This window comes from Nicotiana attenuata, unplaced genomic scaffold (assembly GCF_001879085.1).
Source record: "Nicotiana attenuata strain UT unplaced genomic scaffold, NIATTr2, whole genome shotgun sequence".
NCBI classification, from domain to species: Eukaryota; Viridiplantae; Streptophyta; class Magnoliopsida; order Solanales; family Solanaceae; genus Nicotiana; species Nicotiana attenuata.
In genome coordinates, this window is record NW_017670867.1 from 335,869 (window position 1) to 406,913 (window position 71,045).

Sequence of the window (71,045 nt, forward strand, 5' to 3'; positions counted from 1 at the left end):
CTCCGCCTTTTTGTCCCCAGCATTGGCCATTACGAACTTGTCATCCATCTCTTCGAATGTTTCGATGGAACGCGCGGGCAGCTGTGAATACTAAGTCAATGCTCATCGGGTGAGGGTCTCGCCGAATTTCTTCAACAAGATGAAGGATACTTGTTCCTTGGCTAGGTCGTTGCCTTTTACAGTGGTGACGTAGTGTGTTACATGATCTTCGTGTTCGGTCGTACCATCATATATTTTCTGATAGGGCGGCATTTTGAAGGTCTTTGGTATGGTATGCGGGGCGGCTTCATCACTGTGTGGTTGTTCGACAAACCGACTGGCATCTCTCTCTGGCAAGAGTTTCGGGGCACCCGGTATTTTGTCGACCCTTTCTTGGTGCTCTCTCATTTGGTCCCGAAGCACTTTGTTCTCGTTTTCCATTTCCTCCATCTTTTTCAAAATGGTTGTGAGGGTGTCTTCACCTGCATTATTAACAGTGTGAGTAGTACCTGTTATTGGAGGAGGGCAAGGTCCATGCTGCTCGACGATAGTCGCTGTAACGCAAGTTCTTGCGTTTTCTATGACTGTATCCTGAGTCGGCTTATGGACAATGCTGGTTAGCGTGTCAGTTAGCCAAGCCTCAAGGAGCTTTTTCACCGATGGTGGCGTCTCTTCCGTCATGGACGTGGAGGCTCCTTTACCGCGGGATGTTGCGATACTGCCGTGAGGGAGAGGCGACCCGCCTCGCTTGGGAGAGGCATTAGGCGTTATGTCCTCGCCTTCTGTCTCAGAAACCTCATTGATAGTGTTCAAGATATTGGTGGTGAGGTCGGTCACTACCCTCATTCTTTCTTCTCTGTTACCTGTCATGTCAGATCTATGTGTACAAGAAAAAAGGAGTTTTGCTCTTTGTCTTTTTTGTTAGCAATCTGTGCTAGATGTAGATCTAGAAGAATCTAAAGATTTAACTAGGAAATCCTCACAGACGGCGCCAAATTGTTTGACAAAAAAGTATAAACTTTTGGTTAAACTATTAAATCTTATGTAATAAAGGGTTAAACCTAGTTAATGATAATATCTCTAGATTTAGAACTAGTTAGTATAAATAATGTGAGGTAATGCTGGTGGGGAACTGAAAACAGTGTGCATTTAATATTCCAAAGGATTTGGGCAATAATAGAGGAACATCAAGCAATAAATAGCAATAAATGATATTTATGTAAATAAGGAGAATGATTCCCTCAATATTGAATGAGGTGGGTGATTCTTCTTTCTAATAGTGATGAATGACAGACAAATCCTAGAATATTGGAACTATTCTCGGATCTGATGGAAAAATATGAAATAATAGATGATGGAATCTTAGTAAAAGGGTAAAGTTTGTATCTTTGCTAGAGAGAGAGAGTCTTCTTCTCAAAAAGTATTCTTATCAAATGAATATTACATGCCTTATCCCCTTATCTCCTTTTCTCTTTATATGAGTCACATCCCTAATCAACCCTAATAGTACAAATGCAGAGAATATTCAATAGAATATTATCTTTAGTATCTTATTACAAAAACTAGCCGTTAGTGCTCTATCCTTAGTACTCGACCTCGACCATTGTTGACTGCCCGGCCACGAATCCTACTGTTTCCTAGTCGACCTCGACCGCGTCTTTTTTCTTAATACCACTTTATGCTAAATTGCCTTAGAGCATATTTTGACCTATACAATCTTGTAATAGAATTTAATATGAAACTTATATTTTTGGAACGTTATAAGCTCCTATCATTAAGTTATCACTCAATTATGAAAAGGGAAAGGAAAGATATGAGAATCAACTCTTGCACTTTTTAACACTTGGACTCGTGGGTCTCACTTTCACATTTTGCAGATCTCTTCTCCTTTCATTTTATTTGTTTCTTCATGTCACGTCTTTCTAAAAGTTGTCTTATCCTATGCAAATTACATTACTTATCTTATCAAAAAAATTCACTATTATAAACACATTTTCTACAAAATGTTCAACAATCATCATAAATAAAATACCTAAAAGTATTGTTTACATTTTAGTGTCTGACAATTTCTGTTGGGAAAAATAAGCTAATTTTTGCTTATAATCACGTGAATATGCTTCATTAGGGACAAAACATTAATGAGCAGTAAAGTACCTTATTTTTATATTCTTAGAGTTTAAGTTTTATGTTGACAATATAAAAAATATTCAACTTATTAGGTCAGTTATTAGATAATACAAATAAATCCTTTAATAATCATTAATTTGTAGTCTGACAAAGATGATAACTAACTTGTTATTATAATTAAAGTTTACTAATAATGTAGAAAATCTTTATGTAAATGTATAACTTAAATCTATATTATTAATGAGAAGAATTAACCTAAATAGTCACCTACTTAACTGTTATATTTTTAGAGTTTAAGTTTTATGTTGACAATATAAAAAATATTCAACTTATTAGGTCAGTTATTAGATAATACAAATAAATCCCTTAATAATCATTGATTTGTAGTCTGACAAAGATGATAACTAACTTGTTATTATAATTAAAGTTCTCTAATAATGTAGAAAATCTTTATGTAAATGTAATAACTTAAATCCATATTATTAATAAGAAGAATTAACCTAAATAGTCAATTACTTAACTGCTTAAGCTAAAATAATCGACGGATATATAGTTGTATATAATTAATATATAACTTATGTGTATCGGCTAGGAAAAGTAAATAGTAATCAATTAGGCTCGCTATTTGCGTAAAATCTCTTATTTAGCTGGGCAATTAAGTAATACTTTCCAAATTCCAGCTTGGTGGGTACAGCTGCCAACAACTAGACACTTTTTCTAAATTCAGGTTGCCCATAAAAAACTTCAAATCCAACCATATATTGTTTTCTTGATCATGCAATAACTTTTAAATTTAAGTTTACAAACGAGGTAAAAATTAAAATTAAAATCTCCTCCAAGTCCCATTCATATGCATCTTGAGTATGGTGTAGTTGATTATTGAATTATTTCATGTGCTCTACCTGCAAAACCCATATGGATGCAAATGCAGAAAGTCCACGTAGTTATCTTTTAGGGAAAATTACCTGGCACATCAAATATTTATAATGTAATTATTATTCGTAGCTATACTTTTAGCAAATTTATTATTCATAGTTATATTTGAATCTTATAGCAAATCAATGAAATAAGAGATTAATTGTTTTGAACTGAAACAAGAAAGCAACAAGCTTAGTTGGTTAGAGTGCTTGTTTAGTTAGGGAAGGTTTTGAGTTCAACTCTTAACAAGAACATTTTTTTTTGTATTTCGCGTTATATTCATTGCGCGAACAAATATAGTCAATATAAGTTGTATCCATTGTATATACCCTTGTATTTCGCATTGGTTACAGTTGATACATATTGTATTCGTTGCGCGAATGAATACAGTTGATACACGTTATATTCGTTGCGTGAACGAGTACAGTTGACACAAGCTGTATTCGTTACAAGTTTGAATACAAGTGATACACGTTAGTAACAATTGAATAGTAGCTACGAATGGTAATTAGGTAAATTATAGTGGTTTATGAAAATTCCTCTATCTTTTATCAGTACGGATGGAAGAATCACATACTCCTTCCGTTGCAATTGGGGCATAGAGTTTAAGAAAGAAATGAAGATTTTTAAGACTTATGTCCTAAACAAGCCAAAACATTTGTGCGGCTATAATTCTTTTCAAACTTGTGGTCTTAAACATGTCATATTATTTGTGTGGCTGTAAAAACTTATCATTAAAGGTAAAGTTAAAACTGTAAGCTAAATTATTTCTACATGTAAAAAGTGGTCATTTTTATTGAGAATGAACTAACAAGAAAATAAGTTCTTATAAATTGAAACAGGGGAAAGTAATATTTTTGTCTCTGTTAGAATTTGAACTAGAGGAGATGAAGGGTGTTTTACTACAATTTGAGTTGGCCATTTTGAAATTGGGGGCTCATGCACCGGTACTGTAAAGCCATTATGCACGTTAGTGCATGGAAGTTAAACTCTATTCACGATGAGATGTATCAGCTATAACTTGGATATAAGAAAACCAACATTATGAGAGGCAGCAACAACAGTTTAGTAGTCAATCCCAGAATAATTAAACACAAGGGGTACTGTCATCTTCGTCAGAGACGGATTCATAATTTAAATTCTATGAATTCAAATTTTAAAATTTCTAGAATTGAGCTAATTATAGTTTTAAAATTATGGGTTCATGTCTATTATTTGTTGCAAGAAAAAAGAATGAAGTCGAGGATAAATGTCTGAATTTATTATTACTTTTTTTGCTGCTCCTCCGCATTGAAAGTTATGGATTTAATTGAAATCAGTTTTTACATAAGAGTTTGTTGTTGCACCGAAAGAGATAAATATTGACTAATCTGGCTAACATTGAAGATACTCAGCTCCGCACAACATATCGATTAGTACATTTTCAGGAAGAACAGAGAATAGTAGAAGATCATGTTATGTTGAGGAAGAGGCAAACCCGAAAATAAAGAAGATAAAGAACACCAAATTTTAACGTGAAAAACCCTTCAAATCGAAGTTAAAAACCACGGGATCACAAAGATCCAAAAAGCTCCACTATAACAAAGCGAGGTTCAAGACAGGTTTATCTTGGCGTGTTCTGTTCTATCTGCAACATATTTGACGATAATCGTGATTTTTGTCTGAGAAATTTGACCGGTGTGCTACGCACGTTGAGACAAACTTTATGGTGGATATTTGGAGATGCGACCCTATTGAAGTCTATACGAAGAAGGTGGATCAAGTTTATTTTGTCAGAAAATTCAGGCCAAGGGGGAGAATATTGTTAGGTGTTTGTCTAGATTTTTTTACCGTAATTGGTTTCCTATCTCATGAAGGAAAAGACAACATATTTACCATAATTGGGGTTTCCTTCTTGTAGAAAGAAATTACAAATCTTCTATATTTGGCTAGTCCTTTTTCTTGTAGGAAAAGGTTTGGAGTTCTGTAAATTGAGGATCCTTCCTTCTCATTCATTAGCATCCACAATATAGCCATCCACAATGTAGCCACATGGGGTTTGAGAGTCGTGTTTAGGGGGAGAACTTTACGGGACAAGTATTAGTGTGTCACTTGTGTTTGCCTCTTCGCGAGGTTGTTCTCTCGATATTTTGTACTCTCTTTTATTATAGTAGATTGCTCATCTCCGCGTGGACGTAGGTCAGTTGGCTGAACCACGTTAAATATTTGTGTCTCTTTTGGTATATTTCTCTTTTGTTATCTGATATATCGTCGTTCAAGTTTGCTTTGCTAGCTTCCGCATGACACCTGATTTTTTCTGTCCTAACAGATCAAGCATGCAGAACACGACGATCATTACAAATTCACGAATTAGAAATGTTGTAATATACTCTTTCCCGTTACTTTTCACACTAGACCAACCCACTAAAACGCAAATAAGGATCAGAAATGTGGTCAATGTCACGAAGAATAAAGAGATACCGTCAAGTTTCACTCAATTCAAAAATTTTACTTAAAAAAAAAAGGGATATCTCTTGATCTTTTATTCACTTTTCTGTTTTGTGTTGCTAAATCAGAGCTTTTCTTCATCCATTGTGCATCATCTTTGCTCTCCTAGTGAAACTTCTGCTTTAATTCCTTGAATCATTTGTACCTTCGAGGAAGTGACTTCTCTGGTTCCATTCCTGATTCCATTAGTAACCTTACACAACTGAGGCTGTTGGATTTTGGTGACAATTATTTCACCGGCCATATTCCTTCAACAATCTCTAAATTGAAGGGGAATCTTGGTATAACCGGTAAAGTTGTTGTCAAGTGACCAGGAGGTCTCGGGTTCGAGTCGTGAAATAGCCTCTTACAAAAATGCAAAGTAAGATTGCGTACAATGGACTAGCTGATGCGTACAATGGCTTGAATTTTTGGACTGCATGTTAAAAACCCAAGATGGTATTGTACCTTTCAGTGAGTTGGTATCAGAGCTCTAGGTTACATAGGTCTCGCTACTCATGGGCAAACTTAGTAGAGTCTGAGGGATCGGTACGGAGACGTCTGTATTTATCCCCCAGAGGCTACGGAGTTAGGAAAAGTTTCACTTTTATTCTTTCCTGTCGTGCGATTCTGTTTCTCAAATACTGATTGTCCTTCTACTCTGTTCTTTCGCAGATGGCGAGAACACGTGCTTCCTCTTCTACCGCGCAGCAGCCCGAGCCCCCAGCAGCAGCTCCTACGAGGGGCAGAGGCCGAGGCCGAGGCCGTGCCAGAGGCTGAGGCCGGGGCAGAGCTCAGCCCCGAGCAGCAGTCCCAGAGGTGGAGCCTCATGTTGATTATGACGAGGAGGTTCCAGCCCCAGCAGCTCCGGTGGGCCCAGCTCAGGTCCCAGAGAGGTTCATAGCCACCCAAGTTCTTCAGGACGCTCTGGTCAGATTGGTAGGCTTTATGGAGAGCGTCACTAGAGCGGGTTTGCTTCTAGTAGCACCAGCCACTTCTCAGGCTGGAGGAGGAGTTCAGACTCCTGCTACGCGTACTCCAGAGCAGGTAGCTCCCCAGGCACAGGTTCCAGTGGTTCAGCCAGCTATGGCGGTTCAGCCAGGTATTGTGACTCAGGCCGGCGATGGAGCGGCTATGTCCTCAGATGCTTTATGGAGGCTTGATAGGTTCTCCAAGCTCTTCACCACCACATTCAGCGGTGCTTCATCAGAGGATCCCCAGGATTTCTTATTCAGCTGCCATGAGATCCTTAGGACTATGGGTATTGTGGAGACCAATGGGGTCGACTTCATCACCTTTCGACTGGCAGGATCCGCCAAGACTTGGTGGAGGGACTATTGTTTATCCAGACCAGCAGGGTCTCCATAATTGACTTGGGACCAGTTTGCAGAGTTATTTTTGGAGAAGTTTCTCCCAGTTACTCAGCGAGAGGCTCTTTGCAGGCAGTTCGAGCGCCTCCAGCAGGGCTCTATGACAGTCACACAGTATGAGACTCGGTTCATTGATCTGGCATGCTATGCTGTTGTTATACTCCCCACCGAGAGAGAGAGGGTGCGGAGGTTTATTGATGGATTGATTCAGCCGATCCGTCTCCAGATGGCTATGGGAGCTGGTAGTGAGATTTCTTTTCAGGAGGCGGCCAATGCGGCCCGTAGAGTTGAGATGGCTCTTGCACGAGGAGGTGGTCATGGGTCAGACAAGAGACCCCGTCATGCAGGTAGATTCAGTGGTACCTCGTCTGGAGGTGGGGATTCTTATGGTAGAGGCCATCCTCCGAGGCCCTTTCAGTCAGCCCTACAGGTCTCACATGGTACTTCAGGTGGTCGTGGCTCTTAGCCGTAGTCTTCTGATCAGTAGCTTTTCAGTTCTTCATCAGCACCTATCAGCGCACCACCACTCCGTTATTCTCAGCAGCCGAGGGCTTGTTACACGTGTGGCGACACGAGACATATTGCCAGGTATTGCCCTCGAGCTTCTGACAGCTCTCAGCAGCAGGGTCCTCGTCCTATGATTCAGGCATCAGGTGATCCACAGGCCGCCCAGCCAGCTAGAGGCGGGGGTAGAGGCCATAGAGGTGGAGGTAGAGATCATAGAGGTGGAGCTCGGACCGCCAGAGGTAGAGGCCAGCCAGCAGCCGATCGTCCCAGAGATATGGTTCAGGGAGGTGGGGCCCAGCCCCGGTGTTATGCTCTTCCAGCCAGGCCAGAGGCTGAGTCTTCAGATGCAGTTATTACAGGTACTATTCTGGTCTGTGATAGGGATGCTTCAGTGCTATTTGACCCTGGGTCTACGTATTCATATGTGTCGTCCTATTTTGCACCCTACCTGACTATGCCTAGTGATGCTTTGGGTATTCCTGTTTATGTATCTACATCGGTGGGTGATTCTATAGTGGTCGACCGAGTTCATCGTTCTTGTGTGGTAGTGTTTGAGGGTCTTTAGACCTATGTTGATTTATTGCTCTTAGACATGGTGGATTTCGACGTTATATTAGGGATGGATTGGTTGTCCCTGTATCATGCTATCTTGGATTGTCACGCCAAGATCGTGACCTTGGCTTTGCCAGATTTACCCCGATTGGAGTGGAGAGGGACCCCAGGTCATGCCACCTGCAGTGTTATCTCATATGTGAAGGCTCGACGCATGGTCGAGAAGGGGTGTCTAGCTTATCTAGCGTATGTTCGCGATTCCAGCACAGAGGTTCCTTCTATTGATTCTGTCCCTATTGTTCGGGAGTTCCCCGAGGTTTTCCCTTCAGACCTGCCGGGTATGCCGCCCGACAGGAATATTGATTTCTGTATTGATCTGGCCCCAGGCACGCGGCACATTTCTATTCCGCCGTATCGCATGGCCCCGCCAGAGTTGAAGGAGTTAAAGGACCAGTTGCAAGATTTTCTAGAGAAGGGTTTTATCAGGCCTAGTGTTTCTCCTTGGGGTGCGCCAGTGTTATTTGTGAAGAAAAAGGATAGATCGATGAGGATGTGCATTGATTATCGGAAATTGAACAAGGTGACGGTAAAGAACAAGTATCCACTGCCGAGGATTGATGATTTGTTTGACCAGCTTCAGGGTGCAAAGGTGTTTTCAAAGATAGACTTGAGATCTGGCTACCGTCAGCTGAGGATTAGGGCACCCGATGTCCCTAAGATAGCATTCCGCACTCAGTACGGGCATTATGAGTTCCTGGTCATGTCGTTTGGGTGACCAATGCCCCAGCAACATTCATGGAGTTGATGAACTGAGTGTTCAGGCCATATTTGGACATGTTCATGATAGTCTTTATTGATGATATTCTGGTGTACTCCCGCAGCCAGGAGGAGCACGAGCAACACCTCAGAGTAGTTCTTCAGACTCTGAAGGATAGTCAATTGTATGCTAAGTTCTCGAAGTGCGAGTTCTGGTTGAGTTCGATTGCATTTCTAGGTCATGTTGTATCAGCAGAGGGTATTCAGGTGGACCCGAAGAAGATTGAGGCAGTCAAGAACTGGCCTCGACCAGCATCAGCTACAGAGATTCAGAGTTTCTTGGGGTTAACAGGTTATTACCGTCGATTCGTGGAGGGGTTTTCATCCATAGCAGGCCCGATGACCAAATTGACCCAGAAGGGTGCCCAGTTCAGATGGTCGGATGAGTGTGAGGCGAGCTTTCAGAAGCTCAAGACAGCTCTGACTACGGCACCGATATGGTTCTGCCTTCAGGCTCAGGGCCTTATACAGTCTATTGTGATGCTTCCCGTATTGGACTTGGTGCGGTATTGATGCAGGATGGCAGAGTCATTGCTTATGCTTCGAGGCAATTGAAGATCCACGAGAAGAATTATCCGGTTCATGATCTCGAGTTGGCAACCATTCTTCATGCTTTGAAGATTTGGAGGCATTACCTATATGGTGTGACGTGTGAGGTGTACACTGATCACAAGAGTCTGCAGTACTTGTTCAAGCAGAAGGAGTTGAACTTGAGGCAGAGGAGGTGGTTGGAGCTATTGAAGGATTATGATGTTACTATTTTGTACCACCCGGGGAGAGCCAATGTGGTGGCCGATGCATTGAGTAGGAAGTCCGCCAGCATGGGTAGTCTTGCTTATGTTCCGGTCAGCCAAAGACCGCTTGCTTTGGATATTCAGGCCCTGGCCAATCGATTTTTGAGGTTGGACATTTTTGATCCTAGCAGAGTGTTAGCTTGTACGGTCGCTCGTTCTTCATTATTGGAGCGTATCCGTGATCGGCAGTTTGACGATCCCCATTTGTGTGTCCTGAGAGACACGGTGCAGCGTGGAGGTGCCACGAAGGTGACCTTAGATGATGATGGTGTTTTGAGGTTGCAGGGGCGAGTTTGTGTGCCCAATGTCGATGGGATTCGAGAGTTGATCTTAGCGGAGGCCCATAGTTCTCGGTATTCTATTCACCCGGGCGCCGCGAAGATGTATCAGGACTTGCGGCAGCATTATTGGTGGCGTAGGATGAAGAAAGATATTGTTGCATATCTGGCTCGATGTTTGAACTGTCAGCAGGTTAAGTATGAGCATCAGAGGCCTGGTGGTTTGTTTCAGAGGATTGAGCTTCCCGAGTGGAAGTGGGAGAGGATTACCATGGATTTCGTTACTGGACTTCCGATGACTCGGAAGAAGCTTGATGCTATTTGGGTCATTGTTGATAGGCTGACCAAGTCAGCGCATTTTATTCCTGTTGAGCACAGCGTTCCATCCTCAGACGGACGGCCAGTCCGAGAGGAGTATTCAGATATTGGAGGATATGCTCCGAGCTTGTGTCATTGATTTTGGAGGCTCGTGGGACCAGTTTTTGCCTTTAGCAGAGTTCGCCTACAATAACAGCTACCAGTCCAGCATTCAGATGGCTCCATATGAGGCGTTGTATGGTAGGCGATGTCGGTCTCCAGTCGGATGGTTTGAGCCGGGGGAGGCTCGGTTATTGGGTACAGATTTAGTTCAGGAGGCCTTGGATAAGGTCAAGATCATTCAGGACAGGCTTCGTTCGGCTCAGTCGGGCAAAAGAGTTATGCGGATCGTAAGGTTCGAGATGTAGCTTTCATGGTTGGTGAGCGGGTCTTGCTCCGAGTGTCGCCTATGAAGGGCGTGATGAGATTTGGGAAGAAGGTCAAGCTTAGCCTTAGGTTCATTGGCCCATTTGAGATTCTCGATCGTGTGGGAGAGGTGGCTTACAGACATGCCTTGCCGCCCAGCTTGTCAGCCGTGCATCCAGTGTTTCATGTGTCCATGCTTCGGAGGTATCACGGCGATCCAACCCATGTGTTAGATTTCAGCACTATCCAGTTGGACAAGGATCTGTCCTACGAGGAGGAGCCGGTAGCTATTCTAGACCGGCAGGTTCGACAGTTGAGGTCGAAGAGTTTTCCTTCAGTGCGTGTCCAGTGGAGAGGTCAGCCTCCTCAGGCATCGACCTGGGAGTCCGAGTCTGATATGCGGAGCCGTTATCCTCATCTATTTCCCGACTCAGGTACTTTTTTCTTTTGTCCGTTCGAGGACGAACGGTTGTTTTAGAGGTGGAGAATGTGACGACCCAAAGGGTCATCACCAGATTTCTCTCTTTTTCCGTGCTTCCGAGGCCTTGAAAACCTCACCTTTAGTTGCCTCGATTTGCGTGCGCAGTCCGAGCGCGTAGCCAGAAAGATTATATGTTAAATTCTGTGAAAAATTTCAAAATGTGGATTTAAAATGATTAAAGTTGACTTTGGTCAATATTTTTGGTAAAAGGACCCGGACCCGTGATTTGACGGTCCCGGAGGGTCCGTAGAAAAATATGAGACTCGGGCATATGCCCGGAGTCGAATTTCGAGGTCGAGAGCCCGAGAAATGAATTTTTCTGTGAAATTGTTTTTCTGAAATTATTAAGGAAAATGGAAATGAAAATTGATTAAAAGACTATGGTATCAGGCTCGTATTTTGGTTCCGACGCCCGGTACAAGTCTTAAATATGAGTTAAGCGCTTTCTGTAAAGTTTGGTCTAAATCGGATGTCATTTGACGTGTTTTGGACCTAAATATCTAAAATTTGAAGTTATGAACTTGAAATGAAAAATGATGATTTTGAGGTTTGATTCATTGATTTTGATGTTATTTTAGCGATTTGATCGCTCGACTAAGTTCGTAGGATGCTATTGAGTTAGTGTGTGTGTTTGGTTGGGAGCCCCGAGGGCTCGGGAGTGATTCGGAGGTGGTTCGGGGTAGTTTTACACTTAGAAAACACATCAGATTTTTCATGTTGTTGCAGACCAGATTTTGTTCTTCGCGAATGCAGCCCCCCCCCCCCTTCACGTTCGTATAGCTCTGACATTTCTCCTTCCGCGTTCGCGTCCCTCCATCGCGTTCGCATAGCTTTATACCCCTCTTCAACGCGTTCGCATACCTCCCTTCGCGAACGCGTAGGTCAAACTTGGACCCCCCCCCGTTTCCTTATATGCGTTCGCATAGCACCATTGTGAACGCATAGAGCATCAAACCAGCCCTTCTTCGCGAACGCGAGTCTGAGTCGCGAACGCATAGAACAAAAAGGCTGCAGTGATTTTTTTAAAACAGAACATTTCATTTCGGGAATTCTTCACTTCTTCTCACGAGCTCTCTTCTCCATCAAGCCTTAGGACTCCATTGAAGCTCCCCTCTTCCAAGACTTTTTGGGTAAGTAATTCCCCACCTAATTCCTTCATTTTTCTTCACTAATTAGTGAATTCCTAGGCCTAAAAACATGAAATCAAAGTGGAAATTAGGGCTTTTGGGTAGAGTTATGCTTATGGAAATTTTGGGTGATTTAACCCCAATTTGGGGTCGAATCTTAAAACAAATTATATATTTGAACTCGTGGGGTTATGGGTGATTGGGTTTTGGTCCAAGCCTCGTGTTTGGACCATGTGGGCCGGTGTCGAATTTTGGTATTTTTGGAAGAATGCTAGAAAACTCATTTCTAGGCTATGTGATTATGTTGTTGAGCCCTAATTGATATTATTGAATTAATTATGCCTAGATACCATTTTTTCGGAGTCGGATTGCAGAGGAAAGGCGGTATTTGAGGATTGATTGCTATTATTTGGACCGAGGTAAGTGTTTGATCTAACTTTGGCTTGAGGGAATAGGATTAGAGTATTATTTGCTAATTGCTAAATGTTTAGTTTGCCCGTGAGTAGCGAGACCTATGTAACCTAGACTCTACTAAATTGAAGGGGAGCTTTGGTATAACCGGTAAATTTGTTGTCAAGTAATCAGAAAGTTTCGGGTTCGAGTCGTGAAATAGCCTCTTACAAAAATGCAAGGTAAGATTGCGTACAATGGACTAGCTGATGCGTACGATGGCTTGAATTTTTGGATTTATCCCACAACAACTTCAACGCCTCGATTTCACATTGTTTGTTATCTAATCTGATTCTGATCCAGTGTAAGGTGCAGAGTGATCCGCCTAAACCCATGGAGTTGAGAATTTTCTAACCCATAGGCCATAGACATGAAAGAAATTCGACTCAAAGTTAGGAGCTCTGACATTTATGCAACTAAGACAGACCTGAATCTTAGCTGTAGTAAGCTAAATGGAACTATACATCAGAACAGCAGCCTTTTTCAACTTCATCATCTTCAGACACTAAACCTTGCTTTCAATTTCTTCAATTGGTCTGTAATTCCAAGCCATTTCTTTAATAGTAAAATCCCAACAGAAATCTCATACCTATCCAATTTGGTTTCAATTGATCTTTCTTCTTTTTGGTGTGAAATTGATCAGAAAACATTTGAAACACTGCTCAAGAACTTGACAAATCTGGAGGTCGTTTCTCTCTCTAATGTCAACATCTCATCTCCGATACCTATGAACATGTCCTCCTCCTTAAGGTTCGTGAGATTAGATGTTTCGGAGCCCAGTTGTGTTCTAGCTTACACAGTCTCTCGGTCTTCCTTGTATGAACGCATTAGATAGCTTCAGTGTGATAACCCCATTTGCTTGTCCTTAAGGAATATGTCGTCCTACTTAAGGTACGTGGATCTTGAAGCAACCAATTTGCTAGGTGTTTTTACAGAAAGTTTTTTTCTTCTACCAAAAGCTAGCTTATATGGATTTGTCTCACAACTCACTGAATGGTACAATACCATCTTGGGTTTTTAACATGCAGTCCTATGAATATTTGAAGCTCGATCATAATCGATTCAGTAGACTAGATGTTGCTGATAAGCTGAAGACGAACCCAGCAGTAAGGCATTGGATTTAAGTCATAATCAACTCAGAGGTCCTGTTCTTCCATCACTTGAAAATCTCGTAAACCTATTCAAGCCTGACCTCTCATCAAATAACATCACTGACAATGTAGGAATAGAAATCTTTATGACCATGCAAAGACTTGATTATGTAGATCTTTATCATGGGAGAGTAACAAAATCGTTTTCCCAAGTCTAAGAGTTTTGCTCTTATCATCTTGTGAACTGAAGGATTTCCCATACTTGTTGAGAAATTTAAAGAAACTTCAGATCTTGGATCTTTCTAACAATAAGATTCATGGCCCAATTCCTAACTGGTTTAGCCGCATGAGATGGGACTCGTTACAATACCTCAACGTTTCACTTAATTCACTTACAGGCCACCTAGAACAACTTCATCAATATGATCTAAGGATTCTTGATTTTAAGTTCAACTTCCTGCAGGGTCCGAAACCTTCATCCATTTGTAACCTTAGTAGCCTTGAATTTTTGGATTTATCACGCAACAACTTCAGCGAATCAATTCCAAATTGCTTTGGCAGCATGGCTGAGCTATTGGTGTTGGATTTGCGAAAGAATAATTTCAGTGGGAGTCTTCCACCATTGTGTACTCGGAGCACTTCATTGACGACCATTATCTTGAACAGTAATCAATTTGAAGGACATGTCCCTGTATCGTTGCTCAATTGTCATCGTTTAGAGGTCCTTGATGTGGGGAATAACGCTATAAATGACACATTTCCAGCTTGGTTAGGAACTCTTCAAATGTTGCAAGTCCTTATATTTAAGTCGAACAGGTTCCATGGATCTTTAAGTCCTTGCCAAACTAAGTTTTGCTTTCCCATGTTGAGGATTTTCGATCTTTCTCTAAACGAATTCAGTGGCTCGCTGCATGCAAAAGTATTTGACAACTTCAAATCAATGACAAAATTAGATGGATCAGACAAAGGCGAGATCAACTATATATATGGAACTACATAATGTTGGCATATATGACATAATGTATAAGGATTCAGTGAGGTTGCTGATAAAAGGCCAGGATATTGAGCTAGAAAGAATCACCTCTATTATGACGGCCATTGATCTGTCAAGCAACCATTTTGAAGGTGTAATTCCGAAAACACTATAAAGGATCTTGGCTCACTTTGGCTACTCAATTTATCCCATAACAATCTCAGAGGTGATATTCCAAAGGAACTGGCGCAATTGAATATGCTTGAAGCGTTAGATCTCTCTTGGAATCGACTCACAGGAAATATCCCAAGGGAATTGACAAGACTCAACTTTCTGGCAGTCTTAAACCTCTCTCAGAATCGTCTTGTTGTACTCAAGGTCTACAATTCAACACATTTTCAAATGACTCGTACGTTGGCAACCTTGAGTTATGTGGTCCTCCTTTATCAAAGCAATGTGGAACGAGTGATCCATCGCGTGTTCCTCAACCATTTGAGTCCGAAGAAGAAGAAGAAGAGGAGGAGGAGGACGAGTCATATTTTGTTAGTGGATTTACATGGGAATCAGTAGTCATAGGCTACAGTTGTGGAGCTTCATGTTTAAAGGTGGTAAGCCAAAATGGTTTGTGGAATTTTTTGAAGGCATTATTCCCGACAAGAAGAGAAGGCCAAAGAAGAGAGCTCAGAGAAGAAGGCCTTAATGGGAAATTGAGAGAGCCAACTTGTTCTTGTATAATAAGTAATGTTGTTCTGTGTTTTAGTTTGTTGTGTCAGTGAAATTTTCTGTTTCAGTTTTTCTCTTTTAAATTTTCTGAACGTTACTGTGTTAAACCAAAAATCAGGAAAAAACTGTTAGAAAAATAAAAGAAACTGGAAAAACAGAAATGTTTAAGAAATATTCCGAGTCCACAATTTTTTTGTGTGTCCTTAAGGAATTTTAACCCCCTCACACGTTGCCAAGGTAATGGATTAAATCCTCCCAGGATAAAACGGAATAAACCTTTCTGCAACAGTGGCAATACAAACTGAAGGATACCAACGAACTCAAAGAACGAAGCAAAATCACGCTTACGAATTTGAGAGAGAGAGACTGCAAATTAGGATGCAGTATATTCAGAAAGAAAGAAGTTCTGGAGTGTTTTTCGTGTGTAGAAAATGGAGCCTTGCCTCAGAATTTATAGGCAATTATCAGAAGAGGTGTTTCAGAAGAATACGCTGCCTGCCGCGGTCGCGGCAGAACCGCGGTCAGAGGGGCTTTCTGAACCTTCAGCAGGGTTCTGGCGTATTTTCAGTAGTGATTTGGCATTTAGTTAATTATTAAATAATTAAATAAATTTTGTCCAAAAATAATCTTATCGATCGTTTGACAAATCCAAATCCAAAGCCGAAGCCGAGCGAGCGACGACGACGGCGCGAGGGTTCATTCTCTTCAACTCCTTTTAAGAGCTTTAAGAAGTGATTCTATATATAAGCACACAAATGTGGTTGTCCCTCACCAATGAGGGACAAAGTGCAAGCCAAAAGTTCACTTCTTCAAATTTTCAATTTCCCTCCATTTTATTTCCCTCCATTTCCAATTCACACTTCTTCTACTTTAAAGCCCAATGGCTTAAAGTCCAAACAATCCCCCACATGAATGGGAATGGCTGTATCAAGAAAGATCATAGATGAAAGCTATGTGATTTTGCAAGTAAGGATTAATTGCATCTGGATAACTAGGTTTTCCTTTGAACTTTCCGTAGTGAACATATGTCGGATATACTCGGTCAATCGGTAGATTTGATATCTTTGAACCGTCGAACTTTAGTGTATACCTAGACAACCATATGTCACACAATCAACCCTTAACCGTCTTTTAGTTCTCATTGTTGTGTTCGTTTCAGCCATGAACACCGTTTGGTCTCATAAGTGCGTAGAAAATTGGCCTTACAGAATTCTCATTGAAGCGGCTTCCACTTCACACTTACATAGGTGATTCCTAAACGTGTAATCCTTTAGATTGACACTATTTGATAAATACCTCATCAAACTTAAGTAATCATTAAAGAACGTGTAAAGTTCTATCCTTGTTACTGAACATTGTCTTCATCACGAGAATGGACCAAAGATTTTATTTTGACAATGTTGAACCGGTCAATCACAACTTTGTTTGAGCTCCTTGAACCTAGATCTCGGGACATCCAAAATTTTAGGTAGAGTTACCGCCATGTTGACTTGTCCTCGGCCATAGTCCCATTCCCTTAGATGATTTCTCAACTCCCTCTCTAGTTAAGCCTTTTGTAAGCGGATCCGCCACATTATCCTTTGATCTTACATATTCAATAGTGATAATTCCACTAGAAAGTAGTTGTCTAATGGTATTATGTCTTCGTCGTATATGACGAGACTTTCCGTTATACATAACGCTCCCTGCCCGTCCTATTGCAGCCTCACTATCGCAATGTATGCAAATAGGAGCCAAAGGTTATGGCCAGAACGGAATGTCTTCTAAAAAATTCCGAAGCCATTCAGCTTCTTCACCGGCTTTATCCTAAGCTATAAACTCTGATTCCATTGTAGAGCGAGCAATGCACGTTTGTTTGGAAGACTTCCAAGATACTGCTCCTCCACCAACAGTAAAAATATATCCACTTGTGGACTTTGTTTCTGTTGAGCCGGTTATCCAATTTGCATCACTATATCCTTCGATAACCGCAGGATATTTATTGTAGTGCAAAGCGTAGTCTTGGGTATATTCCAAATAACCCAGAACTCGTTTTATTGCTACCCAGTGATGTTTGTTGGGATTACTTGTAAATCGACTAAGTTTACTTATCGCACAAGCTATATCAGGTCGTGTACAGTTCATGATGTACATTAAGCTTCCCAACACACGAGCATACTCCAATTGAGACGTACTTTCACCTTTATTCTTTATGAGATGATGATTTAAGTCAATTGAAGTTCTTGCACTTCTAAATTCCAAGTGTTTGAGTTTTTCAAGTACCATTTTCACGTAATGTGATTGAGACAAAGCTAGACCTTGAGGAGTCCTCTGGATTTTAATTCCTAGAATTACATCGGCAACTCCTAAGTCTTTCATAGCAAACTGACTAGCAAGCATGCGTTTAGTGGCTTGAATGTCGGCAATGTCTTTGCTCATTATTAACATATCATCAACATATAAGCAAACAATGACTATATGATTTGGAACGTTCTTAATGTAAACACATTTATCACATTCATTAATCTTAAAACCATTTGACAACATTGTTTGGTCAAATTTCGCATGCCATTGTTTGGGTGCTTGTTTTAGTCCATAAAGAGACTTAACAAGTCTACACACCTTCTTTTCTTTTCCCGGAACCACAAACCTTCAGGTTGGTTCATGTAAATTTCTTCCTCAAGATCACCATTTAAGAAGGCTGTTTTTACATCCATTTGATGGATTTGAAGACCATACAAGGCGGCTAACTCTATTAGCATCCGAATGGATGTAATTCTTGTTACCGGCGAGTATGTGTCAAAATAGTCAAGACCTTCTCGTTGTCTAAATCCTTTGACAACAAGTCTTGCCTTGTATTTGTCAATAGTACTATCGTCTTTCATTTTCTTCTTGAAAATCCATTTAGAACCCAACGTTTTGTTACCTGGAGGAAGATCAACCAATTCCCAAGTATGGTTGCTCAATATGGATTCTAATTCACTATTGACAACTTCTTTCCAATATTGTGCCTCTGAGGAAGACATTGCTTCCTTGAAGGTACGAGGCTCATTTTCTAACAGAAAAGTCAGAAAATCTGGACCGAATGAAGTAGATGTCCTTTGACGTTTACTTCTTCTCGGATTTTCTTCATTAGGCATACCATCTATTATTTCCTCCCGAGGTCGTTTTGACTTTTGGTAGGTCACTTCACTTTCCTTTTTATATGGATAAATAGTTTCAAAGAATTCAACATTATCTGATTATATTATCGTATTAACGTGAATCTCTGGATTTTCTGATTTATGAACCAGAAACCGATATGCCTTTCTATTGGTTACATATCCAATAAACACACAATCAATCGTTTTTGGACCTATCTTAACCCTTTTAGGTTTAGGAACTTGTACCTTAGCTAAACACCCCCACACTTTGAAGTATTTCAAGCTAGGCTTCCTTCCTTTCCACTTCTCATAAGGAATGGATTGTGTTTTACTATGAGGTACACGGTTGATTATTCGGTTAGCTGTAAGTATAGCTTCTCCCCACAAGTTCTGTGGTAAGCCAGAACTTATTAGCAATGCATTCATCATCTCCTTCAACGTTCGATTCTTCCTCTCCGCAATTCCATTAGATTGTGGAGAGTAAGGGGCAGTTGTTTGGTGAATAATGCCATTTTCCAAACATATTTCTTCAAAAGGAGATTCATATTCGCCACCCCTATCACTTCTTATCATTTTGATCTTTTTGTTTAGTTGTGTTTCAACTTCACTCTTGTATTGCTTGAAAGCATCAATTGCCTCATCTTTACTATTAAGTAAATAAACATAGCAGTATCTCGTGCTATCGTCAATAAAAGTAATAAAATACTTTTTTCCACCGCGAGATGGTGTTGACTTCATGTCGCAAATATCTGTGTGAATTAAGTCTAAAGGACTTGAATTCCTTTCAACGGACTTATAAGGATGCTTAGCATACTTTGATTCCACACATATTTGACATTTGGAATTAATGCAATCAAATTTTGGCAATAATTCTAATTTATCATCTTTCGCAATGTTTTGAAGTTTACGTGACCTAAACGCGAATGCCATAAAGTGTTTGACTCAAGCAAGTAAGAAGAAGCATTCACTTTATTGATAGGAACTGCTATTACATTTAGCTTAAAAAGGCCCTCATTTAGGTAACCTTTTCCTACATACAAATCGTTCTTACTTAGTACAACACTATTAGAAACAAAAATACATTTGAATCCATTCTTGACAAGAAGTGAGATAGACACAAGATTCTTGCGAATTTCTGGAACATGGAGGACTTGGTTTAGAGTCACTATTTTTCCTGACGTCATCTTCAACGCAATCTTGCCAACTCCTTCAATTTTGGCCGTAGATGAATTTCCCATGAAGATTGTCTCGTCGGGACCTGCGGGGGCATAAGAAGAAAATAACTCCTTGTTAGCACAAACATGGCGGGTGGCTCCAGAATCTTATCACCATTCTTTCGGATTTCCTACCAAGTTGCATTTAGACAACATGTCACACAAGTCTTCCATTTCATCTTCAACCATGTTGGCTTGATTCTTTTTCTTCTTATCATTCCTTGGCGCACGACAATCCACTGCCTTATGCCCAGTTTTTCCACAGTTGTGGCAATTACCCTTGAACTTCTTCTTGCTTGGGTAATTCTTTGGTCCAGAAGCTTTCTTCCTCTTCTTATTTTGTGGTGCCTCCTCAACAATGTTTGCCCCTATTATTGTCGAGTGTCCACGTGACTTCTTTTCAGCATTTTTGTTGTCCTCTTCTATCCTCAAACGAACAATCAAGTCTTCTAGTGTCATTTCCTTCCGTTTGTGTTTAAGATAGTTCTTAAAATCCTTCCACAGCGGAGGTAACTTCTCAATGAAAGCAGCGACTTGAAAGGCCTCATTTATGACCATACCTTCAATAACAAATTCATTATTAATAATAAGATAAATCTTATTAATAAAATTATTGATTTGGGTCATACCTTCAGCAAGGAGGTCATGTACAATGACTTGTAGTTCTTGGACTTGAGTTATGACCGACCTAGTGTCAATCATCTTGAAATCCAAGAACCTTGCAGCCACGAACTTCTTAAGTCCGGCATCCTCAGTCTTGTACTTCTTCTCAAGCGCATTCCATAACGCTTTTGAAGTTTTCATGACACTATAGACATTGTACAAGCCATCTTCCAAACAACTCAAAATGTAATTTTTGCACAGGAAATCAGAATGTTTCCATGCTTCAGTTACAACAAGTCGTTCATCATCCGGAGTATTTTCAGCCATGACCGGAGGATCCTCCTTGATGAAACGTTGCAAACTCAACGTAGTAAGATAGAAGAGCATCTTCATTTGCCAGCGTTTGAAGTCAATACCGGAAAACTTTTCGGGTTTTTCTGCCGGTGCCATAGCATGAGCAGGAGTAGAACGGCTTGACGAGGCAGCAGCACTCGTAACAGTAGCACCCGTTCCCGCAACACTTCCATTAGTTTGGTTTTCATTCGTCATATTTCTGTAAAGTTGAAAACAATACAGAACTTTGTTAAATCAGTGAAGTTTTGATATCTTCAAACTGAATATCAAACCAAACATACAACACGTAATAATGGTGAAGTTTTTATATACTTCAAACCCGTACGTTTATTATTCCGGCAAAGTTTTTATGTACTTTAAACCGGACAGAAAGAATTATTGGAGTAGAAAGCAACAAGGCTTTAGTCTCCAAAACAGTATACAAAATATGAATAACAGTTTAATATATGTTTCAACACAGAAACGTTAGAATAAAATTCTTTAAGCTTGTGCGTTACTGTGTTAAACCAAAAATCAGGAAAAAACTGTTAGAAAAATAAAAGAAACTGGAAAAACAGAAGAGTTTAAGAAATATTCCGAGTCCACAATTTTCTTGTGTGTCCTTAAGGAATTTTAACCCCCTCACACGTTGCCAAGGTAATGGATAAATCCTCCCTGGATAAAACGGAATAAACTTTCCTGCAACAGTGGCAATACAAACTGCAGGATACCAACGAACTCAAAGAATGGAGCAAAATCACACTTACGAATTTGAGAGAGAGAGACTGCGAATTAGGATGCAGTATATTCAGAAAGAAAGAAGTTCTGGAGTGTTTTTCGTGTGTAGAAAATCGAGCCTTGCCTCAGAATTTATAGGCAATTATCAGAAGAGGTGTCTGGAAAAGGTGCCTTTTCAGAAGAATATGCTGCCTGCCGCGGTTCTACCGCGGTCGCGGCAGAACCGCGGTCAGAGGGGCTTTCTGAACCTGCCTGCCGCGGTTCTACCGCGGTCGCGGCAGAAGCGCGGCCAGAGAGGCCCTCTGAACCTTCAGCAGGGTTCTGGCGTATTTTCAGCAGTGAATCTTATCGATCGATCATTTGACAAATCCAAATCCAAAGCCAAAGCCAAAGCCAAAGCCAAAGGCGAAGCCGAGCCAAGCGAGCGACGACGACGGCGCGAGGGTTCATTCTCTTCAACTCCTTTTAAGAGCTTTAAGAAGTAATTCTATATATAAGCACACAAATGTGGTTGTCCCTCACCAATGAGGGACAAAGTGCAAGACAAAAGTTCACTTCTTCAAATTTTTCATTTCCCTCCATTTTATTTCCCTCCATTTCCAATTCACACTTCTTCTACGTTAAAGCCCAATGGCTTAAAGTCCAACAATTTGTTGTTTGTATATGTTTGCTAGCAACTTACTTGTATGTGTTAATTTAGCATTAATGGTTGTTCAACTCAAGTTTCTTTGTTTCTGTTTCTTTCCATCTGATCCTGAGTAAGTAGCCGCTTGTTTGATGAAAGGGAAAAAGGCCATTATTGCTCCTGTACTATTGAAATTAATGAACGTTTGTCCCCCGTTACACTTTACTTTCAATCCCCACCCTACCGTTAATAAAGTTTATGCAATTACCCCTAACCCTAACGCCCCGTCGATGTGCCAGCTGACCCATCTCTTTTTTCCAAGTCAGCTGCCAACTCAGCTGCCAATTGGGACTTCCACTAACTTATAAGCCCCAAACCCGACGGCTATTTAGTCCCCCAAACCCAACTTGAGTCCAAGTAATCTGACCCATACCCAACGTCTTCTTCTTCTCCCCCAAAATACACTCCATTGCTAAGAACTTAGGGCTCGACTGAAATCTTCCCAAAATTTTTATTTTCTTCATTCTCGTCGTAGCTTTGGCTGTTAAATGTCGCAAGGTAGCTGTTCATCACAGATTAGGTGTCGCTGTGGCATTATAGCCAAACACTTCACTTCGTCTACTCCATATAACCCTGGAAGAAATTTCTACAAATGTCCGAGGCCTAAGGTTACCATATTTTTCAGTTTTCTCTTCTTCTTCTTTTTTTTATTTATAATTTTACTATAATTTTGAAACCTAAATGTTCTTTTTGAATTATGTTTGACAGCCTAGTTCATGTGGGTTTTGGGAATGGGAAGATGAAATCTTCCCGCAAAGTGATTGGACTAATATTAAAGATGTAACATCGTCGATTATGGAGATTAAGATGCAAAGGGACAAATTGAATGAAGAAGTAATTGCCATGAAGGCTATACACCAATATGAAGTGGATAAAGTCGTCAAGCTGGGAGATAAACTTGCAAAGACAAGGATGTTGCTTATGATTTCTTGAGGATTGTTTATTGGTTATTTTGCGGCCTCGAAGATGAAGTGACTATTTTGCAAATTCAAAGTTGCTCATGTTGAATTTTATATATGTAGCCATGTTGTAGTAGTATTTGTATGTTCTTTGATGATGATGTTGTAGTAGTATTTGTTGGTTAGTTTTTTCCCTTGTATACCCTAAATAAGGAGCTTTTCTTCTCCAATTCCTAAGCATGTTTGTTTTCTTTATAAGATATGATAGTATATTAGTGTACAGAAACTTCAAGATTCTATTTTGGCATGTTCAATAACTACATTCCAAGTGCAAAATTGAAAAACAAAAGACACAAAATTCAGCAGCAATCCAAGCTGAAACACTTACATTCCAGACGTACAGAAATAATTATCTATGCAGAAACTGAAACACTTACATTCCAGAAGTAAAAATTGATAACTGGATAACTGGAAAACTGAAATTGAAAATGGAACAAAATGGACAATAATTATCTGAACACTAACTGTCAACATTCATAACATTCACCAACTATAAACATTCATAAAGTGAGTTTATAAGACAGCTGGATACCATATTATAGCCCCAAAAAGATGTCAACACCTAGTTATATCATGGCATCCAACTGTCACAACTAAAGAACCACAACCAAAATATAAAGTTTACTGATATGGCAGTAATTACAACACATCCAAAAATTTACAAATGTTCAATACTTGAAGCAAAGTGCCATCACTTTTGCTCCTTACCACTACCCTTTCTTGCTTTCAGCTTGTTCAAAATTTGTTTGTTCAACTGATTTCCAGTGATGGCAGATTTTCCCAGCCATGTTAGGCCTTTTGCTGAGAAAGTAAACTTTGAAGGCTGACTTGCACCGCTTGAATCACCAACAAATCTAATTTGCCTGGTTGCAATTGGTACACTTTGTTGCCTCAGCTGGAGTCTTGCCCTTGCTTCTGATATGCTCTTTGGTCTTATAGCTATGTCAGGCTCAGGTTCAAAGTTAGGCATCTCAAAATCTGGATCATTGCTAGTTGGAAGCTGCTTTTGAACAGTAGGGGTTGGCATAAACACAAAGTTGCTGGACTGACTGTTTTGACTTGGCTGGGGTGCTGATAAATGGAAGTCCTCTTCAGTTGGGATATCTGCAGCAGCTGGTGATGTAGGCTGATCACCATCAGGTTCATCAACCAAAGTTTTTTGCTTTTTGTTCTGCTTTCTCCTTGAATTGCCACCAATTGGTTGTTTTTCTTTAGAGTGCTATTATCAAATAGAACACAATTATTTGTTAAAACAAGGCAGAATAATCAGAAGTTCAAATTTATTACCTTGGCACAACCCCTAGCATTATGTCCAGCTTCTCCACAGTTATTACATGTCATGACTCTCCCTTTTCTGGATTGAGACCATTGCCTTGCCTATTGGTTGACTCATTTGCCTCTCTTGTTCTTTTTACTTTTGGTCTGCCAGCTTGCCTTACAATTTCAGGTGGTTCCATATTCTGGGAGGGCTCTATCTTCCAGAACTTTTCTCCTCTCATAGGTTGCAACTTATGAGAATAAATCTGGAGATATGCCTCTTTTGAAAGAAACCAGTGAATCTCACTCAAAGGATCAACCTTCTTGTACAGTAGGGCACAGATTGCATGAGGACATGGGATTCCACAAAGATCCCATGTCCTGCAAGTGCATCTTTTTGCCCCCAAATTGACAATATGCCTATCACTACCTTCTGTCACCTCATAGCCTTGGTCAGTACTGCCATTCACATGACACTTTTGTGCAATCCTCATGAATTGATTATACAGATTTAGAGTCTTAGGACTGTACTCACTTCCCCACCCCATCACTTCAGCTTCATTATCATTCAACATATTCATAACCTTGATTCTGATCTCCTCTAGCATCTTTATAATTGGCTTGTGTCTAGCTTGCAATATCCATGCATTGAAGGACTCAGTCAGGTTATTATTCACTGACTGATTCTTGCAGGTAGTATCAAAGAAGGTCATACTCCAGCAGGTAGGTGGATATTTTAGCAGATCTTCAACGGCAGCTTTACCATCATCATCCACTTGGCTCATACTCTTCAACTGATCTTGGAAGTCCTCTTCATAGGTACTCCAAGTTGCCCACCACAGATATTTCTTGTATTCCCCAGATCTCCATCTCTTGTACCAGTTTGCTTCTATGTGTCTAACACAAAATCTGTGGTGTGCCTCAGGAAGCACTCCTGAGATTTAATCAATCAGCCCCTACATATAAAGGAAAGAAGAAGTATGAGAATCTATATGTACAAAAGTATGAGAATCTATATATAAAATAATAAAATAATGAAGTAAAGTGTTCATACCTTTTGCAGATGAGTTAAAAACCACTTCCATGTGACTTTTGTTTCTTTATCCACAATAGCCCAAGCTAATGGATAAAAGTGATTTGCAGAGTCTTGACCAACTGCCACCAAGAGCTGACCCTAACTTTTCCTTTCAAAAAAGTTCAGTCCAACCCTATAAAGGGCCTCAACCTACTCTTAAACCCCATCTTCATTGCATGAAAATATATGTACATCCTTAGGAACCTTCTCTTGCCTTCACCAAGAGCATCCTTTGATAAGTTAACTACTACATCACTTCCAGAATTACTAAACTTCAATTCATTAACATATGTAACCAACTTATTATATTCATCAGTAAAACTACCTTTCATATTCTCCAAAATCAATCTTTTTGCCCTCTTATACTTTGACTCACTAACATTTACATTAAATGCAGCCTTCAAGCTTGTCCTCATCTCTCTAACCTTAATTTTTGGATTTTCTTGTAACCCTCTCTTGAAGTATTCAACAATGGTCTTGGAATTAACCCTATGATTCTCATATGCAGGTTCACAAGTGTGCTCAGAATGTAAAGTCCCGAATTCAGCCCCACCCCCTGAAGTATTCCTAGATATGTGACATACAAAAGGGCAGCCAGCTTCACAAATGTACCTAAGCCTAGTTGGGTCACTTTTAACTTGCTCTAACCCATAACTATTTGCAAGTGCATACATATTTATAATTTACCTAGCTTCAGCAATATCTTTGAATGTCATTGACCTATCCAACTCTTTATAGTCAGTCAATTTATCACTAATGTCTCTCTTCTTTTGTTTAAAAAGTTTCTCTAGTGTATCACAATCATAGTCTGAAGAAACAACATATTCATTATCATCACAATTATCACTTTCATCACAATCAGTGGCAGCTTCAAGTTCATCATGCTCATTGTGATGGATTATATTAGGTACATTAATACTTGGCTCACATTCCTCTACAGCAAATATGTTAATAACATTAAAGTGGTTGTTCACAAAGTCCAGTAAAGTCCTAATGCCATAATCACCTTCTATTTCATACTATGTACCAAAAGGGCCAGTAACTATTAGGTATTGGACTCCTATATACCCCAAGTTAGAAACATATTCATCCACTAAATCATTATAGGAAAGCAAGTCAGAGTCAAAACCTTTCTTAATGTGCCGAAATTTTCTTGAGTATGCTATGAGTGGTTTCTTGACCCACTCTCCACCATGATGAAAGACCAAATCCAGCAGGACCATTGATAGTAAGCTGCAGAATAAAGTCAGTTAAAATTAATAAACTAATAGATATAAATAAAAGCATAAAGGCATAAAAGCATAAAGGCATAAAGACAATAAAATAGAATCAGCCACAAATTGAATAGTTCAGTCAACATTAATAAACTAATATATGCAGCCATGGATATGGGGGACCATACATTAAAGTATTACACGGAATAAAGTGTCCCAGCCCCACCCTCCAATATTAAAATTCTGATTCACTTATTTTCTATAATAAAACCAAAAGAAGTTGGGACCAAAAAATATTAAAATTGAAACCCTAAACCACCAAAAGACTATTCAATACCAAATGAGGCAGATGAAAACAAAAAGAGTAAAATTAGTATTTATTACTGTAAAACCACATGCAAGTGAATACAAAAGCAGAACACACACTACCAGCTTGAAATTATCGTCAAAGATAGGAGAAGTGAAAACCCTAACCAACAAAGAACTATTCGGTAAACCCTAACTTCAATAAATACAAAATTAGAAAAAATTAGAAACCCTATGACAACTACACACACCTATCAACTTCAAATAATTGAAAAAGAAAAGGGTTTATGAAATCCCTAACCTACAAAGAACAAATTTGAAAGGGATTTGAAACGCCAGTAAAACTTTCTTGGGAATATTTTTTGGGATAAATCAAGAAAAGAGATAAAAATAACAGAAAAATCAAGTTTTTGGAGAAAAATTTCTTACCCTTGCTTGAAATCGCCACTGGAAGCAAGGATCCTGACCGGTTTGGTATCTCTCGTTTTCTTTGAAGTACCAGAAGGTTCGAGCAAATGAGGTGAATAAGGTATTTTCAGACGGGTTAAATCTATTTATTTGGTGAGTTTTTGGATACGGGTTACGGATCAATAAGATTTGGGAGTGGGTTTGGGTCAATCTGGTTTGGTCGTTGGGTTTGGGGCTTATAAGTTAGTGGAAGTCCCAATTGGCAGCTGACTTGGAAAAAAGAGATGGGGTCAGTTGCCACATCGACGGGGCGTTAGGGTTAGGGGTAATTGCATAAACTTTATTAATAGTAGGGTAGGGATTGAACGTAAAGTGTAACGGGGGACAAACGTGCATTAATTTCAATAGTACAGGGGGCAATAATGGCCTTTTTCCCTTGATGAAAACCTATATTGCTCGGAATATATAAAAATGATGTCGCACCGTATCTGTTTACAAGAATGCACTCCTGGATGAAATTTTTAAAAAGTCCGAGCAATATATATAAAACAATTACAACAAATGTTTGGATGCATACCTCAGTAATAACTGCAATTGATTATAGTGGCAAAACAGTGTTAAAGGTAAAACTGAAGTATAGACATATAGGAAAATGATTGATTTATAGTCAATAACACATCAGAAATTATCATGTCATTATTAATGAATTTGGATATATAAATTGCCTATTTGAATTATTATTTGGCGCTACTTAATAGCTTTTTCTGGACTCGTAGTCAGAAACATGCCATGAGATTTCTATGGCTATAAAAGCATAACGTTTAGAGTAAATTAGAAGTTAGTTAAACCGTTTCAAAATAATATATCGAGGTGTCATTGATTTTGGAATAGATTAATAAAAAATAGTGCCACGTAAAATGGAACAACTATAGTACTGTAAAGTGTGATACCCGTGCTTACCTATTACAGTAATAAAAAAGGAAAAGAAATAACTATGCCATGTATATCCAGCATTACAACAAAAGGCCTTTAAAAAGCAGATGTGCATTTATTAAAGACCCCTAGGAGCAAAATATGTTAGTTGTGAGCAGATAGTAATTCTTTTATGGTAGTTAACTTGGAAGAACAATTATCGAGGGGATGAGGCTCGCGATGAACAGTTACTTAAACCAAGTATGGCTAAACAACATCTTACACCCACTAGCACCATCCCTGAACCGGTACTTGATGCATGAAATGAGGAACTAGTGGAACATGCCACCACACTTCAACCCTATACACCCCAGAATCTATTCCTGGACATGCCCTTCTTCCCACCAGAAATGCTCTCACAACTGAACCCTATCTTCATGCCACGGGAGAACACACAACAAGCTCAAGAGCAACCCACATCACCAAAGAATCAACAACCACCACCACCTCAACCACAGGTGGTGCAGGAACCAGAACAAGAAGAGCCAGCAATGGAGGAAATAGGAGAACCCCTCAACCTAGGCTTGGGACAGATTATTGAGTTCTCAAACCTAGATGGGGTAAACGTCTATCTCTTCACGGAGATGCAAGAGAAGAGGCATGTGCTCAACTGTCCACCGGCACTGTACAAGTGCTCAAATGGATATCAGGCCATCCCAAGACCCAACGGTGGGCAATCGACCCATGATTCTAGTCACCTTGCTAAGGAGGTGCCTTGTTTTTCAGGAGGGAGTGAGGGAGAATGGAGACTCAGCAAACGTGAAGTTAAACCTAATCATGAATCGTCCAACTAACTTTATTATCTGGAACTTAAGGGGAGGAAATACCGATGATTTTAGGAGAAATTTTAGGGAGATGATTGACACCCATAGGCCATGCATGATCACACTACTGGAGACAAGGATAGTAAACCATGCCCAAATGTTAAGTGATTTTGGTTTCTCGGAGATGATAGAAGTACCCGCAGAAGGACAATCAGGCGGTATGGTGGTAATGTGGAACCATGAAGTGGTTACTGTTCATAAATTTGTCCGCGGGAACCAAAAAATACATGCAACAATTGAGGTACTTCCTATTTGTAAAATTTGATTATTTTCTCTTATATACGCTGGTACTGACATTTTTAATAGGAATATTATGTGGAAAAACGTAAAAAATACTTATAGACACTATAAAGGCCCGTGGATGGTAGGAGGTGATTTTAACGATATTATGGGATCGAATGAAAAATTCGGGGGGAGACCTATAACAGTAATAGAGCTAACTTTCTTTGGTCAAAAATTAGTAATTGTAACCTAATAGATATTGGATATAAGGGCTGCAAATATACGCGGTCAAACCATAGGAATAGGAGAAAATGGCTCATCATGGAACGACTAGACAAAATTTTAGGAAATGAGGAATGGCTTGAATTATTTTAAAATGCTCAGTAATTCACCTTCCTAAAATGTACTCTGACCATAACCCTATTTTAGTAGAATTAATCCCTAGAAAATAAACAAGACCATAAACAATCTTTCAGACTGGAAACTTTTTGGTGTAAACATCCTGACTTCCAAAATCTTGCTACAAAAAAATGAAATGGAATGAACTACTGCAGTGCCAGTAAAAACTTCATGGATAGCGTTAAATCTTGGAAAGATAAGACTTTTGGAGATATTTTTGGGAAGAAAAAGAAAATTCTTGCAAGGCTTCACGGGATTAAAAACTCTAGAAATTACCCAAACAGTGACTTTCTTCATACACTAGAGGACAGTCTCAAAAAAGATTACAATGACATCCTTAAAATAGAGGAGGACTGCTGGAAATTGAGGTCCAGGATAATGTGACTTAATGAGGGAGATGTCAATGCAAGATTCTTTCACATATTGGCATCAAATAGGAGAAGGAGAAACAAAATCACCTATTTTAAGGACGATGCTGGAAAGTGGCTTAATGATCAGCACTTGATCATGTCACACGTTGTAACTATTTTAAAAAATATATATTTACTACCTCACTCATCTACTAATTGGAATAACATAGAAACAAGCCCTCCCAGTCACTATAAATTAGACCTAACTAATTTAGACAATCCACTACTAGATAGTGAAATAACGAGGGCAATTTTTTCTTTTAAACCTTTCAAAGCCCAGGGCCGGATGGCCTTCACCCTTTTTTCTTCCAAAGATATTGGAATATTATAAGGCAATTTGTCAAGAACCTTTGTTATAATATTTTTAACAATCAAGAAATCCCAAAAGACATGAACAAAACCTACCTTTGCCTAATTCCAAAAATTCCTAATGCTAATAATTTCAAGAACTTTAGACCCATGCAATACTATCTACAAAACGGTTACTAAAATCCTTGTAAACCGTCTCAAACCCTTCCTAGAACAAATTATTAGTCCATTCCAAACTAGTTTCATGAAGCATAGAAGAGCCTCAGATAGTGCAATCATTATCCAGGAGTTAGTTCCCAATTTGAAGAGATTAAAAGGAAAGCAAGGTCATATGATCTTAAGATTGATCTCGAAAAGGCTTTTGATCGTTTGGAACGGTCTTCCATCTATTGCACACTTAGATACTTTAATTTTCCCCTTAAATTCTCCAAACTCTTACTAAATTGCGTCTCCACCAGCTCTATAGCGGTTCTAGTGAATGGTACCATCACAAATTTCTTTGAACCAAGTCGAGGAATTAGGCAAGGTGATCCTATATCGCCATATATCTTTATTCTTTGTGTGGAGATGTTGTCTAGATACATTAATTACCAAGTAGATATTCGCAATTGGGACCCTATTGCTACAGGAAGGAAAAACCCTCATTTTTCGCACCTGTTTTTCGCGGATGACCTAACATTAATGGCTAAAGCAAACAATAAATCACGCCAAACCATAAAAATGGGTCTAGACTATTTTTGTAGCCTATGAGGACAACGTATAAACGCTACAAAATCAAAAATCATATTCTCAAACAACTGCTCGCCAAACACGATTAAGGATATCACCAACAACTTAGGAGTTAAGAAGAGTGAATCATTTGGTACTTATTTAGGATTCCCCATCCTAAACAAAAATCCAAGACTTGCGGACTACCACTTCATAATAGATAAAATGACGGCAAAACTGGCATCCTGGGAAACTAGATTTATTAACATTGCGGGAAGAACTACACTAGCCCAATCTTGCTTGAATTCAATCCCAAACCACTATATGTAATATACCCTTCTTTAAAAAAAAACCTTGATAAACATTGATAAAGTCCAAAGAGACTTTATATAGGACACTACTACAGAAAAGAAAAAGCTCCATCTAATCAAATGGTCTACCTTATGCCAACAAAAGTCTAATGGGGGCCTAGGTGTTCGTAATGCTAGTGCAAAAATATTTGCCTCTTAATTGGCTTAGCGTGAGACTTCTCACTAACGCAACAACCCCATGGGTAAAGCTTATCATCACCTTATATGGCACTAGTACAACCAAGAATACATACTCTTTTATTTGGAAAAATATTCTAAAAGGATGGGAGATTTGCTTAAAAGGCATTACTTGGTCACCTCACTATCAATCCAACAATAATATTTGGCAAATCAATTGGATACCCAATACAAAAAGCCTTAGAAGCTCCATTGAGGGCCCTCTCTCAATTACAATAATATTTGTTTGTAATGTACTAGCAAGCCTGGGTAATCAATGTGTCCTAAGCGACATGGGGTATGACTGTAATGTCTTAAACACTACGTAGTATTAATATAAATATTTCTGTTTGCTCAAAAGAAAAAGACTTCGCTCTTGTTTGGCCACCATGAGTTTTTTTTCAAAAAAAATTGAAAACATGTTTTGATTGTAAAAAGTGATTAGTTTTTGAAGATGAATTTTTCAAGTTTCAAAAAGTTGTATCAACTAGTTTTCATGGGGGTTTGGACATAAGAATAGTATAATTCGAAAAAAAAATTGAAATATTGATGCAATGCGGCCAGATGAAGAAGACTGCCGCCTATTAAAATAAAGGGGAATAAATGATGAAGACTAAAAAAATGATTTAAGGGGGAATTGTCCAAGGAGAACCCACCCCAAAAGATTTATTTTCAAGTGAAAATGGTATTTGAAAATTAAAGTTATGTTTGGACATGAATACAATTTTGGGTTGTTTTTAAATTTTTATCAGTGATTGAAGTTGAAAAACAACTTCTTGGAGTTTTTTAAATTTTCAAAAAATTCTAAAATTCATCTTCTAGTGAAAATTAAGAATTTTATAGCCAAACACTAATTTTAAAAAAAAGTGAAAGTTTTTTGGAAAAAGGTGAAATTTTTTTATGGCCAAGCGGGCCCATTCATGTTTTTAAAAATTTCTACTCGTAAAACTTCAACTTTTTTTCAAATAAAATACATGTCCCAATACAATTTTATGTTTCAAAAATTATTTTTCATCTCATCTTCAAAAATTCTTTTTTGTTTTTTAAAAAAATTTCAACCAAATCTATATTCAAACGCTAGCTTATATTAGACAATAATTTCAAGTAATCAATAATTTCAAATTCATAAAATTATAACAGAAATGTACGATTTTATGAAAAAAATTATTTTATTATAAATATAAAAGATCAAGGAAGATGAATTACATAATTTGATCACTTGGCAAAAGATAAATGGCTAAATTTTGGTCCCATTAATAGTCAACTCACCTGTCCGAAAATGACATTCCTCCTTTCTTTTCCTAACTTTTGCTTTGGACACTTCGAAAAAGTGTCTTTGGCCGGTTATGGCCGCTCTAATCTTTGATTATAACTAGAAAGAAAAATAAATAATAAAACCTCTAGCTCTACAGATATCAATTTCTTCTTTTTCTTGAAAAACAAAACCCCCACAAAAAAAAAAAAAAAAAAAAAACACACACACACACACACAAAAAAACCAAAACAGGTTCAAAGTCTCACCTTTGAGTACATTTTCCAACAATTTTCAGTTTCATTGAATCTCAAGATACTATTTTTTATTTTTATTTTTTAAAGAGTTCCCTGTTGGAAGAACCCTACCTTAAGAAAACTCCAAAAAACAGATTAAAAATCTCAGCTTTTAGATCTTTCAACAGTTTTCACTTTCACTTCCAACACAAAAAAATAGAACAAGGAAGAGGAGAATAGAAAAAAAATGTCATTTATTTTAGGAGTTGTGATTGGTATTACATTTGGACTTGCTATAATAATTGCTTTTGTTAAATCAGAAAATGCAAGATCTAAATACCGTACTGAACTGGTAAGTCAACTAAAGTCTTTTTGCTATTTTTACTTCAAAGTTTGGATTTTTAGTACATTTTCATTTTTGGGGTGTCTTTTTTTGTTGTATTTATGTGTTTTTTTTGGTTGAATTGTGAAGGCTAGTGGAATTGCTGCATTTGCTAGAATGACAGTGGATGATTCAAGAAAGATCTTCACACCAGAACAACATCCTTCTTGGGTTGTTTTCTCCAATCAGCAAAAGGTGAAATCTTTAGCTTCTCTTTAGGGTGTGTTTGGTAGGATGGAAGTCTTTTTTTGGGGAAAAACATTATTGAACAAGTGGGGTTAGTGTGTATGGAGACCTTATTCCTACCCTGGGAGGCAGAGAGGCTGTTTCCAAAAAGACCCTCGGCCCGAGAGGATGAAAAAAACAATAGAAACAAGCAATAATCAACACCAAAGGCTAGGAAAAAATGATACCAATAATGTAAGAACCAGAAAAATAGATGGAAGAAAACTATAGCAATAGCAATAGCGACAAGCAGAAAGATACTAGGAAACCGAAGCGGAAGATAGTAAGAGAACAACCCTTCCCAAAATTACTTTTTTTTATTGAAGATTGATAATAATATGCAAATCTGATAGTGTTTTGGTGGTTTTGAGTAGTAAAGATTGATGATAATGTTTAGGTGTCGGTTAAAGTAGAGATATGAAGTTAAGAGTTGAGATAATTAGCAAAAGCTGAAGTCTTTAATTATCTTTAGGTTGCGCTTTGTACGACGGAAGTCATTTTTCAGAAATCCACAAAATTATTTATTTTCCGAAAAAAATTTGGTGTTTGGTTGGAAAAGTGAAAATTTTTCTGGTAAGAAACATTTATTGAAGATTGAGTTAGCAAATTGGATAGTGCTTTGATGAAAATATTTGAGTAGTGAAGATTGATAATAATGTGTAGTCGTGTAGATGTTGAGATAATCTCCCCCCGTCCCCCCTCCCTTTTAGTGGAAATATTTTCCCTAGAAAATATTTTTTGGCAAATTTTCGGAAAATATTGTCTGTCATACCGAACACACCATTAATGTCATTTATTTTGGGGCGCATAGTGACCATAAGAAGATTGAGATAAAATTCGGGCATTGTGGTTCGGATTGTGGTCTGTGGTTACTAGACCGTCCCTTTGTGGACTATGTTTAATGTCTATCTGTAATACGTGTGATTTAGAAGGGGAGCCTTGGCGTAACTAGTAAAGTTGCTACTGTGACAAGGAGGTCACGGGTTCAAGCTGTGGAAGCAGCCTCTTGCAGAAATGCAGGGTAAGACTGCGTACAATAGACCCTTGTGGTCCGGCCCTTCCTCGGACCCCGCGCATAGCGGGAGCTTAGTGCTTAGTGCATCGTGCTGCCCTATAATACATGTGATTTAGTTTGTTGTGTGGAAATAAAGTGACCTTTTCAATTTTGTTCTTACAGTTGAAGTGGCTTAATTCTCATCTTGAAAAGATCTGGCCATATGTGGATGAGGTTAGATTCAATGTTTATATATAGTTTATTTTCCACTCTATTGGGATTCTGCAATTTTCTATTTTTTTCTTTTCTAATTTCTGATTGTTGGAACTTCTTTGTTGCTAATTGAGTTGGTGTGGTTATATGGTAATTCAGGCAGCATCAGAACTGGTAAAGTCAAATGTGGAGCCAGTTTTGGAGCAATATAGGCCTGTGATTTTGGCGTCGTTAAAATTTTCAAAATTCACTCTTGGTACAGTTGCTCCTCAATTCACAGGTTAGATGATGGCTGTCATAACATGCCTCAGGTGTCTCAACTCATTCCAGCGTTTTAGCTTTATCTATTTGTGTGTATATGTGTGTGGTTGGTAATTACTTATTCATTTAATTTCACCGACTTTTGCAAATGGACGCGTAGATTGGGTGTCTGTTGATTGCCTTCTGCTAGATCATATACATGGAATCATTGTTACTAAAAGTTATGATCACAAGAAATTGGTCATGGTATAGGAGAAGAAGCAACTGGTAAAGTTGTTGGCATGTGACCAGGAGGTCACAGGTTCGAGCCGTAGACATAGCCTCTTGCAGAAATGTAGGGTAAGGCTGCGTACAATAGACCCTTGTGATCCGGCCCTTCCCCGGACCCCGCGCATAGCGGGAGCTTAGTGCACCGGGCTGCCCTTTTTATAGGAGAAGAAGCAAAATATTTATGTTATGTGGTCCCTTTCTTCCAAAACATTTGTCCTTTGTTCTTTTTGTTTTACTTCCTCTTACCTGATTTGTTCGTTCTACCAACCTTTATTATCTTCCCAAAAGTTTTGATCATGTCCTTTGTTTCTTTAACTATTCAAAGCTCTTGCATATTGTACTACTTAAAAGTTTTAGGAGTCACTTATACATATGAACGAATTTATCGGTCCCTAGTTCTTTTTACCATGCGTATGTTTGAAGTATATTAGCATCTCCCTGCCATTTTTAACCTCCTTGAGAAGTCAAAATGTGGCAAATAAGTTGAGATTGGCAGGGGTATAATAGGCATCCGAACCTCATAGAGCTATTGTGGTGACGTCGTTTCTAGTGTCAGTTTACTCCTTAATAAAAGAAACTGCTTGTGAGGATAAATCACGTGATATTTAACAAATGCTTGATCTCATATTGATGTTTCATTGCAGGGATTTCTATTATTGAAGATGGAAGTGAGGGTGGTATTACCATGGAATTAGAGATGCAATGGGATGGGAACCCAAGCATAATACTCGATATCAAGACTTATGTTGGTGTAGCATTACCAGTGCAGGTAATTAGTTGCACCTCAGAGCTGTGCCGCATGCTTTAACTGCTCCACATGATATGGTCCTAATTTCTGCTGAGATGCAAATTTTATTGTTTTTCTCCGCGAATTACTCAAATTGAAGGACACATTGGAATTGGTTGATGGAGCAAACAATTGTTTTAGCTTAAGTAGTCTGTATTTATGCCTTACAGTTGCAGGTTATCCCATATGATTTGCATGGACATGCTCATGCTTATGTGTTTTTTTACTTGGACTGAACACGACATGAAATGTTAATGTCATTATATTCCCTGCAATACTTCCTTAATATTGATCTAAATGAGTTGCTCGCTTTAAGAGTGAAGAAAGAAGATACTAGTAATATATACATCTTACTGTTTTGTTTCATTTTCCCTTCGTGAATACTATTTTCCCCCAAAAGTATCAAGTATCTTCATGAAAGCTGGATCCTTTTGTCCGATGTCGACCACTTTTTTCTGCCAGTGTAATATGCCAACTCAATTTGTTATAGCTACTAGCTACAGAAGCAACTATGGTATTATCTTGATGTAATTTGTTGTCTTTTTAATTTGTCCACGAGCGTCATGTTAAGAGCTTTGATGTAACTTCAAATATGTGCTTTCTCATTGTTCTGTTTTGCTGTCAAGGCACTAAAGAGTCTTCTCAACTATCTGTGTAAACCTTCTACTCTTGTATTTTGCAATGAATAGTTTCTTGTATATTCTACTTTTTCCATGACTCTATCATGGAAAAATAGCCATTACTTTTTCCGACTACTTGTCCCTTTTAACACCGTCACTAATTTATCCATGCAAGTTTCTATTTTAGTTCCTGAAATATTTGCATCATGCTATGTTCTAACTTTTATGAAAATGATTTTAACTTTGTGATTATTGATCTGTTTTCATTTAGGTGAAAAACATTGGGTTTACTGGTATTTTTAGGCTGATCTTCAGGCCACTTGTTGATGAGTTTCCTTGCTTTGGAGCTGTATGTTACTCTCTGAGGCAGAAGGTGTTGTATAAACTTTCTTTTTTTTATCTTTCATTTGCATGTGTATCACTTTGTGCACATATACTATGTTGCTCGGATTCTCCAAAAATATTGCCGGGTGCGTGTCGGATCCTCCAAAAGTAGTGTATTTTTGGAGGATTTTGACACGGGTGCGGCATTATTTTGGAGAGTCTGCTCAACATGGCACATACATGTGCAGAAATCAACTTAAGCATGTTATTGATACTTATCCTTAAACAATTTAAGCATGGTGTTGATACTTAAAATAAAAAAATTTAAGCATGTTATTTACACAATCCCGAATTAATATTAAGGCCTTTTCTTTTATTTTGAATTAAAAATAGATTCTGAGTGATTGAGTATTAATCGGTCAACAATTCAAGGATTTGTCACATGTCTATTAAAATTTGGATGTTGATATTCAAGATAATTCAAGTATGTATCTTGCTACACAACATTCCAATATGCATCTTATGTGTGTACACAAAAGGCGGTCAGGATTTACATTCAGTGGGTGCTGATCATTGCACCCACTACTCTTTTGTGGCAACGGGTGTGAACTTAATATAAATATACATTCATAAAAAAATTCTCAACTACTTATATAATTCAAGCAAGACCAGAGGGAGCAGGCTCAGCTACTATCTTAGTTCTACATTGCCCGTGTCTGTGCAAATGGCACTTACTCTCGCCGGGACAAGACTACCCACGTGCATATCTCACACCTAAAATCTAAAGGAAAAATGACAAATAAATTTCTTTGCTTGCAGAAAAAGCTGGATTTTACGCTTAAAGTAATTGGTGGTGACATGACAGCAATTCCTGGCCTTTCTGATGCAATTGAGGTTTGGTCAAACTTTAACACTTAATCTGTTTCTCATGTTTCCATGGTAAACATTCTATTTTGTCATGCACTTGCCTAAATCTTCTGTATTTCGATATTGATAACGGTATTTACTTGAAATGGCAAACAGAAGTAGCTATAATACATTCACGAGAAGCAAAGAGTGTTGACTGTTGGGTGAAAACTTTCAAATAACAGTTCTTTTGTGTCTCGATGCATTCTATAAGACTACTAATTCGAGAAAAGAGAGGAACAACGGATTTGCTGCTTTGAGTTGTTTGCATGAACTTGAACTTTTTTATGCAATCAAAAAATGGAATGCTTAACAAATGTTAGTTATAATTTACTACACTAAGTGTACTAAGATGAACTTTTTTCTCCAGGGAACCATCCGGGACGCTATTGAAGACTCTATCACATGGCCGGTTCGAAAAGTTATTCCCATTTTACCTGGGGATTATAGGTATTGATATTAACAATGGATTCTTTGAACAATCTCAGTTTCACCACCTAATTTTGTCTTTGCGCTGCCTTCCCAATTTTTGGTCCAATCAAACACATTTAGCTTCTCATTGAACCTCAGAAGGACCTTTCCAAATATAAGATTTCCAAAGACAGAATTTTGGATTAAGTTTTGGAGAGTTGTTCCCTCGACTTGTTTCGGACTTCCATCCATTTTGCATTGAGCTAGAAAAGTCAAAACGTTATCTCATGCAATGTCGTAATTATCTCATGTTTTGATTGGAGCTGTAAAATCCTTATTGACATTCTATTTTCTCGTACCAGTGACCTTGAACTGAAGCCTACTGGAGTATTGGAGGTGAAACTTATTCAAGCAAAGGAGTTAACAAATAAAGACCTCATTGGAAAATCTGATCCTTTCGCTGTATTATACGTACGCCCTATACGAGATAGAATGAAGAAGAGCAAAATAATTGTAAGTTATTCATCCTTTTCCCTGGAAAAGTTTCTTTAATTTATTGATAAAAGTTAGGATTAAAGTAAATAATGTTCTTTTTCAGAACAACGATTTGAACCCAATCTGGAATGAGCATTTTGAGTTTGTAGTTGAAGATCCACTGACACAACACTTGGTGGTAAAAATCTACGACGATGAAGGTCTTCAGTCAGCTGAACTACTTGGATGTGCTCATATCCGTTTGAATGAGCTTGAGCCTGGTAAAGTAAAGGATATTTGGTTAAAGCTAGTGAAAGATTTGGAGATTCAGAGAGACCAGAAAAATAGGGGCCAGGTGACGACTGCAACTCCCTTTACTTTCCTTGGCCACGTTTCGATAGATTCTGCAGTAGCTGGAAATATACGTACATAGCACTCGGAAATCTGATGGAAATATATGTGCAAAAAATCCAAATACTGGAATAGTGATATTTTCAGCAACAACTAAATTAAACAGCATTTTACTGTTCAAAATGAGTGGCACCGATACTGCTGCTAATAATTGATATGGTCTCGATTGCCGTTCTTTAGTCCTATGTAGGAAAATTATGGGCAGTGATTTACTTTCCCTTATGGCGCCGGACCTCATCAAAACTCTATATATTCTCGATCGCCATTTCTTTAGTCCTATGTAGGAAAATATATTTCTCTTGATATTTTGAGCAGAACACCTACAATAGTCTGTGTGCTCTCCGTTTGAACTCTTCTCATTATCTTTGGTTAGGTGCACTTGGAGCTATTGTATTGCCCCATTGGCATGAAGAATGGGTTAACTAACCCTTTTTCTCAGACTGAGACAATGACTTCATTAGAGAGGGTTCTTAAAAGTGGGGTAGAAGGAAAAGAAAGTAGTCCAAATGGAGGTGAAATCAGCAAAAGAAGGGAAGTAATAGTACGAGGGGTACTTTCTGTTACAGTGATATCAGCTGATGACCTGCCCCCAGCTGATATAGGGGGGAAGGCTGACCCCTACGCCGTGCTGATTATGAAGAAGGCTCAAATCAAGAACAAAACCAGGGTATCCTTTCTTCTTCTTATTTAATTGTTGACTTCTCAGTAAATTCAGTAAATAATTTCTTTCCTTCTTTGGTAAGTAGGAAAAGAAATAATCCTCATTTTTGGATCTAGATTTTTAACTTTCCTCTTGTCCTCCACCTAATATTCAAGGGTGGATGTAGCGTTATAGATATGGGTTCATTAGAACCCAGTAGCTTTGGTTCGGACCCTTGTGTTAAAAGAATACACTAGATAAGTACAAAATCGATTTCGTACCCATTAAATCAAATGAATTGTGGTAGAATCCCGATCTTGAAGAACTCATCAAAAATATAGAAACCCGAACTCGAACCCATAAGGTTCAAATCCTGGATCTGCCTCTGCTAACATTTAGTCTATGGAAACCACGTATTATCCTTGTTTAGTGTAATTTGTCTTGATACTCATCATTCATAACTAGATATAGTGCTGAATGTTACTTACAACAACTACACCGTAATTCAAAGCAAGTTGGGGTCAGCTACATGACTGTCCATGTCGCAATATTTGAGCTTATATGATGTGAATTATCCTTGTTTAGTGCAATTTGGCTTGATACTCATTATCCATAGCATGATATAGTGCTGAATCTTACTTACAACAACTATACCGTAATCCAAAAGAAGTTGGGGTAAGCTATATGAATCTTCACTGTCCATGTCACAACATCTGAGCACATCTAACGTTTATTTATCCTTGTTTAGAGTAACTTGCCTTGATACTCTTCATTCATAACTAGATATAATGCTAATTATCACTTGCCAAAAAATATATATAATGCTGATTATCTGTTTTCCTTAGGTCGTAAATGAAAGTCTAAATCCAGTTTGGAATCAGACTTTTGACTTTGTTGTTGAGGACGGATTACATGATATGCTAATTGTGGAAGTCTGGGACCATGACACATTTGGAAAGGTAAGAGTATCTGTCCTTTAATAAAATATATGTTTACCCAATGACAATTGTTGTCCGCTTGTCCTCGTGCAAAATTATCGTTATGGACTTGTTTAACACCTGTAGTATCTTTCCAGATACCAACTTTTGAAAGCCTTCCATTTGCTTCTCTTTGAGGGAAGTTTGATTTTTTCAGAATGTATCCTAATATTTGGCATAATTCTTCTTCTGATGATCTATTCAACCTCTGATAAAAAAGGATATACCTTGGTTATATTTCATCTCTTCAACAAGTTTAGTAATGACCATAGCGGCCCTATTGTTCCGATGGAGAGAAGAACCAATGATTAGCTTTTCAGAAAAATTCCAAACGAACAATTTCATTGTTGTGATGTTTTCTTTAGCTGAAGTAACTCACTATGTGAGCGCTTTACTAAAACTTTGAATTGGTAAAATTGACCCTTTGTTTCTTTGTGGTTTTCTCTTTTTCATTTATGGTTTCAATGGTGCTTCGATAAGTAGTCATTAGTTTGTACGATCTCCCTTAGCATGTGAACTGCTTAGAACATTAAGGTTACGGTAAATATAACTGCAAAAGGAGTTCCATGTAGGAAGATATATAAAAACCAATGCGATAAATCAAGATGCAAGATGATATTTTTAAGGGCTCTTTCCTTTTCTTTTTTCTTATGCGTAAACTTTGGAGAGTACCATTTTTGTATCTTATTTCTTGACTGTTATACTGATTCATTTCCAATTCTTACAACTTCTTCACAGGATTTCATGGGAAAATGCATACTGACTTTAACCAGGGTTCTAATGGAAGGTGAATATAAAGACACTTTCGAACTATCCGAGTCTAAATCAGGGAAACTGAACTTGCATCTCAAATGGAACCCACAGCCATTATATAGAGACTCCCAATGATGAACATCAAACTTCAGTTTTTATTCTTGGTAGTTTTATACAGGGAGTAAAGTTTCTTTGATTCCGATATTGATTGGAAAAGACTACGTAGAATCGAATATTTTCTGTACATGATTTGATTAAAGCAGAAGAGAGATAATGTAAAGTTGTGAAACTTCTAAAGAGAAACTGAAGTTGAAGCTGGACAAGAATAAAATGGAGTAATATTTCAAGTAAAGTACATGTGGAATGAAATGCTCAGCCTCTTGATATTGATTATGTACTGCTACTACCTATTTTACTTTCTGTTCATTGAAAGCCACTTATATCACATAGCAACAAGAGTACTAAGGTTTTTGGATTTGTAATTAGGTGCAGAAGTTGATTTTGACATTAGGATATGTTGAAAAGTAACATTCTTGCCGCGGACTTTGGTTCAATGGTAAAAGCACAAGCTCTGACATGTGAGTTAGTTGCACGTCACGAGTTCGAACTTTATTGTAGATAAGAGCCAAGTGGAGAAGACTAGAGGGGTGTGTCATCATCCACCGAGTTTTAAACTGTGTGCCAACTTGGCCTCGGAGATTTCTCGGTTATAGTTAAAATGGTAATAGTATCATTTAGTGAGTTCATTTATGAGAATGGCCTCTAAAGCTTCAAGAAGAAATTTTGTTGGTGTCTTTTTAGTACCTTCCGAGTCTTTCTCTCCATAGTTAAATGATCTCCATAGTTTGAAGTATTTACTTGGTTAACATGGAATTGGGTGTCATTTTCCTGGGGTTGGTTATATGCAACAACAATTATTTCTCAATCTCAACAAGTTGGGGTTTGTTATACGAATTCTCACTGACCATGTTTCTCAACTTAAATTCATCTCAGGCTAACATTCTAAGTACGAAATAACAAATGAATGAATTAATGAAGTGAATGCGTTGTGAATTAAGCAACAACAGCATAATATCAGAATATAGCTTTTTCAAACTGAAATGATGCAATGAACAGCACAAACTCAAATTTTTTATTTTGAACGATCCATATTCAGACCCCGTTTGTGAGAAATCACTGAGCTTGTTGTTGTTGTTGTTATTGTAATGATCCATATTCAGTATGCTCCAGAAATTTGTTTCATAATTGTGCAGTTGAAGCCCTGTTTAAAATGACTGAATGGAGATGATTTTTGTTCAACTTTCTCCTGTGATGATTGCTTCCCCTGCATGAGCATAAGTTGCTTCAGTTTAATTTTTATATACTAACAGTATAAAAGTTCACTTAAAAGGCGACTACAGGTAACCGTCCATAATAAGTGGGATTAGTTCTTGGAAAATAAGATATATTACCTGTTGCAACATGTTAAAATACACTAAAGGACTATCCGGTGCAGAAAGCATCTTGCTCTCACGCAGGGTCTGGAGAAGAGAGGGGTGTGATGTAGACAGCCTACCCTGATTCAAGCATCAGTGGCTGATTCCACGGCTCAAACCCGTGACCTATAGGTCAACGGAGACAACTTGACCGTTGCTCCAAGTCTCCCCTTCCAAGTTAAAATACACTAAAAGGGCAGTCCGGTGCACTAAGCTCCCGCTATGCGCGGGGTTCGGAGAAGAACCGGACTACAAGGGTCTATTGTATGTAGCCTTACCCTACATTTCTGTAAGAGGCTGTTTCCACGGCTCGAACCCGTGACGTCCTGGTCACATGACAACAACGTTACCAGTTATGCCAAGGCTCCCCTTCCATGTTAAAATACATTGATAGCATAAAAATTCTTTATACTGTCAGTCTATATAAGTTAATTCCACATTGCTTGTTCAGATCAAGGCGAACTAGAATAAGCTGATTGATCAAGTAGAAGGGTGGATTAGCAAACATACTTAAACGTCAAACAGCATTACATATAAAGACTGAAGTATACACAGTAGAAGAATATGAGAAATGTGGAAGTGAAACAAGCTGTTAAGCTAGAATCATACTGACATATCTACATGAACGAGTCGATTTTAATGAGAAAGAGATCATACTGACCAGTACTGGTTATGTAACACGAACGAGTCAATTTTAACTTTCTTTCCGTCGTCATTTCTGTTCCAATGGTATAATGCATGTGTTCTGTTCTTAATCTCTAGCGTCGAATGACCATAACTGGCTTCGCGGAATGCAGAATAATCTGGTTGAGGATCTCTAAATCTGCACAGATAAACAAATGAATATATAGTTTCAGAACAAGTTAAGAAGTTAAAAGATGTTGAAAACATAAGTAAAATAATCAATCCACACAGTATAAACTTACCTTGAAGCAAGACCTTCTTGATTTCCTCCATCACCAACTGTTATGTACACGGGAGCTGCTTTATCTGGTACGGGATAAGGATCACCACTCGAGACATTATAGTGTATATTTGACACGCGATACTGAAAAAATAGAAGCCATTTAGCAAATCTTAACATAATTATCACAAGGCGGAAAAGTTGAATATCGCACCAAGCAGTGGCGGAGCCACATGTAATTGACACCCCTTCATCGGAAAGCTAACTGTGTAGCCAGGTAATTTTATTCTTATGTATATATACACTATATATTGACCCCCTTGGCTTATTTACGGCTTTACTTCTTTATATTTTGACCCCTCTTAGTGAAAATCCTGGCTCCGCCACTGGTACTAAGACAAGATAGTAAAGTGAAACTGAATTCTATCAAACTAATTCCTATTTACAAGTCAGTAGTGGTCTCTTTCTTCTGGGGGAAAAATGCAGATCTGTATCACATTTTTCTATTTTATTTTCTTTGTCCTGAGAAAAGAAGCAATGCCAGTATGATGAAATGAAGCGACTTACTGATCGTTCGTAGGCATGGACATGGCCGGCAAAGATTACATCAACTTTGTGTTCAACGAACCATCCTTCGAATACGGATCTCATACTTTCACCCTCCATAAAATGGGCTACATTAGTGTTGTAGATAGGAACATGCATAAGAACTATAAGCCAAGGAGTCTTCTCTCTGTCCACATTCTTTAATTCCTCTCTCAGCCACTTCCATTGTGGTGTATATTTTACTGCATGATTAGAGACATAAAAGACTAAGTAACTAAATGATAAAAGTACAGCTTGGTGCACAAAGCATCGCGCATTCACGTAGGGTTCGAGAAAGGGCCGCATCCTAAGGGGTATGATGTAGACAGCCTATCCTGACGCAAGCATCAGTGGCTGATTTCACGGCTTGAACCCATGACCTATAGGTCACATTGAGACAACTTCACCGTTACTTCAAGGCTCCCCTTACAAAGAGAAATACATACATGAAATGATGCTTACTCCCACAGCCAAAAAGAACAAGAAACATTTTTCCATCTCTATACAACAAAAATAACAAAACCAGTATAATCCCACAAGTAGGGGTTGGGAAGGGTGGTGTGTTCGCAGACCTTACCCCTACCTTCGAGAAGGTAGAGAGGTTGTTTCCGGTAGACCCTCGACTTAGGAAAATCAAGAATCAAGACAATGAAACGTTGTTGCTTCGCTTTAAGAAAATCAAGAATCAAGACAATGAAACGGGACATACCGAAAGGAGAATAGGTTGATAGCACAATTATGTGAGCAGATGCCCTCCTGATGGAATACCAAAGTGGGCTACTGCTTTTTGAAGCTTGATAAGGTGTAGGATATCTGTACAGATATGACTTGAATGGAGTTACTTCCCCCTGTGTATAATGGAAAAAAAAAACAGTCAATTTTTAAACATTGTAGGAATGAGGCATAAGCACTTGACATGTTTGAATCAGACATGAATAAGGAAGAATTGGTCTCAAGTAGAATATAGCAGGAAACAACATTATCTTAAACATCTGAACTTGAGCTGTGTTGCAGAACTTTACCATATACGGCATATATTCTATCTCATGATTTCCGGCTGACCAAATCCAAGGTTGATATGCTGCACTTTGTTCAACAAAGCGGCCCCATGTATCCCAACGGACACCGACATCATGATACTTATATCTGTCCGCGTAAGAGAGATCTCCTACAAATAGTACGCTCTTCGCTCCACTATCCATGTAATGCTGAAGCGTTGAAAGAGAGTTATATGTTTGTCCTAGATCACCTGAGGAAAGAACAATGCATTGAACACTGAAGAGTTGCTTCATTGGATTGTTGAATTCTTATTGTCATAACTACTAGTAATCTTTCAGACTGCCATGTTGAATAACTCTAACAATACAACAACAACAAACCCAGTGAGTTCCCACAAGTGGGGTATGGGAAGGATAGTGTGTACGTAGACCTTATACTCCTACCCTGGACGGTAGAGAGGCTGTTTCCGATGACCCTCAGCTAAAGATAATATAAACATCATAATGCGGTAAAGTTCAACAATCTTTCAGAAAGCGGCTAAGGGTAACAAAATATAAACTACTTACCTATGATGCCAAATTTGTAAGAAGCATCTGGATCAACCTTTGGAGGAGTTTCAAACCAAAACTTTCGAGCAGAGTCACCATCTCCAATTTCATAGTAATACTTCGTGTCATACTGAAACGAAGGTAAAACTAATCTGTCAATCCAGATAGAAAATGGAGGATAGCATTTAAGACATCAGGGAACATTAGTGTCATGAAACTTTATATGCTATTATCAATATCCAAAACATTAATCAACCTATTGTTCTTAATCCGTGTGGCAAGTCAACTTAATCTCATAAAATTGAAGAGGAAAAATATTTAAAAAAACTAAGAAAAGTGATCAAACTACCAACTTACAGCAATGAAATACTTCCAAGCAGCAAATTTAGTGGTACTTGTGTGTTTGTTGAAGGTATATGAGAAAAAAACTCAACTATATACTTTTTGCTAATATAGTTGTGTGATGTATAAAAAAGGGCAGCCCGGTGCACAAGCATCCCGCGTTCACACAGGACCCGGGGAAGGGCCGCACCGCAAGGGTATGATGTAGACAGTCTATCCTACTGCAAGCACTAGTGGCTGCTTCCACCGCTCGAACCCATGACCAATAGGTCACATGGAGACATTTGTGTGATGTATATGACCCTTAAATGAAGAGATGACATCGTGATTCTTTCGTCTTCCAAAACTATAAAAACGAGAATTCTAATTACCTCAAGGCCATCAAGAAAGCACTGATGTATATAGCCAGACGTGTAGTTGTAAAATGTGTAGTTTGTTACTGATCCCTCAGCTGTAAACGCATATTTTTCCTCAGATAATCCGTAACGTACTTGACTAGGCCCCGGTTTATCAGGCGTAATCCACGAAACTAGGACTGACTTCCCTTCATAGTCGCCCTGTGTTATATGCACCTATAGTAGAATGAAGTTATTAGCATTTTAGAACTTTAGCATGAAAAAACCTGCACTTTATCTACAGTAGTCACAAAGCGAAAATGGCATTCTAGCTTGTCATGATCTTTGAATATATGAGCTGAAACAGTAAATTGCGCTCGAAGATTATGAGTGTAGTCGATATTTTACAATTTATTTTTTCATCATGTAATTTCTCATTCTATTATATAGTGGTTATAGGCAACTTTGCAATTTGAAGATCAAATATGTAATACTACTTGACTTTGAAATTATTCTACCTAAAAGCTATGCTGCGCGGATGCTTCAAAAATGCCGCTACCTAAAAGCTATGCTGCGCGGATGCTTCAAAAATGCCGCCAGGTGTTTGTTGGATCCTTCAAAAGTTCGGCAACATTTTGGAGGATCCGAGCAACATAGCCTACAAATCTGTCTTAATACTTCAAGGGGTTCAAATTTCAATAAAAATTCTATACCGTTACCAATTATGTTTCATTGTAAACAACAACAACAACAACAACCCAGTGGAATCCCATACTCGTGGGGTCTGGGAAGAGTAGTGTGTACGCAGACCTTACCCCTACCCCTACCCCTACCCTGGGTAGGTAGAGAGGCTGTTTTCGATAGACCCTCGGCTCAAAGAAAAGAAAAGGAAATCATGCTACTCGAATTGAATTATCTCGAGTTCCTGAACCGGTTACAAGAACATTACACTAATTCACAGATATTTTCTTATGAAAGATCAAATGAACAAAGTTAAGGTAACTTACTTGCTGTGGAGCGTTATAACCCTTAGGAACTGCAAAAACCTCATTGTCAAGAGGAATATCCACAGATGGCCATTCATTACGAATAAATGAACTCGTTATACCAGCATTCCCATTGTCTATCAATGTCAAAAAGACGGACAACGAAAAGAAGAGATGAAGCAACATTGACTCCTCTCAAGTCTCAAGTAACAAGATTTCAGTAACACCAATTGATGAATTCACTGCATCAAGAAAGAACCAATATTATTGTAGTAATTAGAAACAGAAGTTTGGATAAAGAAATGATAGCTGCATATGTCAAAGAATGCGTTTTGTTTCCATTTTAGAAGAAAACTCCAGTTTTCATGAACATATTACTAAAAGAGTTTAACTTATACAATAATCTTACTGTGTAAAACTTTCTACACTATCAGGATACATAAAATATATTTAAAGGCAGGGGCGGACCTATGCTATATCGAGAGGCGTCACCGACATCCGTAAAGTTATGTATACAGGTATATGTTCTTAGATAATAGGTAGTGGGCAACTTATATACAAAATAGATTTTGGTTGAATCTAAAAGTGCACCCGCAACCTTCAAATCCTGGATTCACCTGTAATTTGCAGGTAATTATCGATAAAAAGTGGGATTTTTGTATTCTTGAAAATAAGACAAGTTACCTACTTCAAGAGGTAAAAGTGATATAATAGTGTAAAAATACTTTATACCGTCGGTGGATGTAAGTCAAACTCAAACTCAAACTCATGAAAACATGCATCATACCACATAAATGAATGTGGAGTTTAAGTTTATACACTGACAATATCAAACATATTTACAGAATCAGGTTACTTTACAAGATAATTGCAAGAAATTTTTTATGATAAACATTAATCGATAACCTGATAAAAATGATAGTTAATCTACTAGTATATACTCTATTAGACTTCAGTGTAGTGTAATATATCTTTAGCAATCAACAATAACAACAATCCAATGGAATCCCGCGATGGGGTCTGGGGTACGCAGACCTTACCCCTACTCCGGCGAAGAATCGTTAGCAATCAATGTTTATAATTTAAATCCTAATTGGTTGTGCATTAGAAGAATAAGAAAGTGATAATAGGAAGAATACCTGGAAATTAGGCTGAAACCACTAGAGAGTGAAATATTATTGGCAAGTTGTAGCTGTGTGGAGTTGTTGGTATTAGCATTCAGTGTATTGCTTGTTTGATGACTAAAGTGTTGAGTATAAGTAATAAATGATGAGTAGGAGACGTAAAAATAGCAACAGGAAATGGCGCAAGATTGGATCCAAGATATGTTGTCTCAGTCAATATATATTTAATTATGGTTAAAATAGCACGATCTAGCTAGTGTTTGCCAAGTCATTGAAAATAGCCACTATTTACTGGAGTTCGGTGCACCTGTGTATGAACTTCCAGCATATTATGCTGGATTGGTATACTTTGTTGGCTCCAACATAATATACCGGAGACAGGAACACCGGTGCTCCAAACTCCAGTATATTATGCTGGATCAGTATATTATGCTGGATCAGTATATTATACTGGAACTCCAGTATATTAGACTTAATATACTGGAACTCCAGTACATTATGCTGGAGTATTTTTTCGGATTTTAAATAGTGTTTTCGTTCAGATTTATCTTTACATGAAAAGTGACGATTACCTTTGAAACTGGCTATTTTTAAATGATCACTTATAAATCTGACTATTTTTGAATTTCTCCCTTATTCATGGGACTGTAGTTATGGGTTTGTTTTATTATTATGATAAATAGAGTGATGAGGATGTCAGAACACTCTTCCATGTGGCTTGGGAAGTTTTTTTTTTCTTTGTTAATTTTGTATTTTAATTTTTTTATATTAAAATCATTTCGCGTATGTTAAGAGATTCAATACTTTATATATAAAGTAATAAAAATTCGTTGTATTACACTGGTACAATTTTCTGAAGAATGGAATTTGGTTAAAGCTCTTGCGTCCACTTAGCTTCACCCTTAATCGTAGTGATTGTATCAGCTTGCGATAGAATAAATTATCTAAAAAAATTTATCTCTTTAATTTGAACCTTGCTATCCTTGAATGTAAAGCAAGTTTAGTGGGAAGTTTCCTAACGTGGTTACTTCACTGAAGTACTCTGGCAATCCATTATTTTTTTCTTTTAAGAAACTATTTGTAATACTTCCTCCGTCTCATTTTATATGAAACTGTTTGATTTGGTATGAAATTTGAAAAAGAAATTAAAATTTTAACATTTATGATCTAAAATAAACCTTAAATAATGTGTGGCTATAAAATCTCATTAAATGTAAAATGAAAAGTTTAAAGTTAAATTAATTTTAAAAATTAAAAAAGATGTCATTTTTTTTCGGGACGAACTAAAAAATAAAATATGCCTAACATAAAATGAGAGAGGAGGTGTTATTTTTCGTCTGTTATGAAGCTAAGTGGACTAGTATGTTAAAATTTTGTCTTCGTTAAATATCATTATTATATAATGAAATGGACAAACATTTTTTTTAATTATCTTTTTGGTCATATACTTGGAAGATTAAAAGAGTCTAGCGAACACTGTTCCTAAAATGCATATGTTAGGCGTATAAAATATTCAATAGCCAAAATACAAGGATAATTGGTCCAATTTTCTCATTTAATGGTATTTAACATAAAAACATATTAAATTTTTATAACCGAAGAATTCTCGAGGACTAGCTACGCATAGTTCGAACCCTGGTGGATAATGGAATTGTCCATCTACCCTTCTCCACTTAAATACCAGACTTTTCCTGCGGTAAAATTTGAACACGTGACATGCGCCTAACCACACATCATGTGTTGTACTCTTACCACAAGGCCAAGCATTGGTGGTCACCACCCTTACCAGAGTGTAGCTTTGCCCCTGAGCAGAGGTACTTGTAACTGTGACTTTAACTCCAAAAGTCTTAGCAAATTTTACAGCCATATGACCAAGACCACCCAATCTCGTGCCTATGTCAAATAATTCGAGGAAAGATTTAAGTTTTATGCACAGACAATAATAAAAATATTCTCATGCAACTCAGATAATTTTAACTTCCTTGTTCAATATAACCGTTACAAACTAGCCATCCAAAAACAATTTCTGTTTTTTTTTTTTTTTAAAAAAAAAAGGAGCACGACATCATCTAGAAGCTGTTCGACTTACCTTCTGACTTGCCTTTGAGCTAAGCAACACAAAATGGGGTCGAATCCAGTGTTATCAAAGACGAAAAGTGCAAAAAAACTCTAAGGTTCATGGGGCTTTAATAAAAAAAGACGCAATTGAGGAAAAATATAAATATGTATGTGTAGTTCTAGACTAATAATATAAGCATAAATAACAAATCTATGGACAAAGAAATTAAAAAAGAAAAAGAAAAAGAAAGAATAAACTGAAATATCAATTGTTTAGTGTCGCATTTTTAGGATTACGCTCATTGGCAAGAAAAAGTATGCCTTAGAGCATTGATGACGACACTAAAGGGCGCGCTAAGCTAGGCGAAGCGCTCAACATGTTTTGCGTCTCGCTTCAAGGCTTAAGCGCGCTTTAAGTGCGCCTTTGACAACAGTGGTCGAATCTGATTCCATTTCAACCAACAACTCAAGATAGAGCTCTCTGGAGAAGCAAGGTTCATAACAAGCCCAAGCTTGTTGGAACTCTCACCTAAGTTGCACAGTTTAAATGTCAATATGGTATGGATCCCAGTTCAATACATCCATGTGAATTTTCATGGCCATTTTTGCTGCTTTCTTTGCAGCTGATACTGCATAACTTGGAACTTTGACAACTTTCCAGGATATTTCATTTGCTTCCATGAATTCCAGACATTCATGCAACATACAGACAATGTCTTGATCTGAACAGCAATCTGAATTATGGAGTTCCTTAATCAAGATCTGGTTGTTAGACAAAATTACGATTGGAGAATCTACGACGAGGGACCATTTCACTGCATGCTCAAAGGCATGTACTTCTGCATGTAGTTTGCTACTGACCTTCAACGATCTTCTAGCTTCAGCCACTTTAACCCCAGAGTTCCACCGATAAGCTATCCATGCCATTCCGGCCCATTCTTGTCCCTCTTTCCAAGCTCCCTTAACCTCCATTATTAGTACGTTGTCGTCCAGCTGTACATCAGAATCAACGTTGAAAGCATTGAGATCGACGATTGTTCCTCTATGCACCTCATAGAGCTCTCTTATTGCTATGCCTACAGAATATGGAAACCTTGAGTGCTCTTTAATGGCAGTGGAAATGACTTCTGAGGGAACAAAAACAGCTCTTTCTTGCACTAACTTGTTTCTGTGCTTCCAGATCGCCCATAGGACAGCTAACGAAAAACTGAAATCTTCATTTTCAGGAGCTGACAAAGTCCAGGTAAGTAACCACTCTTGAAATTCAATTGGCGACCCAACTTTAAAGTTTAGGCCCAATCTTGATCCTTCCCAGACTAGCTGAGAGTATTTACAGTTCAAGAATACGTGGGTCAAGTCTTCAGCAAAGGATAAGCATCTAGGGCAAGTCGATAGAACTGGCAAATTATAGAAAATAAGTGTTGCATAAAAATATCTTATTTCCCCTGGGACTGACAGTTCTTTCAACCTCCCAGTACACAACTCGAGATCCTCTTCACGCAAATGCTCAAGCTCAAATCTGTTAGACTGCCAAGCCCACTCCAACCTCATCACCTCAATATCATCAGCATATACCAGACGAACTCCCCAGTTTGATGACATATGGCAATCTAGAGATGCCTCAAATCTACAATAGTCATTTGGATTATCTATCAACATTGTGCCCTTACCTTTACCATTAAAATGTACCTTTCTTAGGTCCAATTGTAAGAAAATAAAGCAGTCATGACTGCCATATGCTACTACATTTGACACTTGCAAAGGAACTATTTTTTCAGGAGTTCGTTGATCCATAGCAGTACGTTCTGGCACCAATTTTGTAGTGATTGTTGCACCCCAGAACAAACTGAATGCAAACTGCCTATTACGGCTTTTCTTCGGTGATTCATCATTTAAGAAAGGAAGCTGACAATAGATAGCAAATCCCATAAACTTATTATTATACCAGTGTTTCTTCAGGTTGAAGGAAATCCTCGTTGAACATGTCTTACGATACTTGAACCACCTAGGAACCTTGGCACTTGGATCACTTCTAGGGAAGACAATACCAAATCTCCCCCCTCTGCGCTGGTCGTCAAAAACCAACTACAACAATATTAATGTTACACGATTAGTTCATTTTTAAACATCTACAAATACAAGATTACATCCTTTTATAACCGTGGTGTCCGGGCAAGCTTGCATGCACAGCCTCACCTCAACTAATTCCAGAGGGTACCTGCTATCTCCAACCATTACAGGTACCCGGTAATTCTGTCAACCAAGGCGTGGACAGATGGGAAGAAATCACATACTCCCTCCGTTCCAATTTATGTGAACCTGTTTGACCGGGCACGGAGTTTAAGAAAAAATGAAGACTTTTGGAATTTGTGGTCCTAAACAAATTAAAAAGGGGCCCAGAGTATTTGTGTGGTTATAGAAGCTTCTCATTAAGGGTATAATTGTAAGTTTAAGCTAAATTGTTTCCAAATTTAGAAAAGGGTCATTCTTTTTGGAACGGACCAAAAAGGAAATAGGTACACATAAACTGGAATGGAGGGAGTAGTATTTTTGCCTCCACTGAGATTTAAACCTGAGATCTCGGGGTTCTCAACCCATTTAATTGACCACAGGCCACACCCTAAAACGAACAAAATCGCATCCTTGCATGCTTAAAATCTCAGAAAGTTTATACGGAAAGACAGAAGGAGAAGCATACCTTAAGCTGCACTATTGACAAAAATGGAAGGAGAATCTCTTCTAGCATGTCCGTCATGTTCTTCCTTAGACAGTTTCTCATCTGCGCACCAGAACTTTCCCTGCGTGAAGCACACCACATCTCTTGCAACTTCTGATTAGCGAATGAGACCAAGTACAACTCTTTGTACATGGTTGGTAGTGTTGGAATGCTTTCCAAAGCAAAGCGATCGTCTAGAAACAGTTTCATTATACGTGGAGGAAGCTCTGGCAGCTCTGTTAGCTTTTCACAATAGGTTATGTCAAGGTGTCGAAGGCGGTTAAGTAGCACAATGCTTTTAGGTAAAAAGGTGAAGTTATTTCTGCTCAGGTTTAACTCTAGTAGTGAGGCCAAGCATCCAAGATCCTCAGGAATACTGCCATCAAATAAATTGCAAGCACTAAGATCCAGTCTTATAAGTGTGCAAAAGACTGATAAAATGCTGGGCAGCTGAAACTTCAAATCAAGTTGGGCAAAACATCCCCAACTGCATAAATCGCTGACATGAAAAGCCTTGGGTACTTTCCGAAAAGATAGGTACTTCAGTTTCCTCAAGCATGTGATGGAATTTGGGGTGCACCAAACTGATGTTTCACTCGCATCAAGCCCCTCCAAGCTCACTAGTTCACAAATGTCTTCTGGCAAGTTCTTTAGTTTGGTACAGCCATTGAGGTACAGATACTTCAAATTTTTCAACCTGCACATGCTGCTAGGGAGCGTTTCAATGTTACTGCAGCCACTCAAATCTAGATAGCTCAGGAATGATGATGTTAATTCAAGTACCCCAAAGTTTGGCTTCTTGAATTCTGTTAAACGATTCACATTTTGCTGAATTTCTGGAACTTTTCTCAAACTCCGACAACCAGAAAAATTTAGAACTTCAAGAGACCCGGATTGAAACTTAGAGGGAAGCCTTTCAAGTTTTTCACAACCTTCCACATCTAAAATAGTAAGCTTTTTGAGGGCTCCAACAGATGGGTGGACCTCTACCAGCCGAACACAGCGACATAGGATTAGCCTCTCCAAATTTGGAGACCCGGAAAGGTCTGAAATTTGGATTAATTTTCGAGAATCACTCAAATCAAGAATACTCAACCTGTTTAAACGCTGTTTTGAACAATTAAATGAAATCAATGAATAAGTATACATTAAATTCATGTCTTTTGTATGCGCAATTACAGTTTTTTAAACTTAGATCATAGAAGAAAATAAGTCTTAAACTATATATTCGCAGAGGACTCAAAGACTCAAAATCATACCTTTGACCCCTTCCAGAGGTTAACCACGTAACTGCAATGCATAATAAGCCCCACCAGCTTTGGTGGTTCAAAATTTTCTGGCAATGATGGTGAAGGATAATATGACCAATTAATCCAGCATAAGCTGTTAGGAAGAAACTTAATGGGGTCATGAGAGCAAAAATACATGACGTTCTTGTGAGACGGTGATACAAATATTCTTAGTCGCTTCATATGTCTGAAGACTTCATTGCTCAGGTGAATGGTATTCTCCTCTGAGTTGGACATCAACGGGATTAGTATGACTTCTATCGCTTCTCCGCCCTGAGAGGATTCAAAAATTGCATTAACACAGCGCAAAGGACAAGTCATGCTTTTATAGTTGCACATGACAATTGAGTTTAATGCTTTCAAAAATGAATCTGATCAAACAATGATTTCTGTTTTCTAACAAAATGTGGGAACTAATTTTATCCATCCTTTGAAATAGACATTTGTATCACTTTCATGAAAAAGACCAGACGTGGGACTATCCTGTTGTGAGCAGGCAAGAGCAGAATATTGTAAAATTGTGATGGCTTAAAAATTTATCAGGATAAATTGCTACCGTATGTTCACTTAAAATATCAGCAATATCCTCGTGAAGCCATATCCGGCGCCTTGGGTTTTCTTGCACTGCTATACGTCGGCCCATTTCTCGAATCAAATCATGTATCCCAATCCTACCAAATGATGATACAAAAAGGAGGGACTTCTCAACCAGGATATCAATAATTATTTCAGTGAACAGTTTTTTCAGAGTAGCAGCATCTGATGTTACAAATGAACATGCTAAGTCTAGAAAAACTTGCTTCACTTTATCCCCTAGCCCATCATAACTTATCTTAAGCTTTGAAATGATTTCATCATTAGGAATATCTCGCAGTGTATCCAGTGCACTCCTCCACTGCTTTATGTTCCGTCCACGAAGGAAGGAACCCAAGACTTTAAGCGCCAGGGGAAGACCACCAGCGTACTCTACAACTCGGTGAGAGAACCGCTTAAAACCATTGACTGGAGATGTCTTTCTAAAAGCATGCCAACTAAACAGTCGAGTCGCTTTAGCTATAGCAAGTAAACTAACTCTGTAAGTGTCATCACAGTTCAAAAGCAAGTGCTTGTCCCTTGCTGTTATAATAATTCTACTGTATTTACCAAACCAATCATGGGCTCCAGCTAGCCCATCCAACTGGTCTTGGTGATCCACATCATCAAGAACTACTAGAACCTTCTTAAAGCCAAGCCTTTTTCTTATTATATCAATTCCACCATATTCATCAGCAAGATTCACAGATTCAATGGTCAGCACCTTAGAAAGCAGAGTCTTTTGCAGAGACAGCAATCCTTGTTTAGCTTGATTTTCTTTAATATTTGCAACAAAGCAAGCACCGTCAAATTGATGAGAAAACCTGTCAAAAATGGATCTTGCAATGGTGGTCTTGCCAATACCACCCATCCCTGAAATCCCGATAAATCGAACATCTTCACATTTCATCATCAACATCGAGCTTACAGCCCGAATTTGTGATTCTGCTCCAACTAGAGTGCCACTGATCATTGACTTCTGGCACAGATCATTAGCTATCTCTTTCACAACGTGTTGAATGCACCAAGACTCATTTCTGCACAAGAGAGAGAAGACAATGACAATCTGAGCGAAAAAAGTTTAAAATAAAGAAGAGAAAGAGAACAACAACAACAAACCCAGTGTAATCCCACTAAGTAGGGTCTGGGAGGGGTAGAGTATACGCAGACCTTATCCCTACCTTGTGTAGGTACAGAGGCTATTTCTGATAGACCCTCAAGGTAAAAGTGAAAAAGAAGCTGACACATGCGTAGTAACAACAACAAGATAAGGTGATAAGGTGACAAGGTGATAGAATAATCGAAGCGAAAGAACCAACATATAGTACAAGAAATCTATGGAAAAGAAGGTACAAAAATACGGGACTAATAATAAAGCTACGGGCATGTAAAGGAGACACTCCCGCCTATCTACTAACCTTCTATCTTAATTTCCAAAATAGATAAAAACAAAAACAAAAGAACAATAAAACAAAAAAGGAGACTGTGGAAGTAATTTGGTATCATCAAATAGGATTACATAGGAGTTGTAAGAACAAAAAAGATAGCAATGACCTTACTTTGTTTCTTTTTTTTTTTTTTGGATTCTACTATAGTGAAAGATCTTTCACTTCGCCATAGCAGGAATCTCGCTAACCTTCTTGGCCATTTAGTCTAACCATAAGGATCCCCTCCTGCTTACCCACCCACCGTGAGGCAAAAAGGATTGTAATCACCGTACTTATTAGAGCGAGAGAACTTTAGCTAACCTGTGTTTTTACAGGTGTGAAAGGTGAACGAGTAGACAGTGGCGTACGCAGGATTTTACGTAAGCGGTGTCATAATTTGAAGAAATGGACAAATGAATAAATGACTATAATGGCGAGCAGTGTCATTTTCTATACGTATCCCCAATATTTTCATTTTTCTTATAAATATCTAGTGAAAATTTTCGACCAAGCGGTGTCCCGTGACACCCCATGGTATAAGGTGCACACGACCCTGCGAATAGATGGCTGGGTTTTGCAGTTAAATAAATTCATGAGATACACAAAGTAATTGGTACATCAATATTTTTGCTTCCTAGCCCAAGACTAGAGAAGTCTATGAATGAAAGTTCTTTGTGCAAATGCACCCATTATCGAAGAAAAATTCAACAGTATAAGAAATAACTTTCTGCAGAAAGATCAAGAATTTTAATGCCAAGGAGAAAAGCTACTGACCCATTGTAAGTACTACTATGCAGATCATGGCCTGTCAAATTGGCTGCTTTATTTAAGGCTTTCCTCCAATTATGCACCTTATTGGCGTCACCCTTGAAATCCTCCTCATATTTGGAAAAGGCTTCGGCAAAACTATTTCTCTGGGAACGTACTTCTGATGGATTTATGTCATAGAAAATTGGTACAACTACCTGCCCAATTTCATTTCGACATTCCATGATCTTCACTAGCTCATCCAAGCACCATTTGGATGATGCATAGTTCTTTGAGAAGATGATAATGGCAAACCTTGACCGTTTAATGGCACTGACAAGTTGAGGTGAAATCGATGCACCTCGTTCTAGTGTTAAATCATCTTTGAAGGTATTGATTCCAGCCCGACGTAATTCTCTGTAAAGGTGGGCTACAAAGGTCTTACGCGTGTCTTCTCCTCTAAAACTCAAGAACACATCATAATCCCACTGTTCGGAAGGTGGTAATGAACTATAAGAGGTAGATGGCATCTTTAACCAAGTAAATTGGATATTGGAGAACTTTTCTATCCTCTATAAATTGCCAAAAAATGAATGAATGACCTGCTGTTGCACTTCCTCAACAATTTACTGAAAGCTGCCTTCTAAAGAGTTGAATGACTCCAGGAATCACTAAACAAAACAACAAACAGATTATTCCAAAAACTATTTCTATTGGTCAAGTTGTGAAACAGAATATTAAGACAACTCAATCAGATTTAATGACATTCCAAGTTACTTCATTATCTTTTTTCCTCCGAGGGCCAATGCCACACGGTCCGAAATTCGGTGGATGATGACCTGCCCCTCTATGCATTTATCTGCGATAAGGTTCGAAATCGTGACATGCGCCTAACCCGCACATAATAAGTCGCGCTCTTACCACTAGACTAAAGCCCTAGGGGCCCAAGTTGCTTCATTATCTTCGAATAGAACTCCTCAACAATGTTCACTCTGGTTAGTCATATTCTATTCAATGCACTGACAAAAGATAAAATCTGAAGCCTACTACTAGCCAACGAAAGATCAATGAAAGCTGCATTATTCCTGGGGGCGGATCTAGTAAAGGAGCTATGGGTTCACTCGAACCCAGTAGCTTTGAACTTAGACAAGCTACTTAGACCTTGTTTGCATTAAAAGACTCAGTAAATAAGTACAAATAACATATTTCGAACCAAGTAAATTAGACGGGATGTGGTAGAGTTCCAAATCCAAACTTATAAAGTTCAAATCATGGATCCACCTCTGATTATTCCTCTGCCCACCCTATACTTAACAAAACTCCTGCGCGCAACCAAGTGGCAGAGCCACACGCAAAGTTATACTGCGTAAATAGAGTAAAATCAAAATTCTTCTTATAAACATATAATGTTTTGGATCTCCCATGAGAGAAATACAGGTCAAAATCACATGTGTGAATTTCTTTTTTTAAATCCCTTGTAACAATTCCTGGCTCCACCACTGCTCACAGCAGTCTGTCATCCAACTAAACAACAATTCATGCAACATTTCACCCAATCCTAATGGGGGAAAAGCCCACTGAGAAGCAGACCCCAAGGTCCAATTTGCAATATTCAGAAAATAAACATGATTACTGTAGCTGAAAAGAAAAATTAAGAACTTGAGCTTGAAAAGTGTAAAATTTGCAAAAAGATCTATTTTTTCTTTTCTCTTTTTGGTATTTGCTATAAAACTAGAGGCAGCTTCAAGGAATCTTGAACACATTTTAGCATCATTTGAACCATTCTCATATTAGGAAATGAAACTGAAAGTAATCCCAACTCACATTTCACAACAGAAAATACCACTACAATAACAACAACATACCTAATATATTCCTACAGAGTGTGGGATTTGGGGACAATAATGTGTATGCATATTTTATTCCTACCTTAGAGGTAGAGATAACTATTTCCAATAGACCCTCGGCTCAAAAGAAATATAATGAAGAAGCCATGTTGAAAATAATAAAGACAAGAACAATAGCAATAGCAAAATAGCACAACAACAACAAAAAAAAAATCCAATGCAATCCCATAAATGGAGTCTAGGAAGGGCAGTGTATACGCACACCTTACTCCTACCTTATAGAGATAGAGAAGGGGAAAACAACAGATAACAAGAAAAGATACTAATAATTAGAAAATAAAACACACCTTAGAGATAGAGATGTTGTTTTCGAAAAACCATCGGCTCAAGAGAAATATAGTAAATAAGCCATGTTGAAAATAATGAAGACAAGAACAATAACAACAGCAAAACAACATGCAATAAGAAAATGCAAACAAGGGAAAACAACAGGTAGCAAGAAAAGATACTAATAATTAGAAAATAAAACACAACTAATTCAGCTTAAAAAGAAAATGAACCACCTTAGTTAGTTGATAAAGGAGCTGTTTTACTTGCTTAAAAGCACATTACATCCAAAAAAAGATGAAATAATGAGCAGCTCCCTTGTAGTTGAATCTTCAATAGATCCTAATCTGCTTAAGAGGAAACCATGATAGTTGACTTTTAGAAGAGAGAGGGGAGGTTGACTAATTTATTTGGCCCGAATTGTACTTGCACCATTAGGGTGGGTATGTGACAAAAAATAATTTAGTACTCCCTCCGTTTCAATTTACATAAGATTTTTGAACTTGTGGTGTAAAATGAGGCACATATATTTTGTGTGGCTATAAATCATTGTATAAAGGTAAATTGTTTCCAAATAAGGAAAATGGTCATTCTTTTTGGCACGGACTAAAAAGGAAATAGTTTCACATAAATTGAAACGGAGGGAGTAACTATATTGTTATAAAAATATAATGATTTTACTGTTATATCGAGCAGGAAGGGGAGTGATCACGCCCAACTATGCCTTATAAAAAGGACAATGCGGTCGTTGCAAATATAATCCGGTTTACAAGTCCGGAGTCGAATCCCACAGAGAACTAAGGTTTAGCTACAGCTGTTCACTATCACCAAGAAGACAAGCTTGAACAATTCCTAACTTATAGATATTAAGATTCTTCTGTTTAACTAATTAACAAACAAATTAAAATAGTAAATTAACAACTAACAATACTGAGGGTTAGAGAAAAGATTAAGGAGGTCTAGAGTTATGATTTCCCCAATTGTCGGAATCCTTCCCGCTATGTCTTCTATAATTTCGCCTAAGTATTCTCTACCGATCATGAGCACTCATATTACCGTAAATCTCTCCCGAGTAATTACGACAATTTACTAGACGCACTCTCCCGAGCTACGCTAGCTGGCTTTTAATACAGCTCACTTCAAATCGCACCCAAGGCTTCGTTATCCCTAATCCCGCCTTTAAACCCTCGGTTATTGACCCCTCATATACTTTGGGAGTGGTGTTGTTTAACAATTACCTAAATATGCACTCTCTCCCGAGTTATGCATACTAAATAGGCACAGCTAATTGAGAGCTCTTCAACCAACCACAATATAAACGTAGTTGAACAAATGGAGAAAAGCTATGGCTCAATTATATAAAAACATAACAAGAATTTATCCTACAAAAGGTTATATCAAAACTCTAGATAACAAATTAGCTATTCATAATAGTATGTAAAACTACAATACTAAAAGTCATAACCAACAATGAAAAATAGGAAGAGGAAGGAAAAACTCGTAGAAGAATTCTCCGCCTTGCTCCCAATGTGTTCTTGCCTCCTTAGGTCGAATCTATGTCTCAAAATATGTCCCCTTCTTGTTCTTCGCCGGCCTCCTTTGTTTAATATAGGGTTTAGGACTTAAAATCCCATGTTTTGCACTTTAGTCCCTGAAATTTCCGCTTTCTGCCGCGGTCGCGGTGGAACCGCGGCCAAACATGCCCTCTGATTCTTCAGTTGTCCGCGAGTACACTCTGCTACGGTTCTGCCGCGGTCGCGGTGGAACCGCGATTTTTCACCCTGTTCCGTTTGGAATTTGGAAAAACGTAAAACATGAAAGTTGTAGCCCTTTGAGTTAGCTTTTCAAACATATATTGTGGATCCCAAATGGAGTTCTGAGAAAAAAGTTATGTCTATTTTACTAGACAGTGCGCAATATGCCTCCTCAAGTCTTCGTTCGTACTTAATTATCAAATTTGACCCCCGAACACGATCCCGGCTTAATTCCTTGAGCTTTTACTCAGACTTCAAAGCTTCAAATCACTTAAATTCATTCCATAACATCTATATAGCTCGGAATCACACCTACAAGGCATAAAACACACAATTAGTGCAAAATACTAGCGATTAAAGCGCAAACTCAATTAAAGTGCAGTAAATTCGAGTGTAATAAGCGACTAAAATATGCAATTATAGACTATTTTCAACACCCCACTCTTAAACCATTGCTCGTCCTCGAGCAATCAAACTACATTATTTTTATAGACACGACCTTTTTAAACAATTCTCCTAACTCATCACACCAAGAGTATTTAAAATAGACTAAGCACAAAAGCGTAACATCTTCACCTCAAGATTTGACTCAAAAGTACCACACGTTATTCACAACTCACCCACTTACTCTAATATAGAGGTGACTGACATTACCTTTCCTTCATGAATCAAGTGCCCTCACACAACAAAAGAGAGTAGTTCCACACAATAAAATTTAAGAACACTTAGGAACTCAAGATAGAAAGAATTCACTCACTCTCAGAAATAACATTCATATGCCACAAAATATGAACCATAAGCTTGCCCGTAGTGTACTACTCCACTAATCGAGCTCATTCACTCTGGGGTCAATTAGGACTTTATTTGGTTGTAATGTAGGCTACGGGACGGGTAGGATACATTTAGATATAAGAGTGACTACACCTCCCTAAGCACTTTAATACATACATTTTAACATTTAAACCCCATACTTATGTCAAACCAAAATTCCACCTTCACATCAATGTAAATTACCCCATTCTTCTTTAAGCACACTTACGTCAAGAACCACCACTTATCAAGGAATTTTTTTTTTCTTTTCACAACAATCCAACTATATTTTTTTTTCAATTCAAGTGGCTCTTCCTTTTTCAAAACAGTGCACCTTTCTCCTTATTTCATTAGTTCCACTCAAAAGCCAAACCAACCACCCCACACTTTAACTTTTACAAAGTTCATAAATAATTCAAGTGCTCATGAGAGGTTACAATGGTTCAAATAGATGGTTAATTCGAACAAATGGGTAAGGCTTGTAATGTGGTTGCCAAAGAAACAGGATTACAGGCTCAAAGGGGTTAACTACGATACATAATAATTAGGCGGGTAAAATATACCTATCTGGCTCAACAAAGAAATGCCTATATCACTTCCTAGACTGAATAAAATTACTATTTCGCTTTGCAAACACACGGGGCAAGTTCTAGGCATCAAATGCAATGCACAGAATATCACAAAACCTTACACACACATGGCACATAACTCACTCAGGATTGGATTCATCAAGACACCCTAGTCAGAGCAGTTAAGCAAATTTAAGATCATACAATTTAAGGTACTTATACAAAAGTCAAAAACTGAGCCTAAGCGTCACAGCCGAAGTACTCACTATTCTCAAGGCATAACAAAGTCAAGAGATATTGCTTCATTTCAAAACAAAACACAATGGCTCCTATTCCCAAAAAAAACTAACTACACCCGGTTCAAATAAAACCCTTGGAAAAGAACCGTGGTTTAAAGAAAAACCAAGGGGTAATTGCTACACTACCTAACAAAACAAAAAATCTTTTTGGTATTTTCTTTAGACTTACTTCCCTCAAGAAAACTGTCTAGAAGATCCGTCATCAGGAAAAGTCCAATCTTTTAAAAAAAAAAACACAGCTAATGTAGCATGAAAAACAACCCAGACAATCTCCTCACCCCACACTTAAAATTGTGCATTGTCCCCAATGCACATCCATACATACAAGAAGGTAAAAGAAACTCCCTGGTAGACCAAAGGCCGAAGCACTAGCAGTTCATGGGGTACTCAGACTTCTCCCAAGCTTGGTCCTTCGTGTGGGTACCTCACACTTAGTTCCAACCATTTGGTTTGCTGATGCATCCTTCCAATACCTTTGTTTTCCATGCTCCTAGAAAATAAAAAAATTGACACTACAAAAATAATACAATTAAAATAAAATAAAAATAAAAAATAAATAAAAGAAAGCAATAAAGCTGGGTTGCCTCCCAACAAGCGCTTGATTTAACGTCGCGGCATGACGCGAATCACTTTTTGCCTCCACCTCGAGCTTATGAATTGAACCCCAAGTTTTGATTCTGCTCTATGATCATGCTCCTGGGGTGGTGGAACGAATCTGGCTGGCCCAATAAAATAATGTAGTATTCTGCACTTCTTGGCCTTTAGATGAGGTGTGTAATCCCGATTTTCTGGCAAGAAGAATTCCCGAATGTAAGCACGTTGTTCCTCATTCCTTGACTCCTCAAATGGCTCGGACGACTCTATTTCCATATCATCATCTAAACACAATGTGGAAAAATGCTTGTAGTGAGGACCCATGCGCTCAACTACATGAACATTGGGACTATCTACATTCTCATCACTAATGACAATAGAGTCAACTAAATATGTATCCTCAATATCCTTGGTTGACTCTAGTATCTCTTCTACAACATCGACATCCTCAAAATCTAGTGTGATTGATTGTTGGTGTTCTACTCTAGCCTCCTCATCTAGCTCATCAATTTTTGTATCTAATTCACGCTCTTCTTGGATATTATTCACAATATTGGCTTGTTGAGCATTAAAAACTTCAACCAGTTGACTCATGTGAACTTTCAAGTTGTGAATAGTTTCCTCCTGCCTTTCTATCCGCAGTAGTAATTTACTCTGTTGTTCCGAAATGCACTTTAACATATCTTCGAGCTTCTTTAGGTCAGCTTCCCTAGGTTCTTTGTTCCTATTAACTTCACCAGAAAAAGAAGAACCATCAAAGTAAGGGGTTGGGGGAAGGTAAGAAATATAAGCACAACCGTGAAAGTAACCATCTTGACCACCACACATATCACACACATTCCACACATAAGATTGAGTTGGTGCACAAAACTCGCTCTCAGGAATATTTTGATAATTTTGCCCTAGGTGGTTTCCTTCACAATATGCATAAGGAGGATCAAAAGTAGAATTACCAACAACAAAATTCTCATAATTCCATGATGTCATGTTTCTCAAATAAACAAATAAAACAAAAATAAAAAAATAAAAAAAATCAAATAATAAAATAAAAGTTCAAACTTGAAACCTAGCAATATGTACACCTACAACTACACCGTTAGTTCCCCGGCAACGGCGCCAAAATTTGATCACGCCCAACTATGCCTTATAAAAAGGACAATGCGGTCGTTGCAAATATAATCCGGTTTACAAGTCCGGAGTCGAATCCCACAGAGAACTAAGGTTTAGCTACAGCTGTTCACTATCACCAAGAAGACAAGCTTGAACAATTCCTAACTTATAGATATTAAGATTCTTGTGTTTAACTAATTAACTAACAAATTAAAATAGTAAATTAACAACTAACGATACTGAGGGTTAGAGAAAAGATTAAGGAGGTCTAGAGTTATGATTTCCCCTATTGTCGGAATCCTTCCCGCTATGTCTTCTATAATTTCGCCTAAGTATTCTCTACCGATCATGAGCACTCTTATTACCGTAAATCTCTCCCGAGTAATTACGACAATTTACTAGACGCACTCTCCCGAGCTACGCTAGCTGGCTTTTAATACAGCTCACTTCAGATCGCACCCAAGGCTTCGTTATCCCTAATCCCACCTTTAAACCCTCGGTTATTGATCCCTCATATACTCTGGGAGTGGTGTTGTTCAACAATTACCTAAATATGCACTCTCTCCCGAGTTATGCATACTAAATAGGCACAGCTAATTGAGAGCTCTTCAATCAACCAGAATATAAACGTAGTTGAACAAATAGAGAAAAGCTATGGCTCAATTATATAAAAACATAACAAGAATTTATCCTACAAAAGGTTCTATCAAAACTCTAGATAACAAATTAGCTATTCATAATAGTATGTAAAACTACAATACTAAAAGTCATAACCAACAATGAAAAATAGGAAGAGGAAGGAAAAAACTCGTAGAAGAATTCTCCGCCTTGCTTCCAATGTGTTCTTGCCTCCAAGGGTGTTGTCTAACCCTAAAGTAGTGTCTCTCCGCCTCCTTAGGTCTAATTTGTGTCCAAAATATGTCCCCCTCTTGTTCTTGGCCGGCCTCCTTTGTTTAATATAGGGTTTAGGACTTAAAATCCCATATTTTGCACTTTAGTCCCTAAAATTTTCGCTTCCTGCCGCGGTTTTGCCGCGGTCGCGGTGGAACCGCGGCCAAACATGCCCTCTGATTCTTCAGTTGTCCGCGAGTACACTCTGCCGCGGTTCTGCTGCGGTCGCGGCAATACCGCAGTTTTTCACCCTGTTCCGTCTGGAATTTGGAAAAACGTAAAACATGAAAGTTGTATTCCTTTGAGTTATCTTTCCAACCATAAATTGTGGAGCCCAAATGGAGTTCTGAGCAAAAAGTTATGTCTATTTTACTAGACAGTGCGCAATATGCCTCCTCAAGTCTTCGTTCGTACTTAATTATCATTTTTGACCTCCGAACATGATCCCGGCTTAATTCCTTGAGCTTTTACTCAGACTTCAAAGCTTCAAATCACTTAAATTCATTCCATAACATCTATATAGCTCGGAATCACACCTACAAGGCATAAAACACACAATTAGTGCAAAACACTAGCGATTAAAGCGCAAACTCAATTAAAGTGCAGTAAATTCGAGTGTAATAAGCGACTAAAATATGCAATTATAGCCTATCATCAACACCCCACACTTAAACCATTGCTCGTCCTCGAGCAATCAAACTACACTTTTTTTTATAGACACGACCTTTTTAAACAATTCTCCTAACTCATCACACCAAGAGTATTTAAAATAGACTAAGCACAAAAGCGTAACATCTTCACCTCAAGATTTGAATCAAAAGTACCACACGTTATTCACAACTCACCCACTTACTCTAATATAGAGGTGACTGACATTACCTTTCCTTCATGAATCAAGTGCCCTCACACAACAAAAGAGAGTAGTTCCACACAATAAAATTTAAGAACACTTAGGAACTCAAGATAGAAAGAATTCACTCACTCTCAGAAATAACATTCATATGCCACAAAAGATGCACCATAAGCTTGCCCGTAGTGTACTACTCCACTAATCGAGCTCATTCAATCTTGGATCAATTAGGACTTTATGTGGTTGTAATGTAGGCTACGGGACGGGTAGGATACATTTAGATATAAAAGTGACTACACCTCCCTAAGCACTTTAATACATACATTTTAACATTTGAACCCCATACTTATGTCAAACCAAAATTCCACCTTCACATCAATGTAAATTGCCCCATTCTTCTTTAAGCACACTTACGTCAAGAACCATCACTTGTCAAGGAATTTTTTTTTTCTTTTCACAACAATCCAACTATATTTTTTTTTCAATTCAAGTGGCTCTTCCTTTTTCAAAACAGTGCACCTTTCTCCTTATTTTATTAGTTCCACTCAAAAGCCAAACCAACCACCCCACACTTTAACTTTTACAAAGTTCATAAATAATTCAAGTGCTCATGAGAGGTTACAATGGTTCAAATAGATGGTTAATTCGAACAAATGGGTAAGGCTTGTAATGTGGTTGCCAAAGAAACAGGATTACAGGCTCAAAGGGGTTAACTACGATACATAATAATTAGGCGGGTAAAATATACCTATCTGGCTCAACAAAGAAATGCCTATATCACTTCCTAGACTGAATAAAATTACTATTTCGCTTTGCAAACACACGGGGCAAGTTCTAGGCATCAAATGCAATGCACAGAATATCACAAAACCTTACACACACATGGCACATAACTCACTCAGGATTGGATTCATCAAGACACCCTAGTCAGAGCAGTTAAGCAAATTTAAGATCATACAATTTAAGGTACTTATACAAAAGTCAAAAACTGAGCCTAAGCGTCACAGCCGAAGTACTCACTTTTCTCAAGGTATAACAAAGTCAAGAGAGTGGAGAAAAAGAAAATTTGGAAGTCTTGTTAGAGAAAAAGGAAACTGGCAAACAGACACTAACACTTTGGCCACCATTATACCTCACATGTGACTTTCCTTTTGTGTCTTTTTTATTTAACTCCTTTCTAAATAAGGTACTCCCTTCATGATTACATGAATGGTTTGGAATACCATATCAAAATATATTATTTATGTGAATTTGGACATAATTTTTCAAATTTAATGAGTAAAATGTACATATACATGAAAAAAAAATACTATTTCATCGTAAAAAGATCGTAATCAAAGAAGAAACTAATTATTCTTCAACTAGCAATAATCGAAGGCAGTCCAAGATTTCATGAGTCTGAATTCATATTATTTATACTTATTTAATAAATTTTTTAATATATATACCGAGTTTAAGGCAAAACTGTTGAATTAAGATAAACTCATGGCGTGTTTACTAAATAAAATGGATGGATAAAAGAATGCATATGAATATGAAGCTTAGAATAAGTAGCGCACGCGCGTATGCATGTGTGTGCGCGTTACACACGCGTACAGAGCATCCTGCAATATATTGGACTTTCTTATATTTACATGTTTTTGTCGGCCATGTGCAGGCAGCCCGATGCACTAAGCTCCTGCTATGCGCGGGTTCCGGGGAAGCAGGGGCGAAGGTACATACCCTAAAGGTGGTCAACTGACGTCCCTTCGTCGAAAAATTATAATGTATATATAGGTAAAATATTAGATTTTAATGGAATATAACATATATTGAACACTCTTTATTGGGGTCAAAAAGAAATTTTGTTGGGGTCTTTTTAGTTCCTTCCGAGTCTTTCTCTCCATAGTTAAATGATCTCTATAGTTTGTTTGGCGAAGTATTTACTTGGTTAGCATAGAATTGAGTGTAATTTTGTTGGGTCGGCGTGACGACCCAAAGGGTCATCACCTATTTTTAATTGAATTTTGTGTCTGCCTTGAAAACCTCATTTAGAGCTGCCTCAATTTGCGTGCACAGTCCGGGCGCGTAGCCGGAAAGCTTAAATATGAAATTCTGTGAAAAATGCTAAGTTTTGATGTTAAAATGAATAAATTTGACCTTGGTCAACGTTTTGGGTAAACGGACCCGGACCCGTGATTTGACGGTCCCGGAGGGTCCGTAGAAAAGTATGGGACGTGGACATATGCCCGGAATCGAATTCCGAGGTCCCAAGCCCGAGAAATGAACTTTTTAGTAAAATTGTTTTCTGAAATTGTTTAAGGAAATTGGAAATGAAATATGATAAGAAAGCGATGGTATCGGGCCCGTATTTTGGTTCCGGCACCCGGTACAGGTCTTATATATGTTTTAAGTCCTTCCTGTGAAATTTGGTTGAAAACGGACGTCGTTTGACGTGATTTGGACCTAAATTGGAAAAATTGATGTTTTATGAAGTTTGGAAGAATTCTTGGATTTTGAGGTTTAATTCGATGTTTATGATGTTATTTTGGCGATTTGATCGCACGAATAAGTCCATAGGATGTTTTTGAGGTTGTGTGTATATTTGGTTTGGAGCCCCGAGGGCTCGGATGAGTTTTGGATAGGCCAGGGGGTGCATTTTGAACTTAAAAATTTGCTGGTGTGTTTAGGCCTGCAGGCTTCGCAAATGCGAAGCCTGGCTCGCAATTGCGAGCTCGCAAATGCGAAGGCTGGATCGCAAATGCGAAGCCAGCCCAGGCCACTCTTCCTCGCAAATGCGAGCTGCCTTTTCGCAAATGCGAAGTCGCAATTGCGACTACTGATTCGCAAATGCGAAATCTAGGAAATTATGAAGGGTTCGCAAATGCGAACCCTGTTTCGCATTTCCCACATCTGCAGAGGTCGTTGCGAACCCCTGTTCGCATTTTCCATATCAGAGACCTGCAATTTTCTATACTTAACCGATTTTAAGTCATTTTTCACACCATTTTCAAAACACAACCCCTTTGGGCGATTTTCCAAGAACAAATCTTCTTCCAAATCAATTGTAAGTTAGTTTTTACTCATTTCTTTCAATCATTTACATCTTTTAACATGATTTCAACCTAAAATCAAAGATTTTCATGGGGGAAATTGGGTGTTTTGGGTAGAACCTAGGTTTTTCAAAAATTGGGGGTTTGGACCTTAATTTCAGGTCCGATTGGACCTCAATTTCAGGTCCGATTTCAAAACAAATTATAGATTTGAGTTCGTGGGGGAATGGGTAATCGAGTTTTGGTTTGAACCTCGGGTTTTGACCACGTGGGCCCGGGGGCGACTTTTGACTTTTTGGGTAAAACTTTGGAAAACTCATTTACATGCATTGGGGTTGATTCATTTAGTGTTTATTGATGTAATTAAGTAATTTGTGATTAGATACGAGCGAATTGGCGGTGGAATCGAGGGTAAAGCTATAATTGAGACTTGAGTTGTGTTCAAGACATCGAGGTAAGTGTTTGGTTTAACCTTATCTTGAGGGATTAGGAGTTGAGTCCTATTTGCTATGTGATAATTGTTGAGTACGACGTATAGGCATGGTGACGAGTATCTATACGTTGGTGTCAAGTATGACCGTGAGTCTTATATTGTGATTTTCATGATCCCGTTGTATTCTTCATGCTTTGGTGATGATTTCTAGTTGTTGTGAAAAGTTTGTGGAAGGAATTGAGACCTTTGAACATTTTGGAGCATTGGCTCGAGTTATATTATAAATTGTGAAAGTATATGAGATGATTGAACCCTTTGGAGCATTGGCTCAAGTGGTAAAGTGAGTTATGAAGTACAAGTGAAAGATAGAGAAAGAGTTATTGAAATGTTCCCTTGCCGGGATTTAATTGTTTAATTATTGTTCCCTTGCCGGGGTTTAATTAATTACTTGTTGCTCCCTTGCCGGGATTTAATTGTTAAATCGTTGTTCCCTTGCCGGGATTCCTATATGTTCTTGTTTATTTCCCTTGCCCTTGTTTGTGATTGTTGTTTGGGTGAGCAAGAGAGTTAAAGCACGAAGGGTGATGCCGTGCATTGTTTGCTATTGTGAGGAAAGAGTGTAAAG

The 71,045-nt window shown here is 38.2% G+C and overlaps 3 protein-coding genes across 6 annotated transcripts; 1 reads left to right on the top strand and 2 right to left on the bottom strand.

Moving 5' to 3' along the window:
• The first annotated feature begins 32,935 nt into the window (after nt 1-32,935).
• On the top strand, nt 32,936-42,191 carry LOC109244046 (synaptotagmin-5-like). Its single transcript, XM_019411074.1, has 13 exons — nt 32,936-33,500; nt 33,621-33,725; nt 34,933-34,983; nt 35,122-35,242; nt 36,138-36,262; nt 37,172-37,273; nt 38,044-38,118; nt 38,501-38,580; nt 38,904-39,054; nt 39,140-39,370; nt 39,800-40,093; nt 40,912-41,025; nt 41,782-42,191. Exons 1-13 carry the CDS (start codon nt 33,396-33,398, stop codon nt 41,929-41,931), a joined length of 1,704 nt encoding a protein of 567 aa, XP_019266619.1. The 5' UTR covers nt 32,936-33,395; the 3' UTR covers nt 41,932-42,191.
• A 566-nt stretch (nt 42,192-42,757) lies between these two features.
• LOC109244047 (bifunctional purple acid phosphatase 26-like) lies at nt 42,758-49,225 on the bottom strand. Of its 3 annotated transcripts, none has more exons than XM_019411075.1 (10): nt 49,110-49,225; nt 47,992-48,212; nt 47,021-47,221; nt 46,326-46,437; nt 45,783-46,009; nt 45,470-45,608; nt 44,743-44,963; nt 44,198-44,319; nt 43,933-44,094; nt 42,758-43,120 (listed from the first exon to the last, which is right to left on the bottom strand). In XM_019411075.1, the coding sequence occupies exons 2-10, from the start codon at nt 48,154-48,156 to the stop codon at nt 43,036-43,038; spliced, it is 1,434 nt and encodes a 477-aa protein (XP_019266620.1). In that variant the 5' UTR covers nt 48,157-48,212; nt 49,110-49,225; the 3' UTR covers nt 42,758-43,035. The 3 variants fall into 3 exon arrangements, with proteins under 3 accessions (XP_019266620.1, XP_019266621.1, XP_019266622.1); XM_019411076.1 differs by lacking the exon at nt 49,110-49,225 and adding an exon at nt 49,011-49,103; XM_019411077.1 differs by lacking the exon at nt 49,110-49,225 and adding an exon at nt 48,877-48,957.
• A 2,050-nt stretch (nt 49,226-51,275) lies between these two features.
• On the bottom strand, nt 51,276-60,483 carry LOC109244045 (TMV resistance protein N-like). 2 transcript variants are annotated; one of them, XM_019411071.1, is made up of 6 exons: nt 60,315-60,483; nt 57,932-58,575; nt 55,714-56,767; nt 55,128-55,430; nt 53,851-54,975; nt 51,276-53,237 (listed from the first exon to the last, which is right to left on the bottom strand). In XM_019411071.1, exons 2-6 carry the CDS (start codon nt 58,432-58,434, stop codon nt 51,696-51,698), a joined length of 4,527 nt encoding a protein of 1,508 aa, XP_019266616.1. In that variant the 5' UTR covers nt 58,435-58,575; nt 60,315-60,483; the 3' UTR covers nt 51,276-51,695. The 2 variants fall into 2 exon arrangements, with proteins under 2 accessions (XP_019266616.1, XP_019266617.1); XM_019411072.1 differs by lacking the exon at nt 60,315-60,483 and having other exon boundaries at nt 57,932-60,034.
• Nucleotides 60,484-71,045: the final 10,562 nt, after the last annotated feature.

Bases quoted from the DNA above. Each gene is read 5' to 3' on its own strand.
- LOC109244046 (XM_019411074.1), top strand. From the start codon at position 33,396: ATGTCATTTATTTTAGGAGTTGTGATTGGTATTACATTTGGACTTGCT. The intron at 33,501-33,620 runs GTAAGTCAACTA...TGAATTGTGAAG, and splicing joins CTAAATACCGTACTGAACTG to GCTAGTGGAATTGCTGCATT. The intron at 35,243-36,137 runs GTTAGATGATGG...GTTTCATTGCAG, and splicing joins AGTTGCTCCTCAATTCACAG to GGATTTCTATTATTGAAGAT.
- LOC109244047 (XM_019411075.1), bottom strand. From the start codon at position 48,156: ATGTTGCTTCATCTCTTCTTTTCGTTGTCCGTCTTTTTGACATTGATA. The intron at 47,222-47,991 runs GTAAGTTACCTT...ATTCTACTATAG, and splicing joins GTTATAACGCTCCACAGCAA to GTGCATATAACACAGGGCGA. The intron at 44,964-45,469 runs GTATGTCCCGTT...CTAATCATGCAG, and splicing joins ATCAACCTATTCTCCTTTCG to TAAAATATACACCACAATGG.
- LOC109244045 (XM_019411071.1), bottom strand. From the start codon at position 58,434: ATGCCATCTACCTCTTATAGTTCATTACCACCTTCCGAACAGTGGGAT. The intron at 55,431-55,713 runs GTAGCAATTTAT...GAATCCTCTCAG, and splicing joins ATATTTTAAGTGAACATACG to GGCGGAGAAGCGATAGAAGT. The intron at 54,976-55,127 runs GTATGATTTTGA...TGTTCAAAACAG, and splicing joins ACCTCTGGAAGGGGTCAAAG to CGTTTAAACAGGTTGAGTAT.